Raw genomic sequence first — 71,827 nt, 5'->3', positions numbered from 1 at the left:
TTCTCCAGCAAACACAGTCCGTTTCTTCTCCGTTTCTCTTCAGTATTTTCCTTCTGGATTAAGTCCCAGCCTGGCAAAATATCACATTCAGTGCCTTTAAACAGTCATGTCACACTGTTCTTACCAGCCTGCAGTTCACTGTCCATGTTTCATCATGTGGTTTCTTCTTTTCTGTTGATCCTTTCAGTCGTCTCTTTCAAGATTACTCCAAGCATGGGAAATCTTGCAATCAATGTCCAGTGCTTTCCACAGCTTTCCATAGTTGTCTACAGGGTTTGGCTTATGAGTTCTTATTATAGACGTGCTCTATATCTCAGCAATATTTTATCTAGGATAAATGACAGGTTATCAAGCAGATCAAGTGCCTTTATGCACTTAATTAGTTTAGATAGTTTCTTTATTTTCTTCATCTCATATGTCATTATACTGAGTTTGAGCAACCTTAAGCTTGGGGCAGACTACTTCATAACAATTATCCACCTCACATCATAACTGACCAAGGTGCCACTTATGATTAATATTATATCAGCACTAATGTTATCATCTTTTTTTTTATTATATATAACAGCAATAATATATTACAATATTTATTAGTGTAAACCACTATACTACTACTGAGCCAATAATAATAATAATAATAATAATACATTTTATTTAAATAGCGCCTTTCAAAGCACCCAAGGACACTGTACAACAGATAAAAACTGGAAATATACACAATGATAAAAATAGAAGATAAAAGTTAAAACATACAGAAATTTAAGAATAGGCAATTTTAAACAGATGAGTTTTGAGGGTGGACTTAAAAAGAGAGAATGAACTAATATTTCTGAGGTCCGGGGGTAGGGAATTCCAAAGTCGAGGGGCAGAGCAGCTAAAGGCCCTCCCTCCCATTGTGATCAGACGAGCAGAGGGAACAGAGAGAGAAAGAGAAGATGAAGATCTGAGGCAGCGGGATGGGAGCTTCATCTGTAATAAGTCAGAGAGGTACGGTGGAGAGAGAGAATGAATAGCCTTGAATGTATACAGAATTATTTTAAAATGGATGCGAAATTTGACCGGGAGCCAGTGAAGTTGCTTCAGGATTGGAGAGATGTGGTGGGTAGAAGAAGTCCTAGTAATAATACGGGCAGCAGAGTTCTGGACACGTTGGAGCTTGTTGATAGATTTTTGTGTAAGGCCAAATAATAATGAGTTGCAGTAGTCAATATAATAGTTAGGATCATCTTACTCAGCAAACAGATGATTTAGAATTCATCCAATCTGTACAAATTTGCTTTTTCACTGAACAGGTTTGTGCCTACTTTTTAGACTGGTCTTCTGTTTGCCTCATCTCAGATCCAACCTTCAGTCACAATCATTCTCTGTTGCATGTCGAACCAAGCAGTTTATTACAATATTTTATTTATATTTTATTTCGTATCCATCAAGGGCTTCGGGTGATCTGCAGTTCCACCCTTTCCCAAGCTGGAGACATTTACCTTTTCACACAATTTTTCCTTGGCTGAACAACGACACAGCCTTAATGTACCTTATACATCTCTCTATTTTATTTAAAAGGTTTTCATGTGAATTATTTCCTTTCACTTATTTTATACATTCTGGGCATGGTCGTCATGCCAACTATGTTTCATTGTTAATATCAGTTTACAGGTTGTTATCCTCACTATTATTAGTTCTGTTTGTAAGGTTTCTTTTAGGGTCGTCACTGCAGACAGATTACATTTACCTTCCCATGCGGGACAGTTTAATTTTTTCGGATTTCTCCACCTATTTGCACTTATTTGACCGGCGCCGGGACATATTTTCTCTAACCATTGTTCATCTGCAGTTAGTTTTGTTGCGTTATTACCCATTTTTATGTATTACCATAGGTTTCCTATTTTATATCTAAATACAACAACAACTGCAGTAATTTTCTCTGGCACGAGAATCAAAGGTGGGTATCAACACAGGCTTCCACATCCGGACTAAATTACGGAAGTGGTGTTGATTTTATGTGATGAAGCACAACCTTTCCCTTTATCCACCAGTACGTCAACGATTTGCAGCAAACAATTGGGTGAAATAGTTCGGTTATCCTAGAACCGTGTAATGTAACTTGTCAAAGGAGCTTGCAAAGAAAAGCGTCTGGACTTCTTTAAGTTGCTTGAAGACGTTTCACCTCTCATCCGAGAAGCTTCTTCAGTTCTAAGGTCAAATGGTGGAGAGTCCCAGATATAAACCTAGTGGGAGTAACCCCTCACAGAGGGACAAAAGGACCCCCTGATGATCCTCTAATCGCCTGAGCCAAGGTGTGAAACTGTTACAAACAATGTTATAAGTGGCTGAGTTTATGCTACTGACTATGGGTCTGAGTGGGACAGCTTCCTTGTGGATCTTAGGAAGTCCATAGATGCAGGGTATGGCATCCCCTGGGTAAAGGCGGTGATATGTAAGGCGGTCAATAATTTTGGACAAAACTTCACCGACAAGGTCCAGAAACTTACCCTGGATCCAGATGAAACCATGGTGTCCTTTGATGTAGTCTCTCTCTTCACTTGCATACCCACCACGGAGGCCGTGGAGACTGTCAGAAAACGACTACAAGAAGACAGCTCCTTGGAGGACAGGACCAACTTCACACCCGATCAGATCTGCACACTGTTAGACCTCTGCCTCACCACTACATATTTCAAGTACAACGAAGGCTTTTACAGACTGGCTGTGCCATGGGCTCCCCCGTGTCACCTATTGTAGCCAACCTTTACATGGAGGAAGTGGAAAGGAAGGCTCTTGGCTCTTTCAAAGGGAGAGTACCCAGCCACTGGTACAGATATGTGGACGACACCTGGGTCAAAATCAAGACACAAGAAGTGGAATCCTTCACTGCGCACATCAACGCTGTGGATAAAAACATCAAGTTCACCAGGGAAGACACAAAGGACAACTGTTTGCCTTTCCTGGACTGCGCTGTGCACATTGAAGAGAACGGCAAACTCAACATCGAAGTTTACCGGAAGCCCACACACACGGACCAGTACCTCCTCTTTGACTCCCATCACCCTTTGGAACACAAACTTGGAGTAATCAGGACCCTACACCACCGGGCAGAACATGTTCCCTCTAAGCCTGAAGGAAAAAAGAAGGAACACACACATGTAAAGGAAGCACTCAAAAGGTGCGGCTATCCTAAATGGGCGTTCTTAAAGTCAGCAAAGAGGCACAGAAAAGAAGACCAGACACCAGCGAGGGAGGATAAGAAGGACAGACGCAACAACATTGTCATCCCCTATGTAGCCGGTGTATCAGAGAAACTCAGGAGAGTTTTCTCCAAGCATGACATCCCAGTGTATTTCAGACCCAGCAACATGCTCAGACAGAAACTGGTTCACCCGAAAGACAAAACGCCAAAACACAAACGTAACAATGTGGTGTATGCTGTACAGTGCAGCGAGGAATGCCCAGACCTCTACATTGGAGAGACCAAACAGCCACTTCACAAGCGCATGGCACAACACAGAAGAGCCACCTCCACAGGACAAGACTCAGCAGTCCATCTGCATCTTAAGGATAAAGGACACTCTTTCGAGGATGCCAATGTTCACATTTTGGACAGAGAGGACAGATGGTTTGAAAGAGGAGTGAAAGAAGCCATCTATGTCCACTGTGAGCGACCATCTTTGAACAGAGGCGGGGGTTTACGACACCAACTCTCTGCCATCTATAATCCAGTTTTGAGATCCCTTCCCAGACGCCTTAACGCCCACTCACATCCTCGGCCATCTGACCTCAGGAATTCGCATGATAAGGTGGGGCCAGGTTTCACAATGAACACACCCGAAACTCTGGCTGATTGGGACCCACGCCCAGTTTCCCACCTTGGCTCAGGCGATTAGAGGATCATCAGGGGGTCCTTTTGTCCCTCTGTGGGGGGTCACTCCCACTAGGTTTATATCTGGGACTCTCCACCATTTGACCTTAGAACTGAAGAAGCTTCTCGGATGAGAGGTGAAACGTCTTCAAGCAACTTAAAGAAGTCCAGACGCTTTTCTTTGCAAGCTCCTTTGATTGAATATGAATATTTCATGAAAATTGAATTATAATACGAATTAGTAATAAGGGTTTCTCTGCACCCTTATCTACCCCATACTCAAAGAGCTCCGGGCAGAGAGGGTGACAGGAGAGGATGGCACTGAAGAGAAGATGCTCGGTTTCTGGAGTCTCCTGGTCCTGTCAGTAGGATGCATTTGCTGTGTCTTCTCGTGGATGCTCACCTACCTTGACTCGTTCCAGCCTGGTATGGATTTCCCAACACTGCGGACAGTGGCCCACGTCAGAGACGTTTAATATTGATTACATATGTCTGAATTGCTAACCCTAACCCTAACCCTAGTTCAACAGACCACAATGCCCTGGACTGTCAGTATTATTACATGCTGTGAACATAAGTAGCTTTGATCACAGTTTATGTTGTAAAAGAGAAGGAATATTGAAAAAAAGATCAACATTGTGATCTTATTTCTTCCAAACTGACCAGAAACATGCTTGTCAGACTCTCACAGCAAAGGATCAGACTCACTGTGCATGACAGCTCGGGCCAATGATGTCTGTTAGATTGTCAGTTGTTTAGTGCTTCTGTACAGTTAGGGTCACCATCTCTATTTCAGAATAATTAATATGCAGAAAACACTAAAAGTTGATTGTCTTCCGATATTCTAGCATAATTAAAAAACTTTGACTTTGTAAGTACATATTATTAGTCCTAATTCCAATATGATTCTTCATAACTCCTGCTTTGAAATACTGAACTTTAAAATTTACCTGATGAAATTTACAGTGGCACTCTGTCAGGATCATTCTGACTGTAAGATCACTGTATTAATCTGAATCCTTCTGAAATGTGCTGTGAATGAATGCTGATGCAACTCACTGTGGGAAAACTGTTAATAAAATGAATCTGTGACACATGCAACACATTCACAGAGGAAGAGGACACAAAGGGAGGACACACAGAGGCTGTGTTAAAGTCAGAAATCCAAATCTTTATTAAAAAACAGGCGGCGGTAACAAACAGGAAGACAAGCAGTCCATCAAACAGCCTACAGGGTCAAACATACAGAGAATTCAAACAGCAGTAAAAAATAACTGGACACTGAAAAACTTAAAGCAATGTGTGACGCAATAAAAGGAAGCATATATTCACTGAATTATCATCAATTACAAAAGAGAAAAACGACGATTTCTAAGGATTATTTTCTTAAATGCAGTTAGAGTGTGGCTGGTAAAGATGGAAACATACAGAATGTAAACTGTGTGAGTTTGGTGAACTTTGTTAGTAACAAATGAGGTAAAAAAAACAACCCCAAAACATACAAAACTGTCATGGTCCCTGTGCCTCACCAGCTGATTCTGTATTTGTCATGGTCCTGGGCCGTGTTGGCCCAGTATTCTTAGTTCTCTTGTATTTTGGTATTCAGTTCCCTGTTTAGGTTCTGTTTCCTGAGTTGCCCTGTTATGTTGTTCCCTGTGTGCTTTCCCTTTGTGACTCTCACCCCCTGTGTGCCCCTCTATGTATTCATGAGCCCTTGTCCCCTTTCGTGTTTTATTCCATGTTTTCCCCAGCCTGTTATGTCTGTGTTCTCCCCGTGCTCTCTCCTCCTGTCTGAACCTCTGTGTACTTCCTGTTTGACTCTGCCCGTCTCCCGTCAGTGTTATGTTCACCCCGCCCTGTCTCGTTATGGTTATCTGTGTCAGCTGTGTTCCCCGTGTGTTCCCACTTTCCTCGTTAACCCTCTGTGTATTTCTGTCTGCGTCTCCCTCTGTTCGGCGTCGCGTTCTCCCTCATGTTGTGTTGATCTTCCTGTGTCTACCTGCGAGTGTTAGTTTACTTTTCCCAGTTTAGTTTTGTATTTCCTGTGTTCTGCCGTGCCAGCATTAAAGCTGTGTTTCTCGAGTTCATCCCCGTGTCTGTGAGTTTTGCATTTGGGTCCTCCTCCTGCTTGCCACACAGCGATCCATGACAGAATTAGGCAACATGTTTTCTCTCTCTCTCTCTCCCCTGCCGGGGCGATGCTCATTATAGGCTCCCGCCCCTGGCCCACGCACCTGCCGCCTATCGGGATAATCACAAGGCCGATTTAAGACAGCAGCACTCTGACTCTGCTAAACCTGGATCTTCCTGTGCAATGACTGTTTTAGAGACTGCTACTCCTAACATGGACAGCTCAAGGCCTACAGAGTCGCTAGGAGTGGCCTGCCATGAATCTCTGTTCGCTAACACTGTTTCTAGCTCCACTAACTCGGTTTTCCCTGTGTCTGTTTCTGCTCCTGGGCTCAGCTCTCCCGCTTCAGTTTCTGTAACCAAGGCAGCGTGGGCCCAGCCTTCCCTAGCTCCCGTATCAGTTCTTCGGGAGAGGGTAGCTGAGATCCAGCTGGTCCCTGCTTCTGTTCCCAGACTGGCAGAGGCTCCTATCATCCCGGCACCCGTACCTGCTCCTCGGGTGGGGTTGATGGACACCCAGACTTTGCCTGCTCCTGTTCCGGTTCCCCGGGTGAGGTCAGCTGCGACCCTGCCGCCTCCTGCACCCGTCTCAGTTCCTCGGGTGGGAGCGACAGAGGTCCAGCTTGCTCCTGCACCTACACCGGCCCCCAGGGTAAAGGCAGCCAGAGCCCAGCTCGTCCCTGCACCCGTATCTGTTTCTCGGGTGGGGATGGCTGGTGTTCGGCCAGGCCTAGCACCTGTTCCTGTTCCCAGAAGGAGAGCAACCCAGAGTCAGACACCTGTTCAACCACAAGCACAACTACCACTTCAACTAGCACTACTATCCATAACACAGTCTGTAGCTCAGTTGTTAACACAGATTCTTGTTTTGTCACCAGTCCAGGCTTTAGCACAGTTAGCAGCTCCATCTCCTGTTCAGTCATCGGTTCCACTACCTGCTGTTTCGCCATCACTGCGACATGCACCCCTGTCTTTAGCGCAGCCATCAGCTCCACAGTCTGCTCAGTCATCCGCTTTTTTGTCCAGTTGCTGCGGGACCAGGCTTTAAAGTGAGCTCAGGTCGTGCTTAGCTCGGATCCCGGGATTGCCTATGCTGATTTCCTGTCTAAATTCCAGACTGTGTTCAATAAAGGCTCAGGCGCTGAAGCCGCCGCGCTTCGTCTGCTGAACTACAAACAAGGGAAGCGGAGCATGTCTGACTATTCTATTGATTTTTGGATTTTGGCTGAAGAGACAGGCTGGGGACCGGAGGCCTTACGGAGTGCACTGCTCAATAATGTTCGTGAAGAGGTGAAAGATGAACTCATTATGCGAGATCTCCCTGACTCTCTTACTGAGTTAATGGCTTTATGTATTAAGGTGGATGACCGGCTGCGAGCTTGTCGTCTGCCGCGGCACTACAATTCCCAGGAGGCCATGGGGCAGTGGAGGGCTGGCTCCACCTCGGAGCCCAGCTCTTCCCGGCAGGCAGAGAGCGCAGATGGAGGAGAGCAACCCATGCAGATTGGAGGCTCGCATCTCTCCGCCGCGGAACGCCAGCGCCGTATCTCTGCCGGTGAGTACCTCTATTGCGGCCACAAGGGACATGTGGTTGCCTCCTGCCCATCTCGAGCAAAAGGTCGCGCCCACCAGTGACGGTAGGAGTGCTGGTGGGCGGTCTCAGCCAAGACAAATCTCCTCCACGGTTAATGCTGTCTGCCAAGCTCACGGTCAACGCCAAAGGTCATGTTCTCTCCGTTTTGATAGATTCAGGGGCGGAACAGAATTTTATTGACTCTGAGTTAGCAGACCGCCTTCAGCTAGGGCAGGAACCTCTTCCCCACACTTTGCATGTCACTGCTTTGTCCGGCCAGCGCCTACCTGACATTACTCACATCACTGAGCCCGTTATTCTTACTCTGTCTGGCAACCATACTGAGGAAATATGTTTTTTTGTGTTTAAGGCCACTCGGACGCCGCTCGTTCTCGGGCACCCCTGGCTTCGTCAACACAACCCGTGCATTAATTGGCTTACGGTACGCATTACGGGGTGGGGAGAGGAGTGCCATATGACCTGCCTTAAATCCGCCTCACCACCTCACACACCAGCCTCCCTTGCCAAGTCGACCGCGCCCTCCGATTTGTCCGGAGTGCCCCCTGTTTATCATGATCTCGCCGAAGTGTTTCGCAAGGACCGGGCCCAGTCGTTGCCTCCTCACCGACCGTACGATTGCGCTATCGACTTACTCCCTGGCGCGCCATTGCCTACTAGCCGTCTCTACAGCATCTCTCTACTGGAGCGAGAGGCTATGGAGTCATACATCTCAGAGTCCCTCGCCGCCGGCTTGATCCGCGCATCCTCATCGCCCGTAGCAGCAGGGTTTTTCTTCGTCAAGAAAAAAGACAAGTCTCTCCGCCCATGCATCGACTACCGTGGATTAAATAACATAACCATCAAAAACAAATATCCACTCCCACTTCTGACCTCTGCTTTTGAGCTGCTCCAGGGGGCGACAGTTTTCAGCAAATTGGACTTGAGGAGCGCATATCACTTAGTTCGGATCCGAGAGGGCGACGAGTGGAAGACTGCCTTCAATACTCACCTTGGACACTTTGAATACTTGGTTATGCCATTCGGCCTCTCTAATGCTCCTGCAGTTTTTCAAGCACTCGTTAATGATGTTTTGAGGGATTTCATCAACAGGTTCGTCTTCGTCTACCTCGACGACATCCTGATCTTCTCCAAATCTCTATCAGAGCATGAGACCCACGTCAGACAGGTCCTGCAACGCCTGCTGGAAAATCGGTTGTTCGTAAAAGGTGAGAAATGTGTCTTCCACGTGTCCACAGTTGCCTTCTTAGGCTACGTCATCGAGCAGGGAGACCTACGTCCTGACCCAGCTAAGGTGAAAGCCGTGGTGGAGTGGCCTGAACCCCCCAACCAACGGCAGCTGCAGCGGTTCCTCGGCTTCGCTAACTTCTATAGGAGGTTCATCCGGGACTATAGCAAGGTAGCTCTGCCTTTAACACAATTGACCTCTCCCAAGGTTCCTTTTCAGTGGAACGATGCTGCCCAATCAGCCTTCCTGGAGCTGAAAGAGCGATTCGCCTCAGCACCCATTCTGGTCCAGCCCGACCTAACCCTGCAGTTTGTGGTGGAGGTGGACCCATCCGACACGGGAGTAGGAGCGGTCCTCTCGCAACAGAGGGATGGTAAGCTTCACCCGTGTGCCTTTTTCTCCCGTCGTCTCACCCCCGCAGAACGCAACTACGACATTGGCGATCGGGAACTTCTTGCCATCAAGCTCGCCTTGGAGGAGTGGAGGCACAGGCTGGAGGGCACTGCCCAACCGTTCATCGTTTGGACAGACCATAGGAATCTGGCATATCTGCAAACCGCAAAGAGGCTTAACGCCAGACAAGGAAGGTGGGCTCTGTTTTTTACGCGGTTCCACTTTTCAATCACTTACAGGCCAGGATCCCGCAACGTCAAGCCGGACGCCCTGTCTCGACAGTTCTCCACCTCAGAAGACCCGGCGGACCCTGCTCCCATCCTCCCGGCCACCTGTGTGGTGGGGGCTGTCTCCTGGGAAATCGAGTCGGCCATTCGCGAGGCTCAGAGAGCCGAACCGGATCCAGCAGGCAGCCCTGCGGGGCGCCTGTTCGTTCCCCAACCTGTCAGGTCTCAGGTATTACAGTGGGCACACACAGCCCGTTTCTCCTGTCACCCAGGAATACACCGCACAATTACTTTCCTGCAGCGCTACTTTTGGTGGCCCACCCTGAGCCGGGATGCCAAAGAATACGTCTCCGCGTGTACAACCTGCGCTCGAAACAAGACCCCAAACCAGCCACCCTCGGGTCCGCTTCATCCCTTACCCACGCCCACCAGACCATGGTCCCATGTTTCTCTGGATTTTGTGACCGGCCTCCCGCCATCTACAGGTAATACGGTCATAGTCACGATCATTGACCGCTTTTCTAAGGCAGCTCACTTTGTTCCTCTGCCCAAGCTGCCTACAGCATTGGAGCCTGCTCACCACCCATGTCTTTCGCCTGCACGGCATTCCAGATGACATCGTGTCTGACCGGGGTCCTCAATTCACGTGTGTGGAGGGAGTTCTGCACCTCATTGGGATCTAAGGTCAGTCTCTCCTCTGGTTATCATCCGCAGAGCAATGGCCAGTCCGAACGGGCGAGCCAGGAGTTGGAGGCGGCCCTGCGCTGCGTCGTCTCTTCCAACCAGGCCGTCTGGAGCGAGGAACTGCCCTGGATCGAGTACGCCCACAACAGCATGACCTCCTCCGCCACGGGCCGGTCCCCTTTCGAAGCTTCTCTGGGGTTCCAGCCACCTCTTTTTCCCTCCATCGAAGGCGAACACTCTGTGCCATCAGTCCGGGCGCATCTGCGTAGGTGTCGTCGGGTGTGGAAGGCCACCCGGGCTGCGTTGTTACGCACCAGGGACCGCAACAAATGCTTCGCTGACCGCCGCCGGTCCTCCGCTCCCGCCTATACTGTTGGGCAGAAGGTATGGCTTTCCACACGCTTCGTTCCCATCCGGGCGGAATCCAGGAAGCTCTCTCCCGCCTATATCGGCCCGTTCGAGATCTCTGCTTTGGTTAACCCTGTGTCTGTTAAGCTCAAGCTGCCTCGCAACATGAAGATACACGACGTCTTCCATGTGTCTCAGGTTAAACCTCTCCGGTCCAGTCCTCTGTGCCCGCCTTCCAGGCCCCCTCCTCCCCCCCGGCTCGTGGACGGTCTGCCGGCTTACTCGATCGCCCGTATCATGGATTCTCGGCGGCGGGGGCGTGGCTTCCAGTACCTGGTGGATTGGGAGGGCTATGGCTTGGAGGAGCGGTCCTGGGTCCCTTGGGCGGCCATCCTGGACCGGCGCATGCTGCGGGCGTTCCATCGTCTGCATCCGGATAAGCCTGGTGGGTCGCCGGGGGGCTCCCGTTGAGGGGGGGGGGGTACTGTCATGGTCCCTGTGCCTCACCAGCTGATTCTGTATTAGGCAACATGTTTTCTCTCTCTCTCTCTCTCCCCTGCCGGGGCAATGCTCATTATGGGCTCCCGCCCCTGGCCCACGCACCTGCCGCCTATCGGGATAATCACAAGGCCGATTTAAGACAGCAGCACTGTGTCACTCGTCGCTGGATCGTTGAGTTATCAGCGTCAGTCGCTCAGTAGATTGTAAATAAGGATCTGTGAGTTCGTTCCGTCTGTTCGCCTCTAACTATAATCTCTGTGTACAGATCTATCCCGGACCTTTCCCAGCCTGCCTGTCATCCCGTGGACGAGTGAGTGGATGGTGTTTCCCCAGTGTGGGGAGTGAAGAGAGAGAGCCTTTGGAGGGCGTCAGATTCCCGTCTTTTCCCTCACATACCCCGGAACCCTGGACCCCCCTCCCCTCCCTCCAGCACTTTGTAAATAGCATCACCTGGTGTCGTTGTGTAAATAAAATCTGTAAATCCCGTAAGGAGTCCCGGTCTGCGCCTGAGTCCGTTAACTGAAACCTGACAAAAACACAGAAAGAGGCTCTCAGTATTCATTAATAATTAGAAAGAAAAATTCTGGTCGTGGATTTTTACAGACTTAGTTCCACTCGCTGTCATCATTATAATCATCATGATCAATGGCGAGGTCTCTGGTGATGTCACCATGAAGGAACAGCATCTGGCACGTGTTGGTGAAACATCTCAGTACACTGGTGTAGTTTCCTCTCCAGCTGTTTGACATGTGACACTTGAACATTAAGGGGAAGAAGAAGAAACAGTGTTAGGTCAGGTGACCACATGGTTTCTAAAGTAACTGACAGGAAGTAACCAGGCCGTTAGAAATGGATGGCATGTGTTTAGAGTTACTGGAGTTGGGTAACTCTACTTACCAAAAGCAGAAGCACACAGATGAAGGATCAGATGCTGAATGTTGCAGGAACATGCTCATGTGTGGTGGTCATTCAGTGCTGCAGGTTACACAGTCCAAGACTGATATGCTGCCCATCTGAGAGTTTGAAAACACACATGCAAAGATTTATTTTGTATTACAGTCAAAGTTGGATGTCCATTTTTGTCCTTTAAAAATGTTTGTGTATTTGAAAGCACTAACATTTAAGGATGACTTGGATTGTCTCCTTTAAAGGGGAGACAAGTGTATCAACTGATCCACGTCACTTTATGTTATGGGGAAATGTTTTTATGCTTTGCTTCATAATAATAGTGTTCATATTTTACACTGTGCAGCCCAGCTTCTAAACAGTAAACTGTAAGCCATATAAGCCATATGATAAGACCACATGAGATTAACACACAAAGCTGAGTTTTGCAGAAGTTGACTCACAAACAGCACACTCACTGCACCCACACACGAACATGAAAAACAGGAACTGCTATGCTTGTTAAATAAAGGAAACGCCTGCGACTCGGTGTGAGTTTCCTTTGGGCCTCACCCGTGCACGTTAAAAAAGACAAATCTAAGGTCTCTGTGTTTTATTGCTCCAAGTACTTGTTTAACGAATTGTTTCCTCTAACATTTTATTGGTCCTTCGAGCCTTCTTGGGCATCAAGCTCCAAGTGGGACACCGTCTCAACTCCTGACGTCGTGACAAGCCCGCGCTGAAGTCAGTCAACCGCTCTTCTCTAGGAGAAGATAAAGTCCAGAGTCGTGAATTCGAGCTCCGGCCAGCGTTCTTAGAAGTGGCCCATGACGTTGGGAGTTGAACGGATCTCCCTGTAACTGGCACATACTTGGTAAGCAATAATACTCAGAACACCACGCGATTAAATATCGATCAATGTGAGTGACCCACGTGAGGAATAGTCGCCTGAAAAAGGGCTGGTACAATTCCAAATAATGTAATTAATACTCGTCTGAAAAAGGACTGGTAGTATTATAAAAATAGAGCAGAGTTTCGCCTGAAAAAGGGCTGGAAAACGTCTGCAGTGGTGGTCACTACATTGCAAAAGATATTCCGCGGCTGTATATATATATATATATAAATGTTTATGTTGTTTTGGTGAAATGAGTTACATTACGTCTGTGAAGGTTCTCAGTCATCCAGGTCATCGTAGTCCTCAGTGACAACAATACCTACGAAGCCCTAAAGCGAGACCCCACAAGCAGCTACAAAAAGAAAGTTATAGCTTGCCTTCAAGACTTTGAAAAGGACAAAATTATTGACCGCCTTACATATCACCGCCTTTACCCAGGGGATGCCATACCCTGCATCTATGGACTTCCTAATATCCACAAGGAAGCTGTCCCACTCAGACCCATAGTCAGTAGCATAAACTCAGCCACTTACAACATTGCTAAACACCTTGCTACCATCCTCGCACCTCTCGTGGGGAACACCCCACACCACATCAAGAACTCCACCGACTTCACCGACAAGGTCCAGAAACTTACCCTGGATCCAGATGAAATCATGGTGTCCTTTGATGTAGTCTCTCTCTTCACTTGCATACCCACCACGGAGGCCGTGGAGACTGTCAGAAAACGACTACAAGAAGACAGCTCCTTGGAGGACAGGACCAACTTCACACCCGATCAGATCTGCACACTGTTAGACCTCTGCCTCACCACTACATATTTCAAGTACAACGAAGGCTTTTACAGACAAAAACATGGCTGTACCATGGGCTCCCCCGTGTCACCTATTGTAGCCAACCTTTACATGGAGGAAGTGGAAAGGAAGGCTCTTGGCTCTTTCAAAGGGAGAGTACCCAGCCACTGGTACAGATATGTGGACGACACCTGGGTCAAAATCAAGACACAAGAAGTGGAATCTTTCACTGCACACATTAACGCTGTAGATAAAAACATCAAGTTCACCAGGGAAGACACAAAGGACAACTGTTTGCCTTTCCTGGACTGCGCTGTGCACATTGAAGAGAACGGCAAACTCAACATCGAAGTTTACCGGAAGCCCACACACACGGACCAGTACCTCCTCTTTGACTCCCATCACCCTTTGGAACACAAACTTGGAGTAATCAGGACCCTACACCACCGGGCAGAACATGTTCCCTCTAAGCCTGAAGGAAAAAAGAAGGAACACACACATGTAAAGGAAGCACTCAAAAGGTGCGGCTATCCTAAATGGGCGTTCTTAAAGTCAGCAAAGAGGCACAGAAAAGAAGACCAGACACCAGCGAGGGAGGATAAGAAGGACAGACGCAACAACATTGTCATCCCCTATGTAGCCGGTGTATCAGAGAAACTCAGGAGAGTTTTCTCCAAGCATGACATCCCAGTGTATTTCAGACCCAGCAACATGCTCAGACAGAAACTGGTTCACCCGAAAGACAAAACGCCAAAACACAAACGTAACAATGTGGTGTATGCTGTACAGTGCAGCGAGGAATGCCCAGACCTCTACATTGGAGAGACCAAACAGCCACTTCACAAGCGCATGGCACAACACAGAAGAGCCACCTCCACAGGACAAGACTCAGCAGTCCATCTGCATCTTAAGGATAAAGGACACTCTTTCAAGGATGCCAATGTTCACATTTTGGACAGAGAGGACAGATGGTTTGAAAGAGGAGTGAAAGAAGCCATCTATGTCCACTGTGAGCGACCATCTTTGAACAGAGGCGGGGGTTTACGACACCAACTCTCTGCCATCTATAATCCAGTTTTGAGATCCCTTCCCAGACGCCTTAACGCCCACTCACATCCTGGGCCATCTGACCTCAGGAATTCGCATGATAAGGTGGGGCCAGGTTTCACAGTGAACATACCCAAAACTCTGGCTGATTGGGACCCACGCCCAGTTTCCCACCTTGGCTCAGGCGATTAGAGGATCATCAGGGGGTCCTTTTGTCCTTCTGTGGGGGGTCACTCCCACTAGGTTTATATCTGGGACTCTCCACCATTTGACCTTAGAACTGAAGAAGCTTCTCGGATGAGAGGTGAAACGTCTTCAAGCAACTTAAAGAAGTCCAGAGGCTTTTCTTTGCAAGCTCCTTTGACTACGATGACCTGGATGACTGAGAACCTTCACAGACATTCATATTCAGTATTGGTCCTTTTATATTATAACCACGTATCCACCCAGGCTCATGGTGGGGCAGGGCTCTGTCCTGGGATGCTTGAGTACAAGGTAATGTAGACCCTGACCAGGTATCCAGAATTGTTTTCAATATTTGGTTCAAAAACATGAGTGACAACAAAAATCCAACTAGGATTCTTGCATATGATGAATGAAGTCTGTCTTTGACTGTATTGTCCAGCTGATCCATCAAACCCCCAGCAGGTGAACCTTATTCATGACATAATACTGCAACAATGTAAAAAATGAAACAGCAACAGTCTAAATGTAAAGTGCATTCTAAAGTCCTCTTCAATAAATCATATGCAAAGAGTCATTCAGGACTGTAAAACGTGAACTACAGAACCCAGAGTCTTCATCATTAAATCTCTGGTTGCTTCATTTTTCTATCCTATATCAGACACTTTAAGGTTAGGTTAGGTAAACTTGCATTCTCATGGTGAGGCAAAGTGCTTTATGTGTGTGTGTGCGTGTCATGAACGGCTATAAAAGGCCTATAATTAAAGAACAAAGCGGGGTTTGAGTTCGAGTTGCGGCAGACTGTCACTACTTGTAAATGGAACGCAGCCTTCCTACGGCGGACAGCTAATAACAGGAATCGGACGCGGTCCACCCAAGTCCACAGCAACCACCATAGCAACCGCCTAGCATGACCTTAAAAACATATTCTGTCTTCATAACTATCAAACACATGAAATGATTTGCAAAGTGTGAAAGTGTTACAGCTGCAGAGAGCTATGACGGTATCTTTGGAAGCTGTTTACATAGCTAATAATATATGATGTAACCATGGAGACAGTCAGTCACGTGAGCTAGCGGTGCATGTTTACTACAGTAAATAAGATGATTGCGTGCACAGCGTCCACACGCTGCAGAGGGTAAAGACATTACTTCAATATTGTTTTATATTGATATATATTTGCCTTCTGTTGACCATCACCTCAGGTTCACCATTACAGTTTCAGATTACAGATGCACACTGTCTAAATATGAACACATTCAAAAACTCATGTCTCAGAAATAAGCACAGCTGTTCATGTTTGTCATTAGAGTTTTATTTGTAAGAAAATTATGAGCTTCATATTGTGCATTAAATAAAAGAACATTTCACAACTCTGAGTCAACAGAAACAGGTAACAGAAATGTCTCTAATGTGTACAGTGTAGTGTAAGCATTAAAAGATCATAAAGGCAACACTAACATTTATGTGAAACTAATTGTAATAAAAAATGAGCAGGTGCTTTATAGATGTAAAAGAAAGAATCTGAAAACAACAGTTTTTTGGTCTAAGTGATCAAAGTAGAAAACAGAACTGATGTTCAAGAACAAACCGTAGCTGCACTAATATTACACATCTCCATTGTTGTGGTGAACAGACATGTTGCTTTTAAAACCACATGCAGTGTGTGACCATGACTGTTCACTGAGACCATGAACGCCACTTCGCTGAAGCCTTCGCCTTCTTCTTCTTCTTCTAAATTGGAAGCAGAAGGAGCACGAGCTGCTTTGATCTACTGAAAGGAAAAAGCAGAACATCTGAGCTGAAACCAGTCAGCTGAAATCATTAAGACAGGAACAAATTCAATGCAGTGGCTCAGGTGGCTTAGCCTGTTACAACTGTTGATACAAGCTAAATACGGTTAACACACAGTGTCAGGGAGCTCCAGTGTGGGAACTAGTGGCTTTAGGTTTGTAGTCATTTAACTTTCATCCATTCATTCATTTAATTCAGGAGGAAGAAATGTCAGGTGGGTGCAGGCTGGTTACATGCATTTGGTCCCATTCTGTCTTTAACTAAATGACTTGGTTCGCTTTATGGCTGGGCTGTATGTGGGGTTATATCATGTTATTTGGGCAGGAGTACCTGTCCCCTGTTAGACTTAGAAAGTTTCTCCATAAGTAGAGTTTCTAACTCTTATAGCACATCTGTGGCTGACAGCTTTTTGGTGGCTCTGGTTGTGAGTGTGTAAATAGCCCCACTAGTTCTTTTGGGTTGCAGTTAACTTGGGAGGAAGAGGTAGGTCTGCCATGACTAGATGAATAACAATTATCTGGGATACATAAATTTCATAATGCATGCATATATCTATAAACCTGGCCTGAGGGCTGCCATTTTTTACATTCAGTTATTTCTTTGTTGAATCTAAATAATGAATGTGTTACAGTTAAACTGACACTGATCAGTGTAAATGGCTCATTGGGACACAGAAACCTTTAAATTAAACCCTATCACCTGATATCGAGTGTCAAACAATATCAAAGCTGTAAAAGCTGTTTACAGTCAGAATTTATAAAACTATGATTGTAAATAAATTCAAACAAGTGAGCTTTTCTCTTTGTGCTGAATATCAACACTGTGATTTCTTAGACTGTAAGCTTTACTTTAGCACAACCAGTTGTAGAAGCCGTCACTCCAAATGTCTTTTGATAACAAGAAAAAAATACCTTTTCAGTCCACGGCCTGAAGTTCTTCTCTGACATCTTCTGCAATCGGCTTTGTCTGCTGGTTTGAAGACAATAAACCACAAAAAAGATGATTTAGTCACTTTGTCTGTGTCATGCAGCTCGAATGTGTCGTGTAATGATGTTGAATAGCCGTCGTTATCCCTCTGCTGTGTCAGTAGGATTGTACTGTACAGCATCTCATTGATATGTGAGGAATGCTAATGTAACACGATAACAGACTTACATCATTAAAACATAAAGTGCAGGAGATATTTAGATATTTTTATATTTATATTACATTTTATAGCTGACGGATATTACTAAATAGATAGAATTTACTAAATAGCTGGATGAACATGAAAAATATGTCTATAATAACAAATGACCATGAGAGCCAGTAGAATTAATTCAACTGGACACTCAAAAGATGTCCTTAAATGCTCTTTAAGTGGCAGAACAGATGAACAAACAGTTAATTGCTTACTTGAGATTAAATCTGCTCGCTACTTTGAAAACAGCTTCTAACTGGTTCCTCCTTTAACAGGATGACGGCTCAGGGGTAAGGCCATCATGCAGTCCAGCAACCTTTATGGTTCTGCTTTGATCCACCAGGAACTATTAGGGAAACCTTCCAGCGCCTCCTGTGAAAGACACAGGCATAAACACACAAACATTTATTAACATGTTCCACAGTGTTCCAGTTTGATTTTCTCATCCTGTGGACAACAACGTACATGGATGCAGGTTTATTGTTAACTTTTGTAAGGTTTATTTAGTGAACATATCCAGCTGCAGCTCAACTGTGATCCTGAACTGGATAAGCACTTAAGAAAATGTGTCAATAAATGGACAAACATCAACTTACTATATTTGTCCAAACAGACGGGACCAATAATGCTTCACTGAGTTAGAGACTTTAATGTCTCTTCTATGTAAGAATGTCTCGTGCTGATATACCTGCAAACTTGACAACAAAGGTTTTTCAGACTACATGTAGCTGTCCTCTATGTCAGCTAACACATTTACATTCATGTCACACTTATTTCTGCTTTCCCATTTTATCATTATTACTTACATTTTGATTAGATACCTTGAGTTTGTAAATGATCAGATTACATAATTGGAATACAATGTATCCAATTCAGGGTTGCGGGAGGATGAAGCCTATCCCAGCTGATACAGGACAAAGACAGGCTGCCAGTTTATTGCAGGGCTAACACGATATGTGTAACAGAAAATCCACTTAAATGTTTGATATTTCTTATAATAATCAGAACTATGACTATTATTTAAAGGTTTCTTTATAAATACATTTTGATTTTTTATAACCTCTAAAATATAAACCTGAGCTGTTTCAGATTCTGACCTCTGACCTCACTGCAGCTCCCTCTTGGAAGTACGTCTGCTTCTTGTCTACCCCCAGTGTTGACCGCCTGCCCTTGATATCACGTACTGTACCTGAGGAACAAAAAAGGACAAACACTTGCCTTCGTTTAAGAAGTACATTCATACAGAGGTAATCTATGGAAACACACTAGTTCAACCTTTGGGAGAAATCAGTTCCTGTGAAACATTTCTGTATATGAACATCATGTGGAGAATGAATGAAATGAGTTCTTCAGGTGACTCAGCAGTCCCACACTGACAAATGAAATCTAGTTAAACTATTAAGCATATTTGCTCTTCTGAAATCTGTGTTAAACAACAACAAACATAAATTAGTAACAAAAATACAGCTGAGTAGAGGCTTTACAAACCACCAGCATCCATAATGCTAAATTTTAATCTTCAAATGTTTCTGAGCCGTCTTCAACCTGCTTTTAACACATTAAAGTCCCACAGTCAATGCAGCCTGACTCAATCCTAGATGTTCAGCACACAGAGAGACACAGAGGTTTTAATCTTTTAATCTTTTAACTTTATGCATCAAGCAAAAATTTAATTATATGCAACATTCTCTGACTTGAATAAATTAGTTTAACATTGAAACCTATTTTCTGCACATTCCAGCACATAAAATAAAATATTTTTTGTGTTAACACTTCACTCTTTCAAATAGATGCAAGTAAAACACAGCAGAAAATAAATAAAGTCAAAGACTCAGCGGTCCTGTTGCTCTATTTTCACCTGTAAAGCAGGACTGGGTAGGCGGAGGTTTACCCTGGTGCAGGTGTGCCGCGGTCAGTTGAAGAATCCGCGAGATTCTCTGTGAGTTTCCCATTACGTCGTTGCGCACTCGGTGCTTGCTTGGAAGTTTAGGGGTTTTTTTTCCTTGTAAAAAGTTTTCTTCCCACGCACAACGGACGCTAATGTTTTTGTCACTTTTTATGGAATCAAACTCAAAGTAAGGTCAGTACTTCCACGCTTTAAACGCTGCACGCTCATACTCTCTCCCACAATCAATATGTGATCCATTGTTGATCTGCACACAGCTGTTGTCACTAACCGCGCACTCGCTTAGTCACTGTCATGAGACATTCTCGCAAAAAAATCACGGTTTTAGTAACGCAGTAACGCAGCGTTCCTACGGGAAAGTAACGGTAATCTAATTACCGATTTTACAATAGTAATCCCTTACTTTACTCGTTACTTGAAAAAAGGAATCAGATTACGCGTTACAAGTAACGCGTTACTGCCCATCTCTGTTCAGCACACAGAAAGACACAGAGGTGCTGTTTAAAGTTTAGTGTTAACCTGAGTCACTGATCATTTGCAGTATTACAGAGTCTGGAAGTCTTTGCATGATGTCCACGTCACTGTAAGTTTCTAGCTAACTCTCAGGTGTGACAGGTGTGCCAGCAGGAAAGAGTAATAATAGCCTGCATCCTGAGGTTTGTCATCCAGGATTAAATTTACAGTGGCTTTGTTCACACAGCTAGGATTGTATTTTACACTGACCCTGGGTCAGTATAAGTATCATACAGTTTAAACGAAGCACTGAAACTTGCACATATTTATTATAGATGCACTGAAGCTAATCGAGATATTTGCTGTCAATCTGTGGCTGCGATTAATCACTTTACTGAAAACTTTATTAACTAGTAACTTCATCAGTCATGACAGAAGCTAATATTTCTGTGCTAACATCGTAACAGCTTTACTCCAATATAAGCTAACGTTTACACCGTAACTTTAAGCTAGCACCATAAAGACGGTAAAACACGTAATAATATCTACAAATGCATCTTAAAGCTGTTATATTAGCACTCTGTGTATTACTAAGATAACCACATTAACATTACTGACACTCGCTGACTTTTAATAGTCATTCTATAAATGCTGTCCGTTTAAATGGTCTTACCTGTACACACTGCATTAGGGCTGGGCCATATTATACCGTTCACGGTAATACCGGTATAATGTTAGGCAACGATAGGAAAATGAAATATCGCAATAGAATATGAGTAAAACACGCATGCGCAGTGCCTTTGTTTTCATACGCACATGGCCGATTGTTGAGTGAAACAGATGAACCAGAACTGGTTTGTAAAAATGGTGCAACTTCAGTGATGTGGAACTGGTTTGGTGTTTGTCCGTCAGATACACAACAAAGCACATTTTTTTGCAGAACATGCAAGCGGCCGTCGTTATTGTCGTATTTGTCGGACTAAGATGCTCTTAAATCTGGGAGTAATCTGGGTCCTAAACTCCGTACGCTTCAGGTCAAACGAACACTGCAGCATCACTGAGAGTTAAAAACTGTCTAAATTCTTTCATCTTTAATAAAACGATCAGCATTGCTGCTTTACCAGGTGTAACTATGAAGTTTAACTTCCAGGCATCCATGAAAACAAAATTTATTACATTTAACGGAGTTAGAAGTTAGCAGGAAGCTAGCGGAAGTTAGCTTGCTAGTTTCGCTAGTTACCTAAGCATGATATAGCATGTTCTGACTGAGAGATTTCTGAAAAAATTCAAACGTACAGCTCTGCTATCACTTCCAACATAAATGAAGACAGGAAACTAAACAGCAGTGACGTTTGTAGGGTTACTGTAGTTGGGCTAGCTGGTATATAATGATGTGCTACGTGATCGCTAGCGACACAGCTATGTTAGCATAATATAAACAGTGAAGCTGGAGGACGAACGCTAACACTTTTCCACTTATAAAAGTTAATGTGAAGGTTCCTCATAGTTAGAGACAAATGCAAGCGCACGGCAGGATGCTGTAAACGGACCAAACTTCAGTCAGGAGAACAACTGAGATAATCCATCCACAATACAAGGTTAGTCATTCATATACTGCAACAACATGGGAATAGAGCAGCTGCCAGAGAATTCAACATTAATGAATCAATGGTACAGAAGTGGAGGAAGCAAGAAGAATGAGTTTAATAAAGTTTGATTTATCTGACTGCTTTGTTTCGCTTAATGTGCCTTATAATCCCGTGCACCTTATGGTCCGAAAAATGCGTACTGCACACTGCAGTTTAATGTTGCAAAGCACCTCTTTTTAACTTCAGTGGATATTATACATGGTTATGCTCAGGATATGTCAGCCCATTTCTACTGGAAATGCCTTTTGGTTAAACTTTCAGCAAGGAATTTGCATTTGCACTGTTACATTTTTATAAAGCTTTAATGTACATAAAAACCAGCTTCTTGTTTAAGTGAAAATAAATGGAAGGTTGTCTTTTTGCGCTAGTAATGTTGTGGAGTTGTATTTTGTCTCGCATCAACTATATCGTCAGTTATATCGTTATCGCAAATTTTCAAATATATATCGTGATAAATTTTTTTGGCCATATCGCCCTGCTCTACACTGCATATCCACTGGATTCCAGCCAGAGTGGATTCTGGAGTCTTCCACGCTCCTGTTAGTGATCCTCCATCTGGATGGATGAGAACAACCCTCTGAACAATCTAGCAGGAGATGGCCCATATCTATGGGACTGATTTGTGCTAATAACGCCCATTGTATGGACTGATAACAGCCGAAGCGGGTGAATAAAGTCACCCAGTAGCTAGCTGTGCCATTACCCAGCATACATCACTCCCTCCGTAAATGCAATAAACGATAAAAAAGTATCGTTCTACCTGTTTTTCAGGTAGTTGTTTACATTATATAATTTATTGTGTTCTGTATACGTCACTACAATGTGATTTGGAAAATGTCTAAATATACCGACAACAGGCACTTCCGCGGCAATCTCTTCAATCGGAAGACCCCTCACGTCAATTCCCAACGCGAGAGGGGTACCCTGCGCTTCCATAAGTGAAGCAGAGGGAGCCTGACCATGCGTCACACGTTTGACGAGTTGGGAGTGAGAACGTGTTGCTCAGTCACACGGACCCTGACCGTTTGGCGAGTGGTTCCTAGACGAAGCCCGTGGTCACCCGTTGACTGCTGCCATCATCTGCAGGAACACTACACAAAGAAGAACTGGAAATGGTGGATGCCTTTTTGTATTGATTTATACAACAGGAGCGATATGTTAACGTTGCTTTATTAATCAGTGCATATGTATATGAGACCTGGACCCTGGTTAGGCTTTAAAGACACAAGGAAACAGCATTATTAATAATTAATAGTACAAATACATGGAAACATTTCACAATAATCATTAATATAAGCAGAGCCGCTTCAGAGATTACAGATTTGATTATGTAACATATTGTCTTTGCATTTAAGATCAGTGAAAGTTTTCATTTGTTTCATAAATTAGGCATTAATAAAAGATTCTGATTCTGATGTCAAAGGGCTCCAGATCTGTGAAGTGTCACAGATGACAACCACATGATGTTTCAGTAACTTACAGTCGCCATAAAGCATGCCATGGTTTCGATGCTACTGCTGAACCGTCAGTCTGATTGTGTGTGGCAGTTGCAGGTTACATTGGTTAGCTCACCCAGAACGTTCACACAGTGCAAACTTCACAGGCAGTCGGGAGCGAACACTCCGAAATCGCTCATCCTGATGCTTTTACTTTGAAGGGGAACATCCTCTGTTTCCGGTTTGTGTCCAGTGGCGGAGCGGAGGGGTGGCTTACTGGGCTTAAGCCCGGGTTGTTTTTTCAGAAGCCCGGGGTCTTTTGGAGTGTAATTTTTTCATAGTTAGATGCCTGGCTGACAACTGTATAAAACAAAAAACTACACATAACATTCGAAGCACATAGTTCACACTGTGGGAATTTACAACTGTGCGTAAATCCCCCCTAATATTGGTATGATCCGAGCTCAGGCACGAAGCAGGGCGGGGCAGCTGCTGCCTGCGAGTGAGCTAGGCAGACAGAGGAGAACTGAAGTTCAACCAGGTACCAAAGCAAACCATTCGTACTGTATAAATAATGTAAATATGACGGTGTATCACAAAAGATTCAAGTCAAGTCAAGTCAAGTTTATTTATAAAGCACATTTAAAAACAACCGAGGCTGACCAAAGTGCTGTACAATAAAATACAAATATAAAATACAATAAAACACAAGTACATAAAACACCTCACTGATAAAACAATAAATTAAAACAATAAGTTAAACCTTGCTAAAAGCCAATGAGAAGAGGTGAGTTTTAAGAGCAGTTTTAAAAGTTCCAAGGCTTGTGGAGAATCTGATGTGAGGAGGTAAACTGTTCCACAGTCTGGGTGCAGCCACAGCAAAAGCCCTCTCTCCCCTAGTCTTTAGTCTGTACCTGGGAACATCTAAAAGCATCAGGTCTGCTGACCTCAAAGATCTCCTGGGGCGGTAAATGCTAAGAAGCTCTGCCAGGTAAGGAGGTGCAGTACCGTTAAGAACCTTAAAAACCAACAGTAAAATTTTAAAATCAATCCTAAAAGCAACTGGGAGCCAGTGGAGAGAGCAGAGGACCGGAGTGATGTGGTCTCTCTTTTTGGAGCCGGTCAGCATGCGAGCAGCAGCGTTCTGCACCAGTTGAAGGCGATGCAGGCAGGAACGATCTAAACCAGCATAAAGGGAGTTACAGTAGTCCAGCCGTGAAGTAATAAAAGCATGGACCACCCTTTCTAGATCGTTCCTGGACAGGTAGGACTTGACTTTAGCTAAAATCCGTAGATGATAAAAAGATCCCTTGACTACGGAGCTGATTTGTTTATCAAATTTAAAAGCACTGTCAAAAGTAACACCGAGGCTCTTAATGGAGGAAGTACATTCGGAAGTTAGGGGTCCCATAAAATCAAAGGAAAGGTCGGGGTCTTTAGGAAGCCCAAACACAATGACTTCAGTTTTACTTTCATTTAGATGTAGAAAATTAAGAGCCATCCAAGTCTTAATGTCAGACAAACAGGAGAATAACGGCTGCAGAGAGTCCTTACAGTCTAACCTCAGAGGGAGGTAGATCTGAATGTCATCAGCAAAGGTGTGGAAGGACACATTATGTTTGCGCAGCACATCGCCCAGAGGGAGCAAATACAGATTGATATCAAACTGATCACTTGACCCATATTACATTACTCGCTCTTCAAGTGAATCAACAAATGGCGAAATGAAAAGCCGAACAACAACAATGCTGTTTCTTTAGAGTCTTAGCTTACATGTGTGTTTATTTCATATTTTCAGTTGTTACCCTCCACGGCTAAATAAATCAGTTTCAGTAATGCACTGATATACAAGAATGGACATAAGGAGCTTCTTTCAAAGAAAAAACTCTGGTAGTATTTTATATATTATGCTTTGTATGTTGTTCAGTATATTTCTATGCAAAACAAGAGGAATTTCAATAAACAGCAGTATATTCACAGTTTAAACCAGATATTTACCTACACTTTATGGAAAACACAAGAACATTTTTTTACTGTACAACATCAATTTAGAGTAAACTTGTTTTGTTTTGGATAAATAAATATTGAAATATCTTTTGAATTAGTTAAATGTCAGAATAAAGAGAGACAGAGCTGTCTATTTTTATCACTTTCATCAAATTTAGGAGTACATATACACTAAGTTTATTGTTAATTAATAAGAAAACTCCAGACGATTCCATTCTGAGCTGAAGAATCTTCTGATTGGTTCGTAGAGTCCATGTGAGTAAATTGGTGGCACAGCTGTGGATGCATATAAGGCAAAACACAGAGCCTGTTTCTGTGACATGGGAAAATCAAGAGATGTCAACAAAACACCAGGAAAAGAATTGTGGAGCTCCATAAGTGTGGCTCAATTTTGAATACAATTTGGTGCCATTTACAATGAAGAAATACAGATAGTTTCTCTCTTTACTCTTAAAGTTAACAAATATGTTTTTTATATTTATCAATCTAAAAAAATAAACATTTAGTCTGATTTGATGTTACAATTAAAAAAGTGTTTGTGTTTTGATCTGAAGAGTGTGTAAATATCTGGTTTCAACTGTATATTTGATGATTGTCAGCACAAAGAGAGAGAGAGGGGAACAGAGAGGGAACAAGAGCAGGTGAGACACACATGTTAGTCAAATGGTTGTTTACCAAAAGTATCACCATATAATAGGTACTCGTGTATCTTGTACCTAGTGTTTCTTTTTAGGTTTGTTATTTTTCAAGTTATATATTTATTAAGTTATGCAGGCTTGTTTGCACAAAAAGGCTAAATAATTATATAAACCTTTCTGAGTCTGTACTTTGGTAGAAATAAAAAATAAGTGTAGTGCAGGTCTATGATGATTTTCAGTGCTACTATCATCTAGTTTTGATTCTGGTTCTGTCTTGGTTAAGCCCTAAGTAGTCCTGATTTTGAACTGTTGTAGTCCTGTTTTAATTCTGGATCAGTTCTGGGTCGGTTGAATTGGGGTTTAGTCCTCGTGTCTTGATACAGCCCTGATTTTGTTCTGCCTTGCTGCTTAATTAAAAGCACCCCCCCCCCAAAAAAAATAAAAAATAAAAAATCCCACATGCATACTACCCTTTAGGGCTAAGCCCCGGGTGTTTCAAATGTCTGGCTCCGCCTCTGTTTGTGTCACACTATTAAAGTCTCGCTGACAAGTCATCACATGTTGCCTTAGCAACCAGTGGTTACCAAGGTCAGCCCTGACCTCAAACAGCCAACCAGAGCTGAACCAGGAAGTCTACGAGCCAGTGATGCTTTTTTTTTTTTGGGTTGTATGGAAGCCCCAAACGCAATTTCATTGTTCTTGACAATGACAATAAAAAAATAAATACTATGCTGCTGCAGGGTGAAGGTCCAGCACAGATGGGTGGAGTGATGGTGCATTCAACTTCAGGTGGTGCAGTTACAGACAAACGGGCAAATCTCAGGAGTTAGTCAGTTAGTCTGACACCTGTCAGTCAGAAATGTGGGAGGAGCTTATGACTGAATATTCACAGGTTTGCACAGGTAACACGAACCCGTTACTGTAAGAAGACAGGCACATTAAAACTTTAGTTTGTGGCAAAGACACCATTTTGGTTTTGTGTCATTTTAATCAGATGTGTCTGCAGCTCCGGCTCTCTTGCCTTTCCATACAGTCTGACCTCTGTCCTTTTAGTGACGGTATAGGTGAGTCCTGACAGTGGAGGTGTGTCTCCTCTTGGTTCTGTGTGGATCGTTGAGGCTGGACCAGCACTTTCACCTTTGACGTCCAGCAACAATAAAAACGTAACAGTGAGGCAGTCAGCCTGCTTCCAGCCTCTGATGTGGAGTGATTTGGATCGGCTCAGCATTGATGCTGGACGCCATCACCATTTATCGGAGTCATTCAGAGTCTGCAGAGTGTTCTGTGTGCTGACGGCAGCAGTCTTTGAAGAAGAGGAGCAGCAGTTTGACGTTTCAGTCTGAGCTGCAAACTTCAGGTTCCTGACAGCTCAGCGATGAAAGGTTGTGTTTGAGCATCGTGGTGATGTCGCTATAAGGACAGCGAGCAGCTCGTCTTCCTCTCCGTCTCCGAGTTGTGCCATTAAAATTTGTTCATTCTAATGCATCAGCTGAACTCTGGCTGAACTGAGCTGTCACCGCTTTAAAGGCATGTCTGATCAAACAGGAAGTCAGCTACGGCAAAGGCTGATGCAGAGAGAAAACCAACGAGAGCATCCATATTTAATCTGATGAAGACAAGGGAGGAGGAGGAGGACAACAATGACTTTAGTGCTGTGATAAACAAACCTGAGCTCCAATCAAGTCTCAGACATCACATCTGATCCAACATCTGCTCTGATTATCTGCAGGAACTGCTGGATCTCATGACCTTTGACCTCACAGAGAGCACACGGGGGAGCTTAAATGTGTCTGCAGCGAAGCGCTCATCTCTGATTAAAGCTCAGTGGCCTGGTGACGTTTCACACCTGTGAGTGTTAATAAAGGTGAGTCTGGGTCGTCAGCAGAAGTGACGAGATTACCGACATTCAGGACTGAAGTAGAAGTACAGATACTAGTATTTCAAATACTGTAATAGTGTGGATGCTTTAAGCATCCACACTATTCCTTAAATTTGAAATGAATGGGAAACTTCTGCAATTCTGCTAAAATTTGCTTGTTTTTGAAACTTAACTACTTCCTCATATTTTCACGTAGAACAACCATTCAAACTTTAAAATGTTCTCAAATTATTGGGCTATTCAGGTATAAATCATCCATCCATCCATCCATTCGCTTCCGCTTATCCTTTTCAGGGTCGCGGGGGGCGCTGGAGCCTATCCCAGCTGTCATAGGGCGAAAGGCGCTTTTTCAAATCTTTTACCGTTTTACTTTTATGCCTCTTAATGTTTTGAGTTGCAAAATTGTGATTTTTCACAAAATACATGCATTGTTATGGTTGCTACAGTGGGGCAAAAAAGTATTTAGTCAGCCACCGATTGTGCAAGTTCCCCCACTTAAAATGATGACAGAGGTCAGTAATTTGCACCAGAGGTACACTTCAACTGTGAGAGACAGAATGTGAAAAAAAAAATCCATGAATCCACATGGTAGGATTTGTAAAGAATTTATTCGTAAATCAGGGTGGAAAATAAGTATTTGGTCAATAACAAAAATACAACTCAATACTTTGTAACATAACCTTTGTTGGCAATAACAGAGGTCAAACGTTTACTATAGGTCTTTACCAGGTTTGCACACACAGTAGCTGGTATTTTGGCCCATTCCTCCATGCAGATCTTCTCGAGAGCAGTGATGTTTTGGGGCTGTCGCCGATCAACACGGACTTTCAACTCCCGCCACAGATTTTCTATGGGGTTGAGGTCTGGAGACTGGCTAGGCCACTCCAGGACTTTCAAATGCTTCTTACGGAGCCACTCCTTTGTTGCCCGGGCAGTGTATTTTGGATCATTGTCATGTTGGAAGACCCAGCCTCGTTTCATCTTCAAAGTTCTCACTGATGGAAGGAGGTTTTGGCTCAAAATCTCACGATACATGGCCCCATTCATTCTGTCCTTAACACGGATCAGTTGTCCTGTCCCCTTGGCAGAAAAACAGCCCCATAGCATGATGTTTCCACCCCCATGCTTCACAGTAGGTATGGTGTTCTTGGGATGCAACTCAGTATTCTTCTTCCTCCAAACACGACGAGTTGAGTTTAACGGTTAGGATTTAGCACCGAGATCAAGCACAGGCCTGCCCAGTACAGTTGCAAGAAGAGCACTTGGTCTAATCTTTGTGCCATCTTTTCTTTGTTGCAGGATCTTGATGCAGAAATGCCTCAGCAAGGCTCAGAAGCCATGCATTCTTCTTCAGTGCAAGATTTTGAAGAGGTAACATTGACCTAGGACAGATTTTAATGAATGTTTCTCATGCACGATGTGTACCTTACGCTATTTGTTATTATCGCTATTTAATGTTTCAAAAGCGTCTTCAAAAATGCACTGTATTTTCATTTTCTATCTGTTACACATGAAGACTGAGACCAGCCAGATTCAGAAGACTGTGAGCTGCCTAAAGCCGCAACCAAACAGCTTTCCAAACAATGATCTGGACCTGAAACATCCAGAGCCTGAAAGGGTAAATATAATCCAGTGTGCCACTTAATGAACTAATAATTTAATCTATCATCATTCTTTATGGATGCTGTGTGTGTGTGTTTGGCAGTCACCTGGGTGTGATGTGATTTACATGGACCGTGGCTTGTAGGTCCTTTTCATTGTTTCAAAGTGCAAGTCTGGATAACATCTGAGTGTGTGTGTGTGTGTGTTAACCACCCAAATGTGACTTAGGAGGACCACACTGTTATTGGGGGACTCCGTCAAAGTTTGCTTCATGGTGACATCACTCTGGTTTTAGGAGGGGTCTTCTCGTATTTCTTCACAGTTTGACCTACAGCATGCAGAACTGACTGCATGTGCTTTGTTTCTATGTTGAAATTTTTTGAAACTCAGGCTTGAACATTAAGAAAGATAGTACTATACAACTTCTTAACTTGTTTTAGGCACTTTTTACTGCTGTAGTGCATGGGTTCTCTCTGGCTGTGTACTCTGGCTTCTTCCCACAGTCCAAAGATGTAGCTTATGGGGTTAGGTTAACTGGTGATTCAAAACTGCCCTTTGGTGTGAATGCAAATGCTTGTCCTTCCATGTTAGACTGGTGATCTGTCCAGGTTGTACTGCCCTATGGTAGCTGGTATAGGCCCCAAACCTGCTACCCCACAATCCTGATAAGGATAAGTGGAAGAGGATGGATGATTGCAAAGGAATCAGTTGTTAATTATTGTAGCCAGTATTTTTTTCAGAAGAAAACATTTCTTGAGTGGAAAGCCCCCCCCCCCCCCCCCCCCCCCCCCCCCCCCCCCCACACACACACACACACACATGCAAATTAAAAACAGAAGCACAGGCCTGCCCAGTACAGTTGCAAGAAGAGCACTTGGTCTAATCTTTGTGCCATCTTTTCTTTGTTGCAGGATCTTGATGAAGAAATGCCTCAGCAAGGCTCAGAAGCCATGCATTCTTCTTCAGTGCAAGATTTTGAAGAGGTAACATTGACCTAGGACAGATTTTAATGAATGTTTCTCATGCACGATGTGTACCCTACGCTATTTGCCGATAGTGAAATGGTTTATTCATCCTCTTGAGTGATGCATTTTTAGTAACTGTCAGATTACTGTTCTTTTGTCTTCATTTTCTATCTGTTACACACGAAGACTGAGACCAGCCAGATTCAGAAGACTGTGAGCTGCCTAAAGCCGCAACCCAACAGCTTTCCAAACAATGATCTGGACCTGAAACATCCAGAGCCTGAAAGGGTAAATATAATCCAGTGTACCACTTAATGAACTAATAATTTAATCTATCATCATTCTTTATGGATGCTGTGTGTGTGTGTTTGGCAGTCACCTGGGTGTGATGTGATTTACATGGACCGTGGCTTGTAGGTCCTTTTCATTGTTTCAAAGTGCAAGTCTGGATAACATCTGAGTGTGTGTGTGTTAACCACCCAAATGTGACTTAGGAGGACCACACTGTTATTGGGGGACTCTGTCAAAGTTTGCTTCATGGTGACATCACTCTGGTTTTAGGAGGGGTCTTCTTGTATTTTTTGACAGTTTGACCTACAGCATGCAGAACTGACTGCATGTGCTTTGTTTCTATGTTGAAATGGTTTGAAACTCAGGCTTGAACATTAAGATAGATAGTACTATACAACTTCTTAACTTGTTTTAGGCACTTTTTACTGCTGTAGTGCATGGGTTCTCTCTGGCTGTGTACTCTGGCTTCTTCCCACAGTCCAAAGATGTAGCTTATGGGGTTAGGTTAACTGGTGATTCAAAACTGCCCTTTGGTGTGAATGCAAATGCTTGTCCTTCCATGTTAGACTGGTGATCTGTCCAGGTTGTACTGCCCTATGGTAGCTGGTATAGGCCCCAAACCTGCTTGCTACCCCACAATCCTGATAAGGATAAGTGGAAGAGGATGGATGATTGCAAAGGAATCAGTTGTTAATTATTGTAGCCAGTATTTTTTTCAGAAGAAAACATTTCTTGAGTGGAAAGCCCCCCCCCCCCCCCCCCCACACGCACACACACACACACACATGCAAATTAAAAACAGAAGCACAGGCCTGCCCAGTTGCAAGAAGAGCACTTGGTCTAATCTTTGTGCCATCTTTTCTTTGTTGCAGGATCTTGATGAAGAAATGCCTCAGCAAGGCTCAGAAGCCATGCATTCTTCTTCAGTGCAAGATTTTGAAGAGGTAACATTGACCTAGGACAGATTTTAATGAATGTTTCTCATGCACGATGTGTACCTTACGCTATTTGCCGATAGTGAAATGGTTTATTCATCCTCTTGAGTGATGCATTTTTAGTAACTGTCAGATTACTGTTCTTTTGTCTTCATTTTCTATCTGTTACACACGAAGACTGAGACCAGCCAGATTCAGAAGACTGTGAGCTGCCTAAAGCCGCAACCCAACAGCTTTCCAAACAATGATCTGGACCTGAAACATCCAGAGCCTGAAAGGGTAAATATAATCCAGTGTACCACTTAATGAACTAATAATTTAATCTATCATCATTCTTTATGGATGCTGTGTGTGTGTGTTTGGCAGTCACCTGGGTGTGATGTGATTTACATGGACGAAGTTTATTAGTTGATATCTGCAACTGAATTGAAAACACCTCACCTTTCCAACTGTCCAAAACAAATAAATGTTGCAATATTTTGCTAACAGTTTCACAATCATCGTCTGGTGTGCACAACAATATCATCTTTGGACAAGTGCATTCAGTGTGTGGGACCGGTTTCCTCCCTCAAGTGGCTTGGCTATAAGTGCAAAGGTGAGACATTTAGTGAATAGGTACAGTGTATAGTAAAAAGCATTAATAGAGTTCAACAAGTTAAGACTAGCTGAAATGAACACTGCTCCCTTTTTAATTAATGGGTGGTCACGTCTAATTAAAGAAATGTAGTATTACCTCATTGGTGCAGGACCTTGTAAAAATGGTATACTTGGGATTGTCCTCAATTCCCCATTCCATAACATAAACTGCTCAAAATAATAAAGGGAACACTTAAACAATGCGATGTTACTCCAAGTCAGAACACACTTCTGTGAAATCAAACTGTTCACTTAGGAAGTAACACTGACAACCAGTTTCACATGCTGTTTTGCAAATAGAGTAGACAACAAGTGGAAATTATAGTCAATTCACCATAATAAAGGACTGGTTCTGCAGGTGGTGACCACAGACCACTTCTCAGTACCTATGCTTTCTGGCTGATGTTATGGTCACTTTTGAATGCTGGCCGTGATTTCATTTTAGTGGTAGCATGAGACGGTCTACAACCCACACAAGTGGCTCAGGTAGTGCAGCTCATCTAGCGTAGCACATCAATGTGAGCTGTGGCAAGAAGGTTTGCTGTGTCTGTTAGTGTAGTGTCCAGAGCATGGAGGTGCTACCTGGATGTGGAGTAGGCCATAGGAGGGCAACAACCCAGCAGCAGGACCGCTACCTCCACCTTTGTGCAAGGAGGAACAAGAGGAGCCCTGCAAAATGACCTCAAACAGGCCACAAATGTGCATCTGTCTGCTCAAATGGTCAGAAACTGACTTCATGAGGGTGGCTTGAGGGTCCAGCGTCCACAGGTGGGGATTGAGCTTGCAGCCCAACACCATGCAGGATGCTTGGCATTTGCCAGAAAACACAAAGTTTGGCAACTTCGGCACGGGCACCCTATGCTCCTCACAGCTGAAAGGAGGTTCAAACTGAGCACGTGACAGTCTGGAGATGCCGTGGGGAACGTTCTGCTGCCTGCAACATCCTCCAGCATGATCATATTGGCAGTGGGTCAGTAATGGTGAGGGGTGGCATTTCTGTACCTGCCAGAGAGCCTGACTGTCATTGGGTAACAAGATGAGGTCCTCGGACCCTTTGTGAGACCACATGCTGGTGCGTTTGACCCTGGGGTCCACCTAATGCGAGACGACACTGGACCTCATGTGGCTGGAGTATGTCAGCAGTTCCTCCATGACAAAGGCATTGATGCTATGGACTGGCCCGCCTGTTCCCCAGACCTGAATCCAATTGAGCACATCTGGGACATCATGTCTCACTCCATCCACCACAAACTGTCCAGGGGTTGGCAGATGCTTTAGTCCAGGTCTTGGAGGAGATCCTTCAGGAGACCATCCGCCACCTCATCCCGAGCATGCCCAGGCATTGTAGGGAAGTCATACAGGCATCTGGAGGCCACACACATTCAACTACACACTTTCATGCCATTCAACTACCTAAAGAACAAAGTATTTAATAAGAATAATTCCTTCATTCACATCTGGGATGTCCTTTTTTGGGGGGGGGGGGGATTAGCAGTGTATGTGTAGTCATTAAAATATCCTTAAGTGTGAACAGTTTGTTTTTTTGTTTTTTTTTCAGCATTTGACATTACTGCAATGCTTTGACAAAAAACTACTTCACTTAAATAGAACTGCAAAGCTAAATTAAGTCTATCAAAATGTGTTTCAGTTTGTTTAGGGGTCTGGCACAAATCTTGCCTTGCAAAATTGGCAAATCAGAATTGCCACCAGTCAACACAGGTGTGTATCCCATTCATATTTGGCTTGACTTTGTTTTTCAGTTTATTTTTTACCTGTCTAAAGTATTGATCAATTAAAATAACTTTTGTTCTTACATTCCAGAAAGAAGAAATTTCTGAATATTCAGGGGAGGATGGATTGCCACATTCAGTTCTGGATCAAATATCAAGCGATGATGATGGCAACCACAGCATATCAGAAGAAGAATATGTGCCAGATTCAGAGTCATATGATGAAGATTCAGATGAAGACATCTCATTATTGCCAAGCACATCAAAAGGTCTGCTATGCCAAAATGACATCTCCAAAGCGCATGAACAATCAGATTCAATGAATTTAATCCACAACTTGACAAAGGACAAGCCACAAGATAAAAGTGAGCTTTGCGAAACTGAATCAGAAAAAATGACTTTAAGTAAAAGAAATTACTGCTATTTTTGTGGCAAACCACAAGCTAAAATTTCCCGCCACCTGAAAACGCACAAAACGGCTCCTGATGTTGTGCATGCATTTTCCCTGCCTAGAGACTCAAACGAGCGTAAAAGTCTGTTAGAGAAATTGAGAAATAAGGGAAATTTTAAGCATAATGCTGCAGTTTTGCATGGTGGAGTGGGACCACTGAAAGTGAAGAGAAGACCCAAGATTAAAGCAGTAGAGGGAAAGTTCGCTCATTGCTTTTATTGTCAAGGGATGTATGTTCGCAAGGATCTTTGGAGACATGTCCGCAGATGTCCGAACAAACCAAAAGATGACACGGATAAAGAACCTGGAAGAACCAAAGTACTCGGCCTGGCTTTAACTCTGGAGTCTCAGTGTTATCCGCAGGTGTCAAGTGGAGTCTGGAAGGTTCTTGCTGTTATGAAACAAGATGAGATTGCCTCAGCTGTGCGAAATGACTTTACTGTTATTCAGTTTGCCCAGTCCCTCTACAATAAACATGGACAAGACCCTACAAAGTATGATTATATACGACAGAAGCTTCGTGAAGCGGGACGTTTGTTGTTGTGTCTGCGCACAGAATTCTCAGTGCATAACATGGAAGAAGCTATTAAGCCTGCTAATTTCCAGAGAGTTGTGCAAGCAGTAAAGAAAGTTTCAGGTTTTGATGAAGAGACACTGTCATACAAAACTCCAAGCCTTGCGCTGAAACTGGGACATACACTGCATAAAATGTCTGACATTATCCATTGTCGTGCCCTCATGACAGAGGATGAAGCCCTAATCAAGTCCACTGATGCGTTCAAGAAGTTGTATGTCTCCAAATGGTCCGAGATGGTGTCTCACCGTGCCTTGAACACATTGAGTGAGGCAAAGTTTAACAAGCCATCAACATTGCCCTTTACAGAAGATGTTCGGATTCTCCATCACTACCTTCAAAAATCTGCAGAAAGTGCCTTTTGCAGCTTGGAGAACGAAGCCACAGCTCAGAATTATGCCCAACTTGCACAAGTTACACTCTCACAAATCATTGTGTTCAACCGAAGACGTTCTGGAGAGGTTTCAAAGATGCGCCTCAAAAGTTTTCTTGAAAGAGACAAAACAGCACTCCACACAGATGTTGCCATGGGGCTCTCAGAAATGGAACAGAGACTCTGTAACTATTTCTGTAGAATAGAAATAATGGGGAAAAGGGACAGAAATGTTCCGGTTCTGCTAACACCAAGCATGCTGGATGCTCTGTCACTACTGGTTAGTAGGAGGCCTGACTGTGGTATTTGTGCCACTAATATCTACCTCTTTGCAAGACCCCGATCAATGAGTCATTACAGAGGAATGGACTCCTTGCGTGTTCATGCACACCAGTGTGGAGCAAAGCAGCCTGAGTATCTAAGATCGACACAGCTCAGAAAACATGTTGCCACACTCTCACAAGTCCTTAATTTGAAAAACAACGAACTTGATCAGGTTGCAGATTTCCTGGGTCATGATATCCGCGTTCACCGCGAATTCTACAGATTACCAGTTCCCACAACACAGCTGGCCAAGATTTCCAAACTGCTTTTAACACTGCAAAAAGGACATCTTTCCCAGATCCAGGGGAAATCACTGGATGAGATCAAAATAGAAGGTTTGTATTGAAAGGAGCAAATATTAGGGCAGTAGTTGAATATTATGCTTTATCAACAGAATTAAAACCTAAAAGCACAGACCATTCTGTTAAATGTCCATGATTTAAGGTTCTTGAAGTCTATTGTTTCATCACTTTGCAACATTTGGCAAACTGCAGAGTGGTGGCCTTAAATAGTAAAACTATGTACTATAATTTCCAGTATTTGTTCTGTATTTTGTCATATCTCGTTGTTAATGTGAGGTTTTTGGGGGGGTTGTGTTTGTTTGTTTTTTTGTTTTGTTTCCCCCCCCCCCCCCCACAATTTCTCAGATGAAATTGCATTAAGTGATGCTGAAACAAAGGACAGTGAGAGTGAATCAGATGATGATGACACAGCACTCACAATGTCGGCGTGTGGCACCAGTGAGCCTGTACATGCAGTAGCTGATTCCACAAACACAGCGCAGCTCCAAGACACTGTAGATTGTGGTAAGTTACCACTAGCTTGGTTTCTGTGGATAAAATGTTTGTTACAAATATTAAAACTTAATCAAATTGTGTAATCAGCAGATGAAGGACCACTCACAATGCCTGCAGCAAGTGAGACTGCTGCTCCCTCTGAAGGTAAGGGGTGCAGTTGGTTCTCTAAGCGTATTATTGTTTCATCACTTTGCAACATATGGCAAACTGCAGAGTGGTGGCAAAAAGTCACTTGGATGAGTGACAAAATGTTTCTCCCACTGAAAACGCTACGTCCAGATTAACAGAATCAACGTTTTGGGATTTACTTACCTGGATGATTGAGCATGCATCAAGAGACTTTTATTCAACTTTTTATTTAGTCTTTTATTCACAGCGGAACACTAAATGTTGTCTCATTTTAGAAATTTGATAAATTTTCAAAGAGAATTTTAGCTCGTTTTGATATTGATGGTAGCAACACATTTCAGAAGTTAATACAGGGTAGCATCCATTCTTTTAACAAGCAAATGTTTTTTGTTTTTTTTGTTTGGTTTTTTGTTTGTTTTAACTACTACTACTTTATATATCTTCCAGAGAAAAATGCTGCTCAATCCCACAATTCCCGAAGAGCTCCCAAAAACATGTGGTCCAAGGCTGAGGTTGCTGCAGTGATGAGGCATTTTAAAGACCACATAAACGAAGGGAAACTAGCCACCAAAAATGAATGCAGTCATTGCAAATTGGTAGAAGATCCGGTGTTGGCAGGAAGAACAGTTCAAAACATAAGAGATTTTGTAAGAAACAGAGGATTAACTGCAAAAAGGCAGAAAAAAAAATGAACTAAAATAACTGTTTAGCCAGATGTGGTTTTACATCTTGGTCAGATTGCCAATTGTTGTTAACACTGATGTTCTGTTTAAAGAAAAAAAAAGTTCTTGTTAAATACAGAAGCAGTTTGTATTTCATAATTTTTACATTTAATTTATTTAGGTTTTTTTTTTGACGGGTTATATTTAAAATAAAAAATTATAAATGCATATTTTCTCCCCTTAATATTTACCTTTAAACTATTAAAATTCATTTTAAATGTTTTTAATTTTTCTGTTTTCTATATTTTTATATTTCTGTGGGAAGCGTGGGCATTTTTGTCCATAGATTTCTTTTTTTATTTATGGTTAAAATTAATGTTCAGATCCAAGAACACTAATAAAATGATGTTCCAGTAATCCTGTGTCCTGTCAGATGTGTATTCATGGTAATGATAAGCTATTTAAATATTACATCATTGTCCCTTTAAAGACCCAATATTGTTTTTTTGGACCTCATAAAACACATTGTTGTCAAGTGGACAATGTCTCCAGAAAACACAATAGAGTCTGGTTGGTGTGTATCAGTGTATCTAGACTTCTATAGGGAGTGTATGAGGTCTGAAGTGACCCAAATTTTTTTCAGATTTTTTCGAACACTTTAACCTCACTCCCTTGGCTCTAAGTCCTTTGAAAAGGGTAGTCCACTTAAACCACCACCGGGCGGATTGACGTAGGATAGTCCCTCCATACCACATAGACCCGTGTGTGTGTGTGTGTGTGTGTGTGTGTGACAGAGAGAGAGAGAGAGAGAAAGCCTTTTTATGGGATGATCTCATTGTAAGATTCAAATTCAATATATTTAGACTGGTTGACTGAATTGGATCTTGTGTGTGTGTCTCTCTGTTCATGTGTGTTTCCATATGTGTACATATTTGTGATTGTGTGGCTGTTATATATTTTTTGGCCGATTTTTTTCATTTAACAAGTATATTTGAGGGACCCTTAGCATGTTCAGCATTTTTTCAGCTGTCCATTTTGCTTTTCCAATTTTTCTGTTTAAGTTATTACTAAAATGGTAAATGGCCTGTATTTATATAGCGCTTTACTAGTTCCTAAGGACCCCAAAGCGCTTTACATATCCAGTCATCCACCCATTCACACACACATTCACACACTGGTGATGGCAAGCTACATTGTAGCCACAGCCACCCTGGGGCGCACTGACAGAGGCGAGGCTGCCAGACACTGGCGCCACCGGGCCCTCTGACCACCACCAGTAGGCAACGGGTGAAGTGTCTTTCCCAAGGACACAACAACCGAGACTGTCCAAGCCGGGGCTCGAACCGGCAACCTTCCAATTACAAGGCGAACTCCCAACTCTTGAGCCACGATCGCCAATTGTGCTAAATCATAGCATTTCTGCTATTTTATAAGCATTTGTGCTAAATATAGTATTTCTGATTAATTATAGTTTTTCTACCAAATCATAGTACAGTATTTTTGCTTTTTATAGGATTTTTATAGGATATTTATATTGCTTAATATAGTATTTCTGCTTATTATAGGATTTGTGCTTAATATAGTATTTCTGCTAAATGTAGTATTTATGCTTAATCATAGTATTTCTATATATTTCTGCCAGGTCCCCAGGCAGCCAATCCTCTGTGAGGACTGAGGCATTCAAATTTACATATCAGGGCCTGGACGGCTTCCCAGCCAGCCAATCATATATGTGGGCTGAGGCATTCAAATTTGCATATTGGGGCCTTCACTGTCACGATCTGGTACAGGGATTCAACGCAGAGCGGTAAGGTATCTCCAAGGTGTGGTTTATTTACAGTGCAGTGCAATAAATGTACAGTGAAGGGATCCAAAAACTCCGGGGGGAATCACAGGGTAACTCGCTCACGTCTTCTCCGCTCACACTCACACACTTTCCCGTAGCAGGGAGGTCGCAGGTCCGGGGGGGGGGAGATCTGAAGCAGACGAGAAGGCAGGTCACCAACAAATCACAAGTCACGGATATGAAGCACAAGAGCTGTGAGAACACTAACGTTAGGGGTACAATCATCCAGCGACGAGAGGATCTGTGTTCCAGCCTAAAATAGTGCTCCCGGTGATGATGGGTGAGTGTTGTCAGGTGTGTGTGTGGGCCAAGGGCGGGAGCCCACAGTGAGCTCCGCCCAGGCAGAGAGGGAGAAAACAGCAACAGCAATTGTAGCCTTGTGGGGCCGACCGGGCAGGCACGGAGACCATGACAGTACCCCCCCCCCCCCGCAACGGGAGCCTCCCGGTGACCCACCAGGCTTACCTGGATGCCTGCGGTGGAAGTCCCGGAGCATGGCAACATCCAGGACAGCAGCTCGAGGCACCCAGGAGCGTTCCTCTATCCCGTAGCCCTCCCAGTCAACCAGGTACTGAAAACCCCGACCCCGGCGCCGGGAGTCCATGATGCGGGTGATATTGTAGACCAGCTGACCATCCACGAGCCGGGGGGGCGGCGGGGCCCTGGAGGGAGGGCACAACGGGCTGGAGAGCACCGGCTTGACCTGAGACACATGAAAGACATTGTGAATGCGCATGTTGCGCGGCAGCTTGAGGCGGACAGACACAGGGTTCACAATGGCCTCAACGGGAAAAGGGCCAATAAACTGAGGAGACAGCTTCTTCGACTCAGTCCGTAGCGGCACAAAACGGGTAGCCAGCCATACTTGTTGACCGATGGTGTACACGGGGGCCGGTGTCCGGCGACGGTCAGCGAGGGTCTTGTTCCGCTCCTTAGTACGGAGCAGGGCAGCCCGAGTCGTCCGCCATGCACGACGGCACCCGCGGAGGTGAGCCTGTACAGAAGGAACGGAGTGCTCACCTTCGATGGCCGGGAGCAAAGGTGGTTGATAGCCCAGGGACGCTTCGAAGGGAGACTTGCCCGTGGCGGAGGATGTGTGGCTGTTGTGGGCGTATTCGATCCATGGAAGCTGTTCACTCCAGGTCGATTGGTTGTGCGAAGTGACACAGCGCAGGGCAGCTTCCAGCTCCTGGTTGGCCCGCTCCGATTGCCCGTTACTCTGTGGATGGAAACCGGAAGACAGACTGACCTTGGCCCCCAGTGCGGAGCAGAACTCCCTCCAAACACGGGACGTGAATTGCGGCCCCCTATCCGAGACGATGTCCTCGGGGATCCCGTGAAGACGGAACACATGGGAGGTGAGGAGCCGGGCCGTCTCCAAGGCCGAGGGGAGCTTCGGGAGGGCGACGAAGTGTGCAGCTTTGGAGAAACGATCGATAATGGTAAGTATGGCGGTGTTACCAGCGGAGGGCGGCAGGCCCGTGACAAAGTCCAAAGAAACATGGGACCATGGTCGAGCTGGTGTAGGGAGAGGCTGCAGAAGACCCGGTGGAGGGCGGTTCGAAAGCTTATTCCGGGCGCAGGTCGAACAGGCGGCTACATACTCCTTGGCATCCCTAGTCATAGCAGGCCACCAGAAGTAACGTCGGAGGAACGAGCAGGTGCGGAGGACCCCAGGATGGCATGAAAAGCGGGCGGTGTGAGCCCACTGGAGAACCTGAGAGCGGACGGCTGAAGGAACGAAGAGGCGACCAGGTGGACCAGTGCCAGGATCCGGTTCGGTCTCCAGCGCCTCTTGGATGAGCCCCTCGATCTCCCAGGAGATGGCTCCAATTACGCAGGCGGCCGGGAGGACAGGCTCAGGGTCCGAGTCCTCCCCAGTGATGGAGAATTGCCTGGACAGGGCGTCTGGCTTTACGTTCCGTGTTCCTGGCCTGTAGGTGATAGTGAAGTCAAAACGAGCGAAAAACAGTGCCCACCTGGCTTGCCGGGAATTGAGACGTCTAGCCGAGCGCAGGTACTCCAGATTCTTGTGATCCGTCCAGACGATGAATGGTTGTGCTGCTCCCTCCAACCAATGTCTCCACTCCTCCAGGGCCAGCTTGACGGCCAGAAGCTCCCGGTCCCCGATGTCATAGTTACACTCTGCTGGGGAGAGACGGCGAGAATAAAAGGCACACGGGTGCAGCTTACCGTCCATCTGTTGAGACAGAACTGCCCCAACCCCGGAGTCCGACGCGTCCACTTCCACAACGAACTGCCATGTAAGGTCCGGTTGCCGGAGTATGGGAGCGGTGGTGAACCTGTCCTTGAGCAGGGCGAAGGCTCGCTGAGCGGCAGAATCCCACTGGAAGGGAACCTTGGGAGAGGTGAGTTTAGTGAGAGGGAGAGCGATTCTGCTGAAATCACGAATGAACCGTCTGTAAAAGTTGGCGAATCCCAAAAAACGTTGCACTTGGCGGCGATCAGGAGGAGTAGGCCATTCCACCACAGCTCGCACTTTCTCCGGATCTGTCCGCAAGTCCCCCTTCTCGATAATGTGGCCCAGAAAACTCACAGACGACACGTGGAAGTCGCACTTCTCCCCCTTCACAAAGAGCCGGTTCTCCAGAAGGCGTAGCAGGACCTGCCGGACATGGACCTTGTGCTCCTCGAGCGTCTTAGAAAAGACCAAGATGTCATCTAAGTACACAAACACACAACGGTTAACAAAATCACGAAGGACATCATTAACCATCGCCTGAAACACCGCGGGGGCGTTAGTCAGCCCAAACGGCATCACGAGATACTCAAAGTGGCCCCGATGCGTATTGAACGCGGTCTTCCACTCATCCCCCTCCCTGATGCGCACCAGGTGGTAAGCGTTGCGCAGATCCAGCTTGGTAAAGACGGTCATGCCCTGAAGCAGTTCAAAGGCGGAGAAAAGCAACGGCAAAGGGTATTTGTTCTTAACAGTGATCTGATTAAGGCCCCGAAAGTCAATACACGGCCGCAGCGAACCATCCTTCTTATCCACAAAAAAAAACCCAGCCACGACAGGGGAAGAGGAGGGGCGAATCAACCCCGCCGCCAGCGGCTCCGAGATGTAGCGCTCCATAGCATCCCTCTCAGGCCGGGAGAGGCTGTACAGGCAGCTAGACGGCAGCGGAGCTCCAGGAAGAAGATCGACAGCACAATCGTACGGGCGGTGCGGGGGAAGGGACCGCGCCCGATCCTTACAAAAAACATCCCGCAGATCATGATAAACCTGCGGAACCATCGAGAGGTCCGGGGCGTCCGACGGCGAGGCCGTGGGTGGGAGCGAAACGGGGGAAGCCGCAGCCCGGAGGCAGTTCATATGGCAGGCCACACTCCAACCTAGTACGGCACCCTTCTCCCAGTCGATATGCGGGTTGTGGAGGACAAGCCAGGGGTGACCCAGAACCAGCGGAGTGAGAGGAGCCTTAAACGAAAAAAAACAAATCCTTTCCGTGTGATTGCCAGAGAGAGATAATGAAAGGAATTCAGAAACATGAGTGATGTCAGGCAGGCGCTGGCCCGACAGTGCGTGAACGCGGAGGGGGCGTGACAGAGGCTCCAAGGCGATGTTCAGTTTGGCGGCGAGTGAGGTGTCAATAAAGTTCTGCTCAGCCCCAGAGTCAATGAGAACGGAGAGAGAATGAGAAACAGTCCGAACACGCAGAGTAGCCAGTAAAAGAAGTCTGGGGAGAGGGCTTTCACTCGACAGATCGCCCACCAGCACCCTCACGATCACTGGTGAGCGCGCCCTTTTGCCAGCGTTGGGCAGGAGGAGACAGAGTGGCCTTTACGGCTGCAGTAAACGCACTCACCGGAGGCAAGGCGGCGCTGGCGCTCCGCGGGCGACAGCCGCGAGCGCCCAAGCTGCATGGGCTCTTCCCCATCCCCGGCGTCGGCGTCACACAACCCATGGGCCGCAGTAGGGGTCCCACAAAAGTCCAGCGGGGCATGCCCCGAAGGCGCGCGTGCGCTCCGATGTGCGCGCACCTGATCGTCCACCCGCATACACAAAACCAAAAGCGCATCCAGGGAGGAAGGTAGTTCTCGGAGCATAAGTTCATTCCTTATTTCCTCATTAATATTAGTGAGCAATGCACTTTTAAGGGCCTCTTCCCCCCATTTCGCCTGTTCAGCCAAGGTAGAAAAGTCAATAGAAAAATCAGCCATGCTGCGTTTACCTTGTTTAAGCGCAAGCAAGCGCTGGCCGGCGGTGGCAGTTGTGGCTTTCCTGTCAAACACACCTTTAAACTTAGTCAGAAAGTCAGAAAAGGTGATGTCCGGCTCCGCCTGAAGCGCAGCTTGAGCCCAGGTTAGAGCACGGTCCTGGAGTAACTGGACGATATAAGCGATTTTAGCACCATCAGTAGAAAAGGCTTGCGGTTGCTGGCGAAACTGAAGGGTACACTGAGTGAGAAAACCAGCACATTTATCAATCTCTCCCGTGAAAGCCCTGGGAGTAGGGAGGAATCTGTCAACGTGAACAGGTGAGGGAACAGGTGGCGCGACACTTACAGCTGGAACTGGCGCCTCCAACGGAGGAGCGGCGACCAGAGGAGCGGCCGGTAGCGGTGTTAGCTGAGCCACGGCCTGTGTGAGGTTCGCGAGCTCTGCTCGAAGGTGAATGAACATCTGCTCGTGGCGTGCCAGCATCGTGGCCAAAGTGGCGAGGGTGGGAGTCGAGACCGCTGGGTCTGCTGAATCCATTTCCGTGGCTGGATGATTCTGTCACGATCTGGTACAGGGATTCAACGCAGAGCGGTAAGGTATCTCCAAGGTGTGGTTTATTTACAGTGCAGTGCAATAAATGTACAGTGAAGGGATCCAAAAACTCCGGGGGGAATCACAGGGTAACTCGCTCACGTCTTCTCCGCTCACACTCACACACTTTCCCGTAGCAGGGAGGTCGCAGGTCCGGGGGGGGGGGAGATCTGAAGCAGACGAGAAGGCAGGTCACCAACAAATCACAAGTCACGGATATGAAGCACAAGAGCTGTGAGAACACTAACGTTAGGGGTACAATCATCCAGCGACGAGAGGATCTGTGTTCCAGCCTAAAATAGTGCTCCCGGTGATGATGGGTGAGTGTTGTCAGGTGTGTGTGTGGGCCAAGGGCGGGAGCCCACAGTGAGCTCCGCCCAGGCAGAGAGGGAGAAAACAGCAACAGCAATTGTAGCCTTGTGGGGCCGACCGGGCAGGCACGGAGACCATGACATTCACGGCTTCTAAGCCAACAAGTCATCGATGTCATATATCTCTAAAAATTCATATTTTAATGATAAATTGTCAACACTTGACGATTCCCCCATCTCTTATGAACAAAACGGTGTAAGAATGACCATTCTAGCCCCTACAGTTAGGAAATTATGGTCATTTGTTTGAGGGGAATCCTCACTATGAGAAATAGACTGCAAAAGTCCTGTCTCTGTGCTGCGTGTGTGCACCTGTTTTGGCGGGAAAAAGTACACAGCCTCTGTGGATTCAAATTTAGCAGCTCCCAGGCTGCTTGACTGAAAACATGCTTCTCTCTCCCTGTGTGTGTGTGTGTGTGTGTGTGTGTGTGTGTGTGTGTGTGTGTGTGTGTGTGTGTGTGTGTGTGTGTGTGTGTGCATGAGAGAGAGAGAGAGAGAGAGAGAGAGAGAGAGAGAGAGACCCTCTTTAGGGCAGCATCTCATTGTTGGAAAAAATTATAATATATTCAGACTGGTTGACTGGCATAGACCCTCCGTGTGTCTCTCTCTCTCTGTGCATTTGTGTATACATATTTGATTTTGTGTGTATCTGTTGGCTGTTCCTTCTTGTTTTTTAAATTTATTTTTATTTCTTTTTTTTTCTTCACAGGTGAACAACAATTAGTTTTGAGGGAACTTAACTATGTTCCTTTTTTTTCAGCTTGTCATCTTACTTTTCCAGTATTTTCACTTAAGTTATTACTATTCTGCTCAATCATAGTATTTGTTCTAAATCATTATTATTATGCTATATTGTAGTATTGCTTATATTTTCTTTTTTTTCTTTTTTTTTTTTTAAGATAAGATAACCTTTATTAGTCCCACACGTGGGAAATTTGTTTTGTCACAGCAAGAAGTGGACAGTGCAAAAGTTATGAGGCAAAAATTAGAATACAATAAGAATAAATACAGTACACAACTGTACAGAATAGAATAAAATAAAATACTATATACAGTAGAATAAAATAAAATAAATATACAATAAGATAAAAATAGAATACAAATTTCTTTCTAAATATAGCATTTCTGCTATATAATTGTATTTCTGCTATGTTATAATATTTGTGCTAAACCAGAGTATTTGTGCTGAAACATGGTATTGATTTAAAATTACAATATTCATAGTTCATCACAGTGTCTCTGGTAAATCACAGTATTTCTGCTCTGTTGTACTATTTTTCTAAATCATAGTGTGTCTGTAATGCTTAAGTATTTTTGACTAAGTATATTCTTTCTGTTATCTTATACTGTTTCTCCTAAATTCTTGTATTTTTGAGAAGTTATCATGTTTCTGGTAAGTTACAATATTTCTGCTAAGTTCTGCTATGCTATTGTATTTCTGCCAAGTATTATGTTTCCTTTAAGATATTGCAGTTCTGCTAAGTTATTCCATTTTAGCAAAGTTCTTTTGCTTCTGCAAAGGTTTTACAATTTCTGCAACTTTTTAGCTTTTTCAGCTAGTTTTTGCATACAGCTTCAGCTTTAAAGCATCCACACTGCATTTTCGCAGGAAATGCAAATTTTTCTAGTTATTATTAATCTCTGGTTCTGCTGGAGGTTTCTTCCTGTTAAAAGAGAGTTTTTCTTCTCCACTGTCACCAAAGTGCTTGTTCAAAGGGGTTGTCTGATTGTTGGGGTCTCTCTGTGTTACTGTGGGTCTTTACCCATCTAAAGACATTTTTTTCATACGTGTTTTCAGAGTTTGAACCCATGATCAGCATAATGTGGCACACATTGACACACCTGGCTCACCTGTGTGTGGTGACGACTTACCTGCTGCTGCTTCCTGTGTCTCTCTGAGCGAGGTTCAGCACATCTGCACACAGCTGTGACTCTGAGTGTTGAACAGCAGGAGGAGCCAATGGATTGCTAACCACTCAGATGATGAGCTCATGTCTGTGTCTGCTCAGACTGACACCTGGAGCCAGGTAACTCCCAGCAGGTTTCTACACTGTGGGAGGGGGGAGGAGCCAGGGTACCTGGGAGTAGGGATGGGTACCGGTATCCAGTGCCGTTCTGACATAAACGGTAGTAACCAGACCGAAAAGCAGCACAAATTTCGGTGCTTTATTTCGGTGATGTGATACACTTCAGATTCTAGCCAATCATTTTACATTTCCAAGGATAGTAGGCGGGCCCAGTTACGTACGTTCTTTTAAAATGCCCAAGGCGAAGCGGTTAAAAGTCTGGCTGTACTTCACAGCAAAAAATGCAAACTCAGCAGCCTGCAACAAGTGCTATTATGCTGTTACTGTGATATTGTGCAAATGAGGTAACACCTCGAATCTGATGAAACACCTGGCGACGCATAGCGGGGTTTTTTTAAAGCCGAGATATGCACTGTACCTGGTGCCTGTTATTGGACCCGGAGTTAGCAACATCCCCCAAGAACCCGAAGAGAAGAGTCCTGGCCCCTAGCCCTGTCAGTGTAGCAGAAATGATGATGGATGATGATGGCAGCAGCAGCCGTTCTTCTCTGCGTCAGTAGCTTAATGTTGTTCGTGTGTAATTTACGTTGAGTACACTAACCACGTTATTACATTAATGCATGTAAGGTAAACTAGCAAACACCGTCGTAGTTACATGCGGCCGTCTTCTTGTTTGGTTGCACTGCTTCCAACCAAGAGTGATACCATATATGCCCTGTAGCTGCAGAAAAGTCAAACTTTGTTTGTTTTTACAAAAAAACAGCTAAACATGAGAGGTTTTTGGACAAAGTTTGTGTTCTCCATTCTTTAAGCACCGGTTCGAGCACCGTTTAAGCATTTCAAAAGTACCGGTTTGGCATCGGATAAAACCTAAATGATACTGTAGGAGTGTTTAGCTTATTTTAGAGTTTAGAAATGTGTTAACATAGAATGTAGAACTATTGTAGAGACACTGCCCTTAAAGTAATAAAGGCTGACTGTGTCGTGAACTTAGGAGTAGATTGTAGGAGACCCCTCCCCCACTTGAACTGTGAAAATAAAACAGAGAGGAGTTAATGCTGAGTGGAATTTCCCCAGAGGATGTTTGGGTGGGGGTCTCAACATTTGTAACTGGATAACTGTGGTCTGGAAGAGAGATGGGTTTTATGACCTAGGGAGTCACCTACACTCACAGTGTTTTAACTGTCACGCACACACATCCACACGCACACTCACTCATGTGCACACACATACACACAGGTATGCGTACACAGTCACACACGAGCACTCACATAGACACGTGAGAACGCGCACATGTAGGCATTCATGTGCTCGTGCACATAGACACAGACAGAGTTTGCAGCACACCGTAGGGGGTTTTATGATGGGGACAGCCTCTATAAAGCTGGCTGTAACGAACAAAGGGGTGAAGATTTTGGAGAGGGACACCGGCCTCGTCTTCCCTTCTAGAAGTGCATGCTTAAATGAAGATGAACAAAGATGAATAAAGGTTTTGTGAAATGACTACTCAGTCCAGTGCCGTCTCTGGAAGTTTCGATGAATAAAAGAACCGGGGTAAAACTGATGTCTCAACAATACCCATCCCTACCTGGGAGGGGCGGTCTGCACTAGGATTCCTGTTAGAGATCCTGTTACACAGCGTGATCGGCTGATCTGAGGTCTGTGTGTGAAAATAAACTTTAGAGGTGAGCTCACATCAGATACGACACAGCCACCTGTGAGCTCCTGAAGTGCAGGCACACCTGTCACTGGATCTGACGGACGGAGAACAGGAAGGTCATCCAATGAAGTCAGCTGCCCGCACCAGGAGGCGAGGCCCTGAGCAGCTGCTCAAGGTGTGACTGTTATCACAGGGAGAACAGTCTGCGCGCAGATATTCCCCATCATTAGGATTTATGTCTTCATCACTCATGCTGCCTGTTTGAACTCACCTGACCCTTGACCTGCAGCAGGTCTGAAAGTGTGATATTATCAGGTGACATCATACCTCTAAAGCTTCATACCTGATGCTTCACCACCTGCTCAGCTTTTGTTTAAGATAAGATTACCTTTATTAGTCCCACATGTTGTCACGGCAGAAAGTGGACCGTACAAAGTTAAGAGCAGCAAAAATTAAGAAAAACAATAGAATTGTATAAAATAAAAAAAGAATAAAATACAATGTTCCAGGCAGTGTAAAATAAAATGTTTGTATGTACGGTCCAAAGAATGTACAGCATAAAATCTAAAAATTTAATAAGGATACCTGGAAAAATATACATAGATGTACGTAAACAACAGCATCAGAAATGCACCAGAAAAACTGCACATTGTGCCCAGCAGTAATACAGGGAGTGCAGAATTATTAGGCAAGTTATATTTTTGAGGAATAATTTTATTATTGAACAACAACCATGTTCTCAATGAACCCAAAAAAACTCATTAATATCAAAGCTGAATGTTTTTGGAAGTAGTTTTTAGTTTTAGCTATTTTAGGGGGATATCTGTGTGTGCAGGTGACGATTGCTGTGCATAATTATTAGGCAACTTAACAAAAAACAAATATATACCCATTTCAATTATTTATTTTTACCAGTGAAACCAATATAACATCTCCACATTCACAAATATACATTTCTGACATTCAAAAACAAAACAAAAACAAATCAGCGACCAATATAGCCACCTTTCTTTGCAAGGACACTCAAAAGCCTGCCATCCATGGATTCTGTCAGTGTTTTGATCTGTTCACCATCAACATTGCGTGCAGCAGCAACCACAGCCTCCCAGACACTGTTCAGAGAGGTGTACTGTTTTCCCTCCTTGTAAATCTCACATTTGATGATGGACCACAGGTTCTCAATGGGGTTCAGATCAGATGAACAAGGTGGCCATGTCATTAGTTTTTCTTCTTTTATACCCTTTCTTGCCAGCCACGCTGTGGAGTACTTGGACGCGTGTGATGGAGCATTGTCCTGCATGAAAATCATGTTTTCCTTGAAGGATGCAGACTTCTTCCTGTACCACTGCTTGAAGAAGGTGTCTTCCAGAAACTGGCAGTAGGACTGGGAGTTGAGCTTGACTCCATCCTCAACCCGAAAAGGCCCCACAAGCTCATCTTTGATGATACCAGCCCAAACCAGTACTCCACCTCCACCTTGCTGGCGTCTGAGTCGGACTGGAGCTCTCTGCCCTTTACCAATCCAGCCACGGGCCCATCCATCTGGCCCATCAAGACTCACTCTCATTTCATCAGTCCATAAAACCTTAGAAAAACCAGTCTTGAGATATTTCTTGGCCCAGTCTTGACGTTTCAGCTTGTGTGTCTTGTTCAGTGGTGGTCGTCTTTCAGCCTTTCTTACCTTGGCCATGTCTCTGAGTATTGCACACCTTGTGCTTTTGGGCACTCCAGTGATGTTGCAGCTCTGAAATATGGCCAAACTGGTGGCAAGTGGCATCTTGGCAGCTGCACGCTTGACTTTTCTCAGTTCATGGGCAGTTATTTTGCGCCTTGGTTTTTCCACACGCTTCTTGCGACCCTGTTGACTATTTTGAATGAAACGCTTGATTGTTTGATGATCACGCTTCAGAAGCTTTGCAATTTTGAGACTGCTGCATCCCTCTGCAAGAGATCTCACTATTTTTGACTTTTCTGAGCCTGTCAAGTCCTTCTTTTGACCCATTTTGCCAAAGGAAAGGACGTTGCCTAATAATTATGCACACCTGATATAGGGTGTTGATGTCATTAGACCACACCCCTTCTCATTACAGAGATGCACATCACCTAATATGCTTAATTGGTAGTAGGCTTTCGAGCCTATACATCTTGGAGTAAGACAACATGCATGAAGAGGATGATGTGGACAAAATACTCATTTGCCTAATAATTCTGCACTCCCTGTAGTTTCACCCGAGAATTGCTCATGTTGCATCAGATAAATTTCACTTTGTAATATTGCACATCAGGGAGCGAAGGCTATCAAGTTTATTAGATGTGTGTGTGTGTGTGTGTGTGTGTGTGTGTGTGTGTGTGTGTGTGTGTGTGTGTGTGTGTGTGTGTGTGTGTGTGTGTGTGTGTCTGCATGTGTGTGGTCATCTGTAAAGTCTTTATTGTGGAGTCTGACAGCAGTTGGACCTGCAGGGTCTCTCCGTCCCACATCGCGGGTGCCGCAAGGTATCTGTAGCTATGTACAGCCTCAAATGAACTGAATTTATTCTTTATTTTTTTATTTATTTTGCCAATTTTTTTTCCTCAGATGAGATTAAAGTGTCGGATTATTATTATAAGAATCACCTCAGTCACAGGTGGGAATGTTTGTGTTTGGTGCATCAGACTGAAGCTCAGACGTGGGGGACAGAAAAGAACCAGGGGCCTGTTCTTCGTACGTCGCTTACTACATCCAAGATCAAATGACACATCCAAGACCAAACCATCGCGCTAACCGTGAGCTCGCTAATCCGGTTCCCCGAACACGCCTGCTGTTGACGATTAGTACAGCTGGACGCAGTAATGTGACATCACTGGGTGTCGTAAAAGGGGCTACGCATCGATAGTAGAAACATTGATCGGCAACCCGCTGATTGGTCGGCGAAAATGTCGAAGGGGCGTGCTCGGTATTTTCCGGCAGCAGAGCAAGAACTCATGAGTGAGGGATTTCAGGAGTTTCAGAGTTTAATTAAAACGCAAGAGAACACTGCAAAGGCTGCAGAAGCAAGGAGAGAGGGCTGGCAGAAAGTTGCTGACAAATCAAACTCGTAGGTAATTTAATAATAATACTAATAATAATGGATTGGGTTCATATAGCGCTTTCCAAGGCACCCAAAGCGCTTTACGATACCACTATTCATTCACTCCCACATTCACACACTGGTGGAGGCAGCTACGGTTGTAGCCAGGCTGCCATATCGCGCCATCGGCCCCTCTGGCCAACACCAGTAGGCGGTAGGGTAGATCTATCATATGACACTATATTGTCCAATATCATATGGCATTATATTATATTATAATATGTTATATTATATCCCCTTTCACATTAGAACCACAACAGGACCCACAAGAACATGGGAACAAGTAAAAGTGGAATACAGGAGTATTCTACAGAATGGTAATATTTATCTCTTAGATTGCTTTTCGTCTCTTGGCAAGGTAATACTGGCCTGTAATACTCTGTTAGTTTGTTCATAACAGCAACCAAGAAAAGGGCAGAGGAAAAAAAGACAGGTGGTGGTCCTGCACCCCCTCGTCAACAAGTTGGTTAAGTAAATAATACCCTCACGGGAATATCGATATCTCTCAATGAGCACACTGTCGCGCTGAGCTAAAGGATCCTGTCTATCCCGCAATATACGCTGAATTCTGAGGACTCTCCTTATCAATCTTGCACCTTCCGCAATGGGTGGCTCGCGTATACGGACAGGACATGGCTGCGACAGGCTTCCCAAATCCACCTTCGCTTTTATAGCCGTGGTCTCTCATCTTGATTACACGAAGTAATTTACAATTACTACTCTGAAATATGAATTACATCTGTAATAATCACATACATGTAATAGAATGTTAATAGTTCATTTCCCTTTTTTAGGAAATGACCTGTATGTATCTGTGTGACATCAATAAAAGGATCAAGTGCTGCATTATCTTTAGTTACATTGATGTTATTTATTTATGGTGAAACAGTGGTGGAATATCGCTGTTGCTTTCGTATAAATGAAGCGGACATACCTGCGTGGCCGCGATCTAATCCTGTTTACATAAAGTAAACCTGCTCCCGAGCAGGTTTACGCTTACGGCTCTGTTGCTATGACAGCAAGTCCCGGATGAGCTTCGGGGAACCGAACGATCCGGGATCACGCGAAATCGTCAACAATCTAATCCAGCTAACTTACTTAGCGAGGTACGAAGAACAGGCCCCAGCTCGGTGTTTTCTGCTCGGTCTCATTTTTTTCCCTTCTCAAACAGCGCTGATGACGTCACAGAGACGGGCTCGTGCAGCAGCATGTATCTGAGGGCGTTCTCACACAGGTGAACCCCGCGCGTTCTCACGGCGCTGATAACGGGACTGCTGCAGGGCGTGTCCCCCGGTCCTCCCCACGGTGTCCAGAGACGTTGTCGCGTGAACGGAGTCCAGAGAGGAGGGGGTGCGCGCGGGCACGGAGCTCTTTGTACAAAGGCAGCAGCAGAGGGTGTGATCTGCAGACACGTCACCGTCAGAGCCGCCATGGACCGGAATCAGGACCTGAACACGGCCGCGGGCACGCGCTGCGAGCCCTGCTCAGCCTCCGAGGGAACGCGGATCAGCGTGCAGGACTGCCACGAGCTTCTGAGGAGAGCAAAGCGGGACCGCGCAGAGGATGAGCAGGAGCGCGTGTACAGCTACATGAGCGCGCACTACCTGGAGGTGCTGCATGCGGCAGACAGATGGAGCCATGTGGCGCCACTGCCCAAAGGCTCGTTCGCGGTGGCGCACGAGGCCACGGCGTGCGATGGTCAGCTGTTTGTTTCGGGGGGGTCGCTCTTCTACCGCCTGCTGCGCTACGACCCCCGCCGCGATGAGTGGGAGGAGTGCCCATTCAACGAGAGCCGCCGCCGCTCCGCTGACATGGTCGCGCACCGCGGCCTCATTTACCGCTTTGACGTGGACCGCGAACGTGCCGAGGTCAGCGTGCACAGGTACAGCACAGTGGTGAAGGTGTGGCTCGAGGCCGCCACCTTTCCGCTGCAGAACGCACTGCCATTCCGCTGCGCTGTGCTCGGTGACCGGATCTACTGCGTCAACCGCAGCCGCACGCTGCAGTTCCACGTCGGCGAGGAGGGGGCCGGTGTTCCAGATCTACTGGCGTTTAGATCAACTGGCGTTGGTCGAACAGATGTGTGGCAGTCTTGCGTTTCAGGAGCTGCTACCGACAAACCAGCAAAAAAACGCCAAATGTGTCACCTGTGACACTTGTGAGGTTGTCTCAAACACACTCCGTCAGTCTTGATGCTGTTGAACAACAAAATGTTTAAAAATGTGGCGAGTTTACCTGGTGATATCCTCACGCGCGACGCGATCGCGAAAACAGCAAACAAGTAACACCACGCCGTTGTTGTTCACAGGACAGCAAGAGTAAACGATCGGGAGACTCTTGTCGTCGTTATCGTTCCCCTCGCACGGTTTATTTCTCCGAATTCAGCGTTTTTGCTTCACAACTACAGCGTGCAGTTTACTTTGTGCACTAACATGGAGTCGAGTCAACCAGCGCCACCTCTGGCCAAGTGCCACAGCCTACAGCCAGATCAACCTGTGACACACATCTGCAGCACGTTTGAATTCGTGTCATGCACATTTGTACCTTTCAATTGTGTCTGTTTGTGCGTCATGCAAATAAACCTTTGAAATGAATGAAATGATATCATGTATTTATTATCAGCCTACATTTGTACAAAATGCCAAATGACATACACATAAGAATCACCATCCTGATATCAATACTTTTGCCCATACGAAAAATGTCGTGAACACACTAATATTTCACCAGTGTTGTAACATCACATGTCGTTAGCATAGTCTGCCTGTGTCTTCCCTCTGCAAACAAACATGTTAGAGTTGGTTGTGATATACAGTCTGCATAAGTGTGGTCAATCTAATAAACATTTATAAGGAGATGGCAGTTACTGTGAATGTACAGCAGGTGATTAGTAATAAACAGTCAGACAATGACCCTGACAATCTCATTCAATCTTGCAGATTGCACCTTCTGTGGAAAGTGGTACCACACGGTGTGTGTGGACTTCCCCTGTGCAGAAGGCGACTACAAATGTTGTGGGTGCTAAATAAACAGAAAAAATTGATCCCTGTTGTCTTTGCTTACCGATTGTTTTTAGTGTTGACAATCCACATTGCTGGCATTGCATCTTTCAACATGTTTGTGGGTAGATTTGGATGTACCAGGGGTAAGTGCAGCCACTCAGCCTCTACTCAATGTGATCATAGCAGCAGGTGCAGATGTGTCACAAGTTAATCTAGTAGTGGCCTATGGTCATGTGTTAGTGGTGGGAACAGTCATATCCACTCACTCTCACTGGCTGTTTATTACTAATCACTGTGTAACTGCTGTGAATTCACAGTAACTGCCGTCTCCTTACAAATCTTCATTAGATTAACCACACTTATACAGACTGTATATAACTCCAGCCATGTTGATGAATTGCCTATATTGGCTGGAAATATTCATTTTCAGGGAAAAGACACAGACAGACGATGCTTACAGGATGTGATGTGACAACACCAATGAAATATTGATGTGTCATATTTGTCCAAGGCGTATTTCATTGTTATGGAAAAAGAGAATATTAAAATCATGATGACCAATTGGAGTGGTGATTTCTATGACTTTGTGTATATAATTTGGAATTTTGTACAAATGTAGGCCACTAAGGAATATATGATATCATTTCATTCTTTCCAAAGGTTTATTTGCATGACGCACAAACAGACACAATTGAAAGGTACAAATGTGCATGACACGAATTCAAACGTGGTGCAGATGTGTGTCACAGGTTGATCTGGCTGTAGGCTGTGGCACTTGGCCAGAGGTGGCGCTGGTTGACTCGACTCCATGTTAGTGCACAAAGTAAACTGCACGCTGTAGTTGTGAAGCAAAAACGCTGAATTCGGAGAAATAAACCGTGCGAGGGGAACGATAACGACGACAAGAGTCTCCCGATCGTTTACTCTTGCTGTCCCGTGAACAACAACGGCGTGGTGTTACTTGTTTGCTGTTTTCGCGATCGCGTCGCGCACGAGGATATCACCAGGTAAACTCGCCACATTTTTAAACATTTTGTTGTTCAACAGCATCAAGACTGACGGAGTGTGTTTGAGATAACCTCACAAGTGTCACAGGTGACACATTTGGCTTTTTTTTGCTGGTTTGTCGGTAGGAGCTACTGAAACGCAAGACTGCCACACATCTGTTCAACCAACACCAGTTGATCTAAACGCCAGTAGATCTGGAACACCGGCTTCCTGCCCGAGGTCCTACCAGCCCCCGCCGGGGCCCGGGGCAACCTGGTGCCCTTTGTCCTCAGCCTGCCCCAGAACACTCTTGCCTCTGACCATGGATCACAGACCGTGATCTCTGACCCTGGCATTTAAGAACCACAGTTGGGCTGCTTGGCCCCTCCTTGTCGTCGCGGTGCCTTCTTGTTCCTAACTTTAACGGTGAGAATGTTTCCTGCGTGTGCATGGGTGGCGGTGGGCCGAGCTGGAACTGTAACGCAGTTTTTATTCGGACAATTCCTGTTTGGTTTGTGACTGAAGCCGTCAGAGAGGATGCTGCTGCTCGTGAGGAGCTGAAGCGTGTGTTTAGAGTTATTGATGTCGGACTTTGATCATGGCTCCTGATGCTGCATGTCGATCAATAAAGCAGAAATCTGAGTGAACGCGAGTGTGTGTGTTTCATGTGACATCATCACGTGTCAGGAGGAAGGACACATTAGTAAACATTGATGTGCAAAAACCTATTTCATCTTACTAAGTAGTACTGAAGTTCATTTTCACTCTGCTGATGGACTCAATAACTTCACGTATTATTACAATATGACCGTTAATGTAAAGTTAACTGTGACACACTTTTGAGCTGTTTAAAATGTTTTTGACGCTTGACCTTAACAAACATCCTGAGAGAGCTCCACACCCACTAAATAAGGAACAGGGAAATTAATAATGATAATGATAAATATTTGCCCTCAGCAGCAAAATCTTGTTAAATTTGGTTTAAAATCAATATGCTTAATGAATTTAATTCTGAATCATTTTAACTGAGGTCAGAGGAAAGCTGTTGCAGCAGGTTCAGTCTTTACATCCATATATGGAATATATAAAATCTGGGTTTGTACAAGCAGTCTGAGTACAAATAACAGTGTCAATTATAATTATTAACGCCTCACAGACAGACACTGTGTGTCATTAAAACAGCACCCTGAGTCAGTCGGGCTCACGCTGACGGAGAAACAGGAAACGCTAGTTGGAGAGCAGCTGAAGATGCCGCTCTCGCATCATCTGGCTGCGCAATCTCAGTGCTCTTTGTCTAAGTCACAGGTTAAAGCAAAAAAGAAATCTTTATCCAGAGTAAACCTGCTGTCGTGTCTTCTAATGGAGAGATGAGTGTTCATGACTGAAATACAAAGAGGACACTCTGAAAACACTCAGACTTCTAACAATCAGATAACAATAAGAAACACAAGGCACAAGGGCATCAGTGAAATCATCCAGAGGGGCACCACAATCATTTTTTTTTCAGGACCTGTCTTTGATATTGTGTAGACACTTCAACAGAGACATCAAAATAACGGAAATAAATTTGGATTTCATCAGCAAACTTCCTGAAAATCAGCAGCAGGTGTGATGAAAACAGAGTAGGACCCAAAACAGAGCCCTGTGTTACACCAAAGGAAACACGGGCTAAGGAAGAGGAGGATTCCGCGATGGCTACAGAAAACAGCCTTTCTGACAGACATGAGCCTTCAGGACCAACAGCATGCTCCAGTTTAGATGAATGAATGTATGATGACCACAAGAGTCCAAAGCGATCTGAAAACTTGCCAGGACATTTTTAATAATAGGCTTCAGCTGGCACACAGCCTGATGACAAAGAAACATTTAATAAAAGTAAATTATACTAAAATATACTGTACTATATCCCTGGCCCAATAACGTGGAGCGATTCATTAAGAAGATGACTGGGGAGGATATCTGGAATGGAATTAGAAGCTCTTAAATAATTACTTAATTTCCTTCCTTCCTTTCCTTACTTCCTTAAAGATTACTTCCTTTAAAACAAAGAAATGTCCCAGGCTCAGGAGTGTTTAGGAGGTAAGACCAGGCCCAGCACAGATTTTATTCATTTTCACAAAGCACAGAAGAAGCCTCCACAGGAACAGTCACAGGTTTGGACACAGCCCGGGCAGTAACGGCTGCCATTAGTGAAACAAAGAATTGTGGTGAAATGAGGTCTGTCTGTCTCTCTTCCTCACTGTAATGCGTTTGGAGACAACGACGATGATGTAACTCTAGATTAAATTTGGCACTCAGGAAACAGGAAGCAGAGCTCAGGCGCTCACAGCCAAATCATGCTGAGAAACCGCAATGCCACAAAGCTGCTGACGAGCCTGGTTTATAGTTTCACACCTGAGTCATTCACACAGCTTTATGAACACACAACTGTTCAACCCATTGCTGTAAAGTCACTGTGTGCACCAGGGGGAGCATCTACACTGTGATAAAGGGACAGAAGGTTCCAGATGTGTGAAGGAGCTGCTGGTTTCACTGTAAATGCAGATATTATGTGGACTCGGTGTCACTGTATGACGTCCTGCTCTATGTGAGGCGCCTGAATTCCTCACAAACAAACTGACTCTTTCATATGCTTCAGCAGCGGCTTTCAAACAGACACATGGGAGAGAGGCAGCATCAATGCAGCTCTCTGTTTCTGAACTGGTGACATTGAGGTCAGTGCTGTTAATGTTCCAACAGCTGCAGCGTTCCCTCACCTGCTCAGAAAAGACACGCCTTCACATTTCATCTGCAGGGCGACACAGGCGAGCCACCCTGCAGGCTGGACTCCACAAGTGACTGGATTTTAGTGTGCTCATTTCAGTGTGAAAAAAGCTGCAGACTTCACAGTCCAATCCAATTAGAAGCTGAGACACCCCGTGCATTCTGTACCACCCCAAAAACAACCACTAACAGACTAACTGACCACAGTGGACGTCTGTGTCTGCGCATGTTTAAACAGAGCAAATCCTCTTTGTGTGTCTATATCTATCACCCGGCATAAAAACACACATATATACCTGCAGGGACGAGAGGGGAATTTTAAAAATATATATACAGCCTTCCACCCCCAGGGAAGAACTCTGGAGTAAAAAGTAAAATAGCACAAAATATTTCGAGTTATTGCATGTCACTGTCACATGGGGGCGCATGTGAGACTCTTTTATGCATACATTTAGTGTTGCCAGCATGCTGCTAGGCAAGACGTGAAGCAGCTTATGGCGGTGAGAAGCGACCGTCAGAGGAGAGCAGACACACAACCTGACCACGACCAGTATTCTGAGAAACCTTCCTACTATGGCAAATTGTCCTACCCGTATTATAATTTGACGGTAACTTCTGACTGAACCTAATCCTAACCATAACCCTAACCATAAGAAATATTCACAATGGGTTAAAAAAATGAAGTAAATTTGGGTTTTGTGTTGAGCGCATGCACAGCATATGCTCAGAAACAGCAGGATGGTTTGTGAGGTAGGATGGATTCCCAAAACAACAGGTTTTCGAAAAGCTTTTATTTTGAGAATTCCACTCACCCGTACAATAAATTTGCACGTTAGCTGGGGGTGACGTGACGTTAATGGCAGAGTGCTTTTCGCCCGCTCCTACAGCTTGGCATTCGTTTAGGCTTTTATATATGTCTAATTCGGTTAAAGTCTGCTTTATTTCCACCTTCAAACTTTGTATGATGCCAAGCACCCAGAAGAAGCTCAACCTTGGTCCAAAATTGGGCAAATCTGGAGAAAACCACCCTCCGCTGAGCGACCAGCTGCAACGGTAAAGGCTCCCCATCGTTTTCACCCCTCTGCCAAGTGGACACCAAAAAGCTGGTGGAGACAATAACAGCGGAGGTGCTGAAGGCTGTGGAGGCCTCCTTTGAGAAGAAGATTGACCCTGTTCTAAAAAGACTGGAAACATGCACAGCTAATATATATGCATTGGAGGTTCAAATGAAGGAGGCAGAGGTGCGCATATCAACGCGGTTCAGAAAGGCGGTCTTGCCACTCCCTCCCTCCCACAATACCTCTGGGCTGCACAGTTTAAATTTCTCACAGAATGGTTTATAGGTGATCCTGATTTCATTTACCTGAGTGCTGAGTCCACTCCTTTAAAGGGCATTCCATTGCAGAACCTGCTATATATTTCCATAGATAAAGCCACACAAGATAATATGGTGTTAAAAAATATGTTCACTATTTGGCACAAAGTCAGGCACCTGGAAGTATATGGTAATTGTTTCTCCCTTCTTACTCCTATTCATGAAAACCCTGACTTCTTACCTGGTCTTTGGGCTGGTTTTGCCGACCGGTCTCAAAAAGGGATTAATATAGTGGGTGATCTTATTCATGGGAACTCTTTTCTTATATTTAATCAATTGACAATCAAGTTTGGTCTGACCAATAAGGATTTTTGGAAGTACTTTCAGATAAAGAACTTTATTATTTCTAAATTGAAGGATTTTAATGGAGGGTTTGGTGTCTCTCCTACAGAATCCATCATACTCAACCAAAATGTATAACTAAAAAGATTTATAACATTCTCTCTGATCTTAGAATGGATAACTCTAACAAAATCAAGAGCCAATGGGAATCATATGAAGGCGTGATAGATGCTGAGGCTTGGGATGAGCTGTGTTGTCAACTTTTAAGGAATTGGCATCCAGTTCTATTTGGGAGAGGCAATTTAAACTCATACATAGGCTTTATATTACACCTGAGAAAAGACACATAATGTTTCCAGCTTTCTCAAATCTCTGTAACAAATGTCACGCTGCTGTTGCTTTTCTTTTTTTTTCAGTCTGTGGAGCTGTTCTGTTATTCTACAGTTTTTTTTACATTCTACAGCTATGCATCATATTTAACCCTCTGGGGTGCAGAGTATAATTGGGTGTTTTTGACTACTTTTGATTTTACCTCTATATATTTCACATTAAAAAACTGTTTAACTTGCCTTGTTTGGTATTATTATTTTCAGCACAACCTCAAACATCTGAAATCGGAAGGTTTGTTTTTCATTTTGACATTCTGTATTAACCAGTGTTGGGTAAGTTACTATTAGTAAGTTAGTTACATTACTAGTTACTTCTATCAAAAGTAACTCAGTTACTTCAAGTTACTCATACTTTCAAAATAACTAGTTACTAGGGAAAGTAACTTTGGTTTTACTCAGAATTCTCTTGTTAATGTGTTGCTTCCGTAACTGGATACCCAGCAAGATTGCCAGTCTTCTAGCTTGCTTACTTGCCACAAGTGCACTGTGCCACCTACCAATAGAAAGGAAAAAAATAATGTGCATATTTCCACGAGAGAAATCCCACGACTGGACCGTCGTTGACCGCCACCATGATTCTAGCCTACGTCACAGCGTCATGTGCACTTTTTACATCCAACACCAAAACTGCAGTCGTGGTCCTTTGATTGTACTCAGAACTCAGAAATTCTGCCTTCTGAAAAGGAAGATGTAGGTAACACCAGACTGCAGATGAGCTGCATACAGGGCTGGACTGGGACAAAAAAATCGGCCTGGGCATTTTGACTAGAGACTGGCCCACCATTATAGGAAAAATCATAAAGGCTTTGAATGAAAACAAACGCCGTTGTGACAGTGATGCACACTGTTCTGATGGTATATATGTATCAATCATTTGTAAGATTCAGATAATTACTTTTTAAAAGATAGACATTTTAAATGAGAATAACAAAGAAAAGTATTTCTTTGTGCCCCCCTTTCCCTGTTAATGCCCTAACTGGCCCCCTGGCAACACTTTGCTAGACCCGGCCCTGCACAGTTACCAGTTGTCAGCTACTTAGAAAAGGATCCTGGTGTTATTTGTCTCTCAGAAACAGTTCATAACTTCCCTTCAACTCATTCATGTCACCTAAAAGGTAAACCTGTTTCTCCATCACCTGTTCAGCTCTGATGATTCAGTGAGGACATCTCCTGGTTTCATCTTCATGTTTCCCTCTCACCAGATAACCAAACCGATATCATGACCAGCAGCTTTTACAGCTGTGGCTCCAGCAAACATCAGCTGATACTAGAAATTAATATTAAATAAATTCTAACAACAGCTGATCAAGCTTAAACGTGGTGCTGTTGTTTAGCGCGACATCCGACATCCTCTTTTTTCTGGCGCGAAGTGGGCGATAAACAAACAAGAGAGAAAAGCTGATCAGCTGATCATTGATCAGTTTCATGATTGAAGTAGAAACGAGAGAGGGAGGGGGAGAGAATGAGAGAAGAAGAAACAGCTGCAGCGTAAAGACAATAACTCCAGCTTTGTGTCTTTTTCATTGTAGCTGAAGTACAGGACAAACTGTATTTCTTTTCACCTCAATACGAAACGCGTAATATTTTCTCTGAATATGGGACAATTCCATTTTTTACAGGATGGTTGGCAACTCTACAAACTAACCTTATGAATAAAATAAAGTTCAACATCAGTAACATCATAGCACCCACCCAGCTGTATAGAAACTCCATCATGCTAGCGAGTACGCAGTAAGAAAAAAAATTAATTCCACCTAAACTTGGTTTAGGGAACTCAAAACTGGATTATAGATGGCAGACAGTTGGTGTCGTAAACCACCGCCTCTGTTCAAAGATGGTCGCTCACAGTGGACATAGATGGCTTCTTTCACTCCTCTTTCAAACCATCTGTCCTCTCTGTCCAAAATGTTAACATTGGCATCCTCGAAAGATCCTTAAGATGCAGAAGGACTGCTGTGTCTTGTCCCGTGGAGATGGCTCTTCTATGTTGTGCCATGCACTTGTGAAGTGGCTGTTTGGTCTCTCCAATGTAGAGGTCTGGGCATTCCTCGCTACACTGTACAGCATACACCACATTGTTGTTTGTGTTTTGGAGTTTTGTCTTTCGGGTGAACCAGTTTTTGTCTGAGCATGTTGCTGGGTCTGAAATGCACCGGGATGTCATGCTTGGAGAAAACTCTCCTGAGTTTTTCTGATACACCGGCTACATAGGGGATGACAATGTTGTTGCATCTGTCCTTCTTATCCTCCCTCGCTGTTGTCTGATCTTCTTTTCTGTGCCTCTTTGCTGACTTTAGGAATGCCCATTTAGGATAGCCGCACCTTTTGAGTGCTTCTTTACATGTGTGTGTTCCTTCTTTTTTCCTTCAGGCTTAGAGGGAACATGTTCTGCCTGGTGGTGTAGGGTCCTGATTACTCCAAGTTTGTGTTCCCTGGGGTGATGGGAGTTTTTGCTAGTTTACCTTACATGCATTAATGTAATAAAGTGGTTAGCGTACTCAACGTAAATTACACACGAACAACATTAAGCTACTGACACAGAGAAGAACGGCTGCTGCTGCCATCATCATCCGTCATCATTTCTTTTCTTTTTTTTCTTTTTTTTTTCTTTTTTTTGCCTGTCCCGTTTGGCTCTTTTGCCATCAGAATTATTGTCTAAAGGCAAAGAAAGATGCCCAACGGATTTACTTTACCAAATTGACCATCCCAGCCTTGTCGTAATGGTCCATTTGATTCACCTTTTATTGTTTATTTTATTTTCACTTACTGAATACGGGACAGACTTGACTGGGGGAAAGAAGGGGAGAAAGAAAGAGGGAAAGAGAAACCGCTGAGAAGAGGGACGGGGGAGAAGGGCAAAAAACAAAAACCAACAGAACGGGCAGAAAAAAAAAGAAAAAGAAAAAAAATGCATATATCGATCACCTGGATCACCTGCTGAGAAAGAAAAAAGAAAACAAGCAGAAGAGAACAAGAGTAATAGAATAAACAACATCACAATGATATATGGGAATATGACAGTAAATACTAAATCTTAAACATTATTGTGCAGCACATAAGATCAACAGAACACAGTGTGCTTTGAGGTAGAAGCCAAAAAGGGTGTAGTTTGTGGGTGAGATCACCAGTGTGTACACCTGTGAGCATGGACGCGCTTGTTTTTTTAAAAGGTTCCTTCATGTAATGATCTGGTAGAGGGTGTGGGGGGGGCCACAGCCCCGTCCTCCGGGGCATGAAGCAGGTATGGAGGAGATCAAAACTCCAGACATCCAGAGGCCCCCAGAACACAAGAGACCAAGGAAGACCAACAGAGGGGCAGCCGCGCCACTGTCCCAGAAAGAGCTGAGGAGAGTCCCAGATGAGGGCTCACTCAGCAGCCGCGGAGCAGAAGCCAGGGGGAGTTGCAGTGACGCGCCCGTGAGCTCTGCCGGCAGCCAGCCGTGCCTGAGTGACCGAGCCCCAGGCCGAGAGGCCGGGGGCACCCCACCTCCGAAGTGGCCCGAGCGAGCCCCAGGCTCCAGGCCCCGATAAGCGGCCGCCAAGGAGTGAGCCGGTGTGTACCTGGACGCCCATCCCCAGACACAAAGAACCACCAACGCACCGATGTCTGAGGGAGTCCGCCACTGGCAGGGGAAGTGGTGGTGGGGGAAGATAGGCCTCCAAACCTTGGAGGGCCTGAGATGTCCCCAGAGAGGTGGTGTCTGACACCCAACCTGACATATAGACACAGACCTACAGGCACACACAGATACAAACATCCATTCCCACCCTCATGCTCTCATATGCACTTACTCCACACTCAACCAACGTGGAGACAGACATAAAGAGACGCTGTACACACGATCACACTCCCCAAGCGTACTCTACGAACCGGGTCTAGGTACCCTTGCCCCTGGAGGGGGGAACTGCACCCAGACCCAGGTGGTGTTACCCTTTTCCCTGCGGTGGGGGGAGGCAGACCGCCCCGACTCCGCAGCAGCAGGGAGGCCCCACACTCCAGACCGCAGTCGGACGGCCAACTCCTCCTCCTAGCCCCCCCGCTCCAGCAGGCCGCAGAGAATGGGGGTGAGAGAAGACTCCAAACCTCCCTCCACCCACTCATTGTAGTGTTGATGCATGTGTGCTCTAAGGTGCATTTAAAACCCAGGAGGGCATGGAGCTACCTGCCAGAGAGCAGCAGGTAAGCGCATGGTCCCTCCTGCTAGCCCTCAATGTCTACGTGTATTTAAAATTGAGAGGTGGGCAACGACGCCAGGGGTGAGGTGTACACCCTGATGGTAATTTGGATTCCGTGTATCGTGCCCACCCCCAAGATCCTATATGTATGTGTAATGAGAGTGTGAGTAATGTGAATGTCTAAGTTGTGGGATAAAATTGAGGAAGAGGCAGCCAGAAGGGGACGGGGACGGGGGGGGGGGGGGGTAGCCTCCTCTGCACCCTGGTGACATACCCCTACTCCAAGGTCCTGCATGTGTGGGTGGTTGTGGTGGAGCGGGAAGAGGGAGGCAGCTGGAGATGGGGAGGGAAGGAAGGGAGGGGCAAGTGACCCCTCCCTGGGGCCAGCTCCCCCGCTGACCCCAGTAGGCACCCCCATACTCTGCGACCCGCTAGGGAAAGGGGGCCCAGGCCCATCCAGACCGGGGCCCAGTGCAGCAGCGCCTCCCGGCCCCACAGAGCCCAGGACAGTCCACCCAACCCCACCACAGAGAAAACTGCACCCACCCCACCATCCACTCATCTTCCAGACTACATAAGACAATAAACGCCCAGGCTGAGATCTTCCTCCACCTCTCCTGTATCTCCCCCTCCTGCAGAGAGAGTTCCTGAAGAGAGGAAAGTTCCTGCAAGATGTGACAATCTCCCCCACCAGTTGAAGAGCCCCCCAGGTGGCTCGATGCACTGGCGGCACCCTGCTCCAGGGCTGGGCCCCCATGCACCCACCCGCCCACAACCCCGGCAACACACCAACCAGGACCCAAGCCCCCCAGCCCAGAGACGGAGCGCCCCCAGAACCTCACGCCCATCCCGGACCCACCCAGGGGCAGCCAGGCTACCAGGTCAGTAACCCACGTCCGTCAGCACAGACCCTCCCCTAGCCCCGCTGCACGCAGCCGCGACGAAACAGTCACCTGAGAGCCAACAGAGCCCCTAACCGGACATGACCGCTACCCCAGGTTGAGCCCCCCAAGGAAGATGCCTCCGGGGAACCCCCCGATGCCCTAAGCCTGTCCCTACCCCCACACCAATCACAACAGTGAAGGCGGGACCAAACTATGACCCCCCACCCCCACTAGGTGATGGAGCTGATAAAAGGAGCCCAGAGCAATTGATCTGATGTGGTGGCAGAGGCTGTATCAAAACTAATGTAATCTAATATATAATTTCTATATTGGTTAGAATTAAGATTATTTTTATTTTTCCAGTTCATGAGGACTGTTTTCTTGGCTATGCATAGGGCAGTGAAAACCATATGGGCGATATTCTTTTCTGAAGTGACATTATCTAAGCTGCCCAACAAGCACACTAAGGGGGAAGTTGGAATGTTACATTTCAGACACTTCGATAAGTCTTCACATATCTCGCGCCAAAACTTCTGAACTGGTGGACAGAACCAAAGAGCGTGGATATAATTGTCCGGTGAATTGGTTTGGCAGTGTGAGCAGTTGTTGGTAGACGTAAAGCCCATCTTGAACATCCGATGACCTGTATACAGTGTTGGGAAGGTTACTTTTAAAATGTATTCCATTACAGAATACAGAATACATGCCCCAAAATGTAGTCTGTAACGTATTCCGTTACGTTACTCAATGACAGTAGCGTATTCTGAATACTTTGGATTACTTAATATATTATCATACTTTTTACAACAACGTGAATGTACTATTGCTGTGTGATTTATTACTATTACTGAAGGTCCGCGACTCCGAACTGTAGTAAAGGGACCTCTGGCTAATACGGCGGGGTCCCTGTCGCCTCGTAGCCGAAAAATAGCTTTACTTTGTTGTGCGGGTCAACTTTTCTTGCGAGAGACAGAGAGAGGCGTTGAAAGGCTGCTCTAACGGAACTTATTGTTTTCGGAGGAAAACACGAACACGGTGTACAGTCGAGTCTTAATAGCTTACTTACAACTGGGCTCGTCAGGCACTCTTCTTGGCTGCAGTGGTTATTATTATATTTACATGCTTCCAGCTCCCGTTTTTCCTCGATGACAACTCGTACCTTTCCACTCGCCTTTTTCTCCCTCCTCGCGCTCACAGACCCATAACGGGTATGGCAGTCCATTCTCCCTGCAACACGGACTACACTGCCCATGATGCTACATTCTTTAGAGCTATGCTTGTAGCATTCTGCCTGTTAGCTTAGCACAACAACAACAACAACGAAAAGGCGCTCTCTCACCCAGGAAACACACAGTCACAGAGAGAGAGCATCACCCTGTAACCATGGCAACCGTAACGCTGCCGCCTGGAACAACAGAACGTAGCTGTCAAACAAAACCCAAACAGTCCTGACCCGCGACAAAATGAAACAGGAAAGTACGGCAATGTAATCCATTTATTTCAACAAAGTAACTGTATTCTGAATACCACCTTTTTAAACGGTAACTGTAACGGAATACAGTTACTCATATTTTGTATTTTAAATACGTAACGGCGGTACATGTATTCCGTTACTCCACAACACTGCCTGTATAGTGCACTCTATGTAATATTTTGTATTGAATTAATTGAAGACTGGGATTTCTAATTAGATGAAAGGTTTTTAAGCAAATCTGAGACCAGAAGTTTAGGTCTAAGTTAACTGATAAATCCGCTTCCCATTTTGCAATAGGAAGTGATATTGATTCATCTGTTTTAGAAAGCATTCTGTATATTTTGGATAGTAATTTGGGGGTTTTAAGAGTAAGAAATTGAACCACACTTGGTGGTGTTTGTAGTTCAACTTGACCCGGTTTAAATTTATTTTTTACTATGGATTTAATTTGTTGATATTCTAAAAATCTTTTCTTGGTGATCCCATATTGTGTAACTAGTCCGTCAAATGAAATAAATTCTGTTCCTTCTAGTATATGTTCTAAATATTTGATTCCTTTACCACTCCAATCTGAAAAGTTTATCATATTATTGTTTTGTAATATGTCAGGGTTGTTCCAGATAGGTGTACGTTTGCATGGGATTAATGAAGATGCCGTCAATTTTAGAAACTCCCACCATGCTGTCAGAGAAGAGCTGATGTTGATGCTTTTAAAGCATTCATGTCGTTGGATGTTTGAGCTGATAAATGGTAGGTCTGAGATCTCTAGATTATTGCAAAGTGCTTGTTCTACATCTAGCCAAGGTTCATCTAAGAGGGGATGTTTTAGCCATCCTGAGATAAACTGAAGCCTGTTGGCTAAGAAGTAGTGCTGAAAGTTAGGCAGTTCTAGTCCTCCTTTATCCTTGGTCTTTTGTAGTGTTTTTAAGCTTATACGTGGGGGTTTATTTTTCCAAAGGAATTTGGACATACATGAATCTAGAGATCTGAACCAATCTTGTGGCGGTTTAGTTGGGATCATTGAGTATAAATAATTTATTTTTGGTAAGACCATCATTTTTATAGCGGCAACCCTTCCCATGAGTGATATGGGTAGACATTTCCATCTAGCCAGATCATCTTCTACCTTCTTTAAAAGTGGGATATGGTTTAATTTAGTTAGATCTGCAAGCTTGGGAGAAACATTAATACCTAAATATTTTATATTTCCCGATTGCAGTGGTGTAGAAGAGGAATTATGGAGGGAGCAATTAATCGGTAGGACTGTAGATTTTGACCAGTTAATTGAGTAATCTGATATTCTTGCAAAAGAGTTTATCAATTCAATCACCCCAGAGATATTGGTTTGTGAATTTTGGAGAAAGAGTAACACATCATCCGCATAAAGGCTGATTTTATGTTCCACGTTCTTGCATTTTATGCCCTTAATTACTGAATTCTGTCTAATTGCTGCTGCTAGTGGTTCAATAAAAATTGCAAACAGTGAAGGGGAGAGTGGGCATCCCTGCCTGGTGCCCCTCAAGAGACAGAAGCTGGATGATGTCTGGTCATTTGTTCTAACACAAGCTGTTGGGGAATTATATAATATTTTTAACCAGTTTATGAAAGAGGATCCAAAACCAAATTTGTGTAAAGTTGCAAATAGAAATTTCCAGTTAACTCTGTCAAATGCTTTTTCTGCGTCTAAAGAGAATATTGTAGTTTCTAGGTTTGTACTGTATGAGTAGTCTATCAAATTAAGTAATCTACGTGTATTTGTTGATGAGTGCCTACCTTTTATGAAACCAGTTTGGTCAGGATGAATTAAGAGGGGGGTTATTTTCTCCAGTCTCTTTGAGAGAGCTATACAGATTATTTTAAGGTCTACATTTATAAGGGATATTGGACGATAGCTTGAGGGATATACAGGGTCTTTGCCTGGTTTTAGCAGGAGATTAATGTTTGCAGAATTCATATTTGATGGAAGTCTGCCCTTTTCTTTAATTTCCAACAACGTTCTGTAGAAAACTGGTGCTAGAATCGACCAGAATTCTTTGTAGAATTCTGCAGGAAAGCCGTCTGGACCTGGAGCCTTATTATTGGGCATACTTATCAGGGCTTCCTGGAGTTCACCTGGTGTCAGTGGTGAATCCAGTGCCATTGCTTGAGTGTCTAATAATTTTGGAAGAGTTATGTTGTCCAAAAACTGATCAATTTCTTTTTTAGATGGGTTTATTTGTGGTGAATACAACGTTTTATAGAAATCCCTGAAAATGTTGTTTATTTGTATCGGATCATATATTGTGTTCCCAGATAAATCTTGAACAGCACATATAGCTGTTTTTTATTTATTTATTTTTAGCTGGTTTGCTAGAAATTGACTGGATTTATTACCATGTTCATAATTTTGTAAGCGTAGTCTTTGTACTAAGAATTTTGTTTTTTTATCAATTATCTCATTTAATTCTAGTTTTGTTTTGCTGTCATCATTTCTGCTACACTGACAGGGCTAGGGGCCAGGACTCTCCTCTTCGGGTTCTTGGGGGATGTTGCTAACTCCCGGTTCGATAACAGGCACCACACCCATAGTAGGTACGGTGCATTTCGCAGCTTTAAAAAAAACCCGGCTTTAAAAAAACCCGCTATGCGTCACCAGGTGTTTCATCAGATTCAAGGTGTTACCTCCTTTGCACAGTATCACCTTAAAGCACTTGTTGCAGGTTGCTGAGTTTGCATTTTTTCCTGTGAAGACTTTTGACCGCTGGGCATTTTTAATCTGTAGCTCTGCTCTAAAAGAACGTACGTACCTCGGACCGCCTACTATCCTTGGAAACATAAAATGATTGGCTAGAATCTGAAGTGTATCACATCTCAGGAAACAAAAAGCACCGAAATAAAGCACCGAAATGTGCGCTGATTTTAGGTCTGGTTACTACCGTTTATGTCAGAACCGGTGCCCATCCCTAATTACAAGTATTATGCTGTAAAAGCAACAGGCTGCACTCTGCTTCAGCTCCTGTGCAGAGCTGATTATTAAATATGTGCAAACAACAGCATGTTTTCAAGTCTCTTGCCACATCTGTAAAAACAGTAACACCAAATTAAAAGCAAAAAAAAGCTTGTACCTCAGTAACTCCTCATTAATCAGTCTGGGGAGTATCCGAGTATTTATAACATTACACAAACCAAAGGTCCCCATCACAGTGTTCATTAAATGCTGGGTGTATCCATCTTCTGGGATTTAAATAGTTTTAGATCCATTACACTCACAGTCTTAAATGTTAAAATCTCAAAGGACAGCGTTACATTTTTGATATTAACAATAACTCTGGTCCTCTGTGGAGTGTGCAGCTGATCTTATCGCTGTCTAAAAAAATGGATAACAAAACCTAAGGAGTACTGAATCATTCAATAATACAGACTATTAGAGTAACAGTTGTATAGCATCGCTAACTAGCTAGCAACAAGCCTCCAACACATTGCGTATGCTAGCGGCTAATCAAGAAAACAAATTAACTGAGTGATTTTAGATGTTGTAGAATTATAAGACGTTAAGCTGTGTGTCTTTTTCATAACAGTGACATAGTTGTGTTTACCTTAATTGAACGAGTCGTCAGTCGGTATACCCATCAGCAAATAAACTGGAGCAGCCGGGCTACGTAAAAAGTATAGAGGGGCATGTTTAGGGGCAGGGATAGCTCAGTAGGTAAAGTGGTCGCCCCATGATCGCAAGGTACCGTCCCTACACACTGCTCCCCGGGCGCCTGCTTAGTGGGCTGCCCACTGCTTCACTGAGTGAATGGGTCAAATGCAGAGAAAAACAAGTAATTTCCCCATGGGGATCAATAAAGTATCCATTATTATTATTATTATTTGCGGTCACATCCAGCGGATGTGTGGGTGGGAGCGTGACACAGTCGCTCCACTCTGGCTCCAAAAATGCAAGATGGCAGCCTCCACAAGCGGGATATTTTGGCTTCATTTTTGCACAACGGGAGGCCATGTTTTCTACAGTCATTGGTTAGGACTAAATGATGAGCTACCTGCCAACTTCCACAGCAAAGATCTCCTTCACATATTGTTGCTCTATGCTCAAAAGTACATTATGATACTGTGGATTTCTGATAAGGGATACCAGATCAGGTGCTGGTGCTGATGGTGCTGGTGAGGCCTTAGGGCCTCTCAGGTGCCATCGGTTATGCCGTATAGTCTGCCCCTTGCTAGTGCGGATGACGAAAGGCGTACAGTCTCTGCAGGTCGAACGATGACAGCCAGTTTCCAGCTTCCTGTCTCATGCTGAAAGCGAATGTGGCCCCCTGCTGCAGCCGTGGTACGAGTGTGGTGCTGCGATTGCAGTATCGCCTTTAGTGCTCTTGTCTTTCCATCCATTTCTTTTGTACCACCCTCTGACTTATGACGCGGGATACCAGCTGGTATCCGGTGATAGGAAGCACTCATCCCAGACGTCGACTCATGAGGAGCTGCACTGATGATCTGAGGCCGTCAACTGGTGTGTTCTTTTGCTCTAATAGAGACAGGTAGGGATCTGCATGAGCTTTATCAGAACTGATTTGGCTGTACTGACTGTTTTTTCGGTGAGGCCGTTGCTTTGTGGATACAAAGGGCTTGAGGTTATGTGGATAAGTCCTATGTGACTACAAAGTCCTTGAACTCTGGACAGCCGTACTGTGGGCCATTATTGCAAATAAGCTTTTTTGGTATTCCGCGTCTGGCAAATATAGCCTTGAGCTTTTGGATGACTGACCCTGCAGTGGTGGAGAATAGCCTTTTGAGCTCAAAGTAGCAGCTGTAATAGAGATTGAAAATGTGATGTCATTCAGGGGTAAAACCGTAAAGGATTCTGGGAACTCGTGGCAAGAGGTACTAGCGCATGCAGGCTTTCAATTGAAATCAGTTACACAGCAATAAAAAGAAACACAAAAAATGGCAAGAAGCTGTTGTGTTATTAACTGCAATAGCTGGTTGCATGACAGCCACGGGAAGCCGACGGGTAAAGAGATTGGTTGTTATCAGATTACGTCGTTGAAGAGAAATTGTTCAAGCCATGTTTCCAAAGTAACAAATAGCCGACGGATGGCCTGGATTGCAGCCATTCAAAGACCAAATATAACGTCCCAGAACACTCCAGCTCACATGTTAGTCTGCTCCAATCATTTCCACAAAGGTAAGTGTTTTGTAGTAGACCGACCACAGTATGTGAGAACTCAGGGCTGTGTGTTGGACAGGGTCGTCTGCAGTACGGGGGCCCCACAGGGAACGGTTCTGGCTCCGTTCCTCTTCACCATCTACACTGCAGACTTCTCCCACCATTCCACCCAGTGCTTCCTGCAGAAGTTCTCTGATGACTCTGCAATAGTCGGCCTCATCACTGATGGGGACGACAAGGAGTACAGAGGACTGACTCAAGACCTAGTGGGAGTATCTGTTAACAACAGAGGCGGTGGTTTACGACACCAACTCTCTGCCATCTATAATCCAGTTTTGAGATCCCTTCCCAGACGCCTTAACGCCCACTCACATCCTGGGCCATCTGACCT

General features: G+C 44.8%; 3 protein-coding genes and 2 long non-coding RNA genes across 5 annotated transcripts; 4 read left to right on the top strand and 1 right to left on the bottom strand.

Moving 5' to 3' along the window:
• Positions 1–16,120: 16,120 nt before the first annotated feature.
• On the bottom strand, positions 16,121–18,079 carry LOC146652855 (uncharacterized). Its single transcript, XR_014907459.1, has 3 exons — positions 17,950–18,079; positions 17,466–17,523; positions 16,121–16,534 (listed from the first exon to the last, which is right to left on the bottom strand). It is a non-coding gene; the product is annotated as an uncharacterized LOC146652855 (long non-coding RNA).
• A 10,927-nt stretch (positions 18,080–29,006) lies between these two features.
• On the top strand, positions 29,007–32,811 carry LOC146652854 (uncharacterized). Its single transcript, XM_085381231.1, has 7 exons — positions 29,007–29,073; positions 29,219–29,320; positions 30,216–30,287; positions 30,456–30,557; positions 31,433–31,504; positions 31,673–31,774; positions 32,686–32,811. Exons 1-7 carry the CDS (start codon positions 29,017–29,019, stop codon positions 32,809–32,811), a joined length of 633 nt encoding a protein of 210 aa, XP_085237357.1. The 5' UTR covers positions 29,007–29,016.
• A 1,112-nt stretch (positions 32,812–33,923) lies between these two features.
• Positions 33,924–35,929, top strand: LOC146652853 (uncharacterized). Its single transcript, XM_085381230.1, has one exon. The coding sequence runs from the start codon at positions 34,181–34,183 to the stop codon at positions 35,927–35,929; it is 1,749 nt and encodes a 582-aa protein (XP_085237356.1). The 5' UTR covers positions 33,924–34,180.
• Positions 35,930–36,240: 311 nt separating this feature from the next.
• Positions 36,241–37,579, top strand: LOC146652852 (uncharacterized). Its single transcript, XR_014907614.1, has 3 exons — positions 36,241–36,389; positions 36,468–36,524; positions 36,957–37,579. It is a non-coding gene; the product is annotated as an uncharacterized LOC146652852 (long non-coding RNA).
• A 14,809-nt stretch (positions 37,580–52,388) lies between these two features.
• On the top strand, positions 52,389–55,565 carry LOC146652851 (kelch repeat and BTB domain-containing protein 11-like). The gene is made up of 2 exons (XM_085382239.1): positions 52,389–52,991; positions 55,161–55,565. Exons 1-2 carry the CDS (start codon positions 52,389–52,391, stop codon positions 55,305–55,307), a joined length of 750 nt encoding a protein of 249 aa, XP_085238365.1. The 3' UTR covers positions 55,308–55,565.
• The last annotated feature ends 16,262 nt before the right edge of the window (positions 55,566–71,827 follow it).

Source organism: Rhamphochromis longiceps, linkage group LG15 (genome assembly GCF_057381845.1).
Source record: "Rhamphochromis longiceps isolate RC_006_pf linkage group LG15, R_longiceps_female_GT1.1, whole genome shotgun sequence".
NCBI lineage: Eukaryota > Metazoa > Chordata > Actinopteri > Cichliformes > Cichlidae > Rhamphochromis > Rhamphochromis longiceps.
The sequence above is the reverse complement of the archived record's forward strand: the minus strand, read 5'-3'. Positions and strand labels throughout refer to the sequence as shown.

Excerpts from the sequence above, each read along its gene's own strand:
- LOC146652851 (XM_085382239.1), top strand. The coding sequence starts at position 52,389 with ATGGACCGGAATCAGGACCTGAACACGGCCGCGGGCACGCGCTGCGAG. Across the intron at positions 52,992-55,160 it reads TCGGCGAGGAGGGGGCCGGT|ATCTGGAACACCGGCTTCCT; the intron begins GTTCCAGATCTA and ends AAACGCCAGTAG.
- LOC146652854 (XM_085381231.1), top strand. The coding sequence starts at position 29,017 with ATGCCTCAGCAAGGCTCAGAAGCCATGCATTCTTCTTCAGTGCAAGAT. Across the intron at positions 29,074-29,218 it reads CAGTGCAAGATTTTGAAGAG|ACTGAGACCAGCCAGATTCA; the intron begins GTAACATTGACC and ends TTACACATGAAG. Across the intron at positions 31,775-32,685 it reads AACATCCAGAGCCTGAAAGG|TGTAGTGTCCAGAGCATGGA; the intron begins GTAAATATAATC and ends TGTGTCTGTTAG.
- LOC146652853 (XM_085381230.1), top strand. The coding sequence starts at position 34,181 with ATGAATTTAATCCACAACTTGACAAAGGACAAGCCACAAGATAAAAGT.